The 60,948-nt window shown below is 37.4% G+C and overlaps 1 protein-coding gene across 1 annotated transcript; it reads right to left on the bottom strand.

Moving 5' to 3' along the window:
- Positions 1–524: 524 nt before the first annotated feature.
- Positions 525–11,287, bottom strand: AGA (aspartylglucosaminidase). Its single transcript, XM_054383315.1, has 9 exons — positions 11,140–11,287; positions 9,615–9,768; positions 8,871–8,983; positions 7,480–7,592; positions 6,468–6,579; positions 4,972–5,047; positions 4,000–4,107; positions 1,410–1,543; positions 525–625 (listed from the first exon to the last, which is right to left on the bottom strand). The coding sequence occupies exons 1-9, from the start codon at positions 11,285–11,287 to the stop codon at positions 525–527; spliced, it is 1,059 nt and encodes a 352-aa protein (XP_054239290.1).
- Between the last annotated feature and the right edge of the window lie 49,661 nt (positions 11,288–60,948).

Genomic DNA, 60,948 nt, shown 5'->3' with positions numbered 1-60,948 from the left:
GGAATGGGATATATAACAGCTAACTCTTAGTGATATTTACAACCACGGTTTGATTGTTAGCTTTGCAAGTCTAAGAATTGAGTTGGGATGCAAGGAAATTCCTATTAAATTCATTACTTGTGACCTCAGTGAAGCAGCACATCAGTATCAGCCATTTCACTCAGATGCAGATTTTTAAAGAGATGAATTGTCTATCTTTTAACGTGTAACTATAATTGTGCAATTATGTTCACTAACCTGAAACTACACTGTTTTTTAAGACCTGGATTATAATACCAGTTTACAATCATTTAAAAATCAGTTACCAAGACAATTAGATTAGGAGCTTACAGATTAAGTGTACTTTCACTTCACAAAGCCATACTACAGTGGAAGATATTAAAAATGGTGCACCATTAACGTACCTTTGTACTTGTTCACATGATTACGCAACAGCAAAAACGAACAATCACTTAAACAAGCAACATACGGGAAACCTTAGCCCTTTTCTCCTCTAAGTTTAGATGTTAACAGGACAAAACAAATTAAATGCAATCTACTACTTGCTCAGTTGGCTGACTTAGCGAAGGGCTGGAAACCATGAAGTGAAACTGAGTGAATCCTGGAATTTTATTACATGCGGCCCCTAGGAAACAAAGAAAAAAAAATATAATTTGCCACATTTCGTGTTAGTGTCTTTGTCATTGTACTTTATCAACCAAAGACCCAGTAACTAGCACTACTACAATGATGCAATTCTTTTACGATGTATCCAAACCGAGACATCCTGAAAGTATTTCATTTTTAAGTAAAAATACAGTGCTACTGATTGTGCAATTAATGCCAATTCAAAACAGTAATGTAAGTTAGGAAAAATCTCTCTTGCAATCCTGATTACCTTAATGAGTTCCTCCAACACTAATCTCATAAACACAGAACTATGGGAAATAAGAGATCAAAGAACAGCAATAAGCAGACTAACTAAATAAGCCACGTTGATTAGCAAATTGTATTTCCTACTGATCTAAGAGTTCACTAATGAGATGCTTGGTGCAACGACTGATCTTGGACTGCTTTGAAGCTATGCTTAAGAGTTACATTCTCCCTGCCATCGTCCGTATCTAGGGGAAGCATAAGCATTCTTTTTTTTTAAAGCCTTCAAATTAATCATACACAGTCCAGGAAAGCACATGAAGGTTGTAAATATTTTTGATTTTTACTAAAACTTGCACAACTTTTGTGAAAGTCTAAGACATCAAAATATAGAGAAAAAATTAAAATATCTCAAGTCCACACTAGGACACAATTGCCCTGATAAACAGAATTTGATATTATGAATGGCCAGTATTGCTGCAGTGCTCAAAGGATAATTAAAGACTTCTGCCTCAAAATCCACCTTTGGTTTTGTACTCCTTTGACAAAATACTTACCGTAACTTCCAGTTGTATTGGCACATATAACAGCACCAAAGAACTTTGGAGCATACTTCTGGATTCTGGAAATAACTTTCTGACAGGCAACTGTTGGGTCTATTCCCATCCTCATATACTCCACAGCTTGGTAACTAAAAGAAACCAACCCCACACCCAGACAGTTAGCCATACTCAGGTTTTATATTGTAAAATACCATTGGACACCTCGATTTCTTTGAATAATAAACACATGAGAAATAACCTTTAGCCATACTTCATATTGTTAATTCTTAACTTCTACATGGAAAGTAGTTAGAAACTGGACCTATGCCACCTATGACTCTAAGGCAGGATCAAGCCTGAGACAAGTCTATGATCATTTGCAGCAGAAGAGACCAAGCAAGAGAGCATCTAAAAAATTGCAAAGTGTATTCATTTATTTCAAAACATTTTATTTCATGAACATGAAGGTTTGCTGGTCTTGGCTGGGAAAGAATTAATTTTCTTCATAGTAGTTGCTATGGGGCTATGTTTTGGATTTGTGCTGGAAACACTGTTGATAATTGAGGGATGTTTTAGCTACCTCTGAGAAGTGCTTATATGGTCATAGCCTTTTATGCACCTTATAGGACTTTACCCACAAGTAGGCTGGGGGCCCACAAGAAGTCAGGAGTGGTTACAACCAGGACAACTGGTTCCATACCGTGACATGTCCTCAGCATATAAAGGTGAAGGGTAAAAGAAGGAAATGGTGCGGGGGGAGGGGGGGTGGGTGTTCAAAGTTATGGTGTTTGTCTTCCCAAGGAATGTGATGCCCCCTGCTTTTCCTTAGGATGCCTGAACAGCTGCCTGCTGATGGGGAACAGTGAATGAATTCCTCGTTTTGTTTTGCTTGCATGCATGGCTTTTGCTTTACTTATTAAACTGCCTTTATCTCAACCCAGGAGTTTTCTCACTTTTAGTCTTCTGATTCTCTCCTCCACCTCACTAGGGGAGGGGGTGTGTGTGTGAGAAAGAGCAGCTGGGTGGGTCTTAGTTGCCAGCTAGGGTCAAACCATGACAGAAGGTAAAATGTTTTGATCAATACTTTGAGCCACTTTCAAATTTTCTGCCAGCCAATTAAAAAAAAAAAATTCTTACTCTAAATGAAAGAGTAATGAAAGTCAACTTCCTTTGTACCTACGGTATCATTAAATGAATGACTTCATGGCTATTGCTTGAGATGAATTAGTTGCATTTTCAAAATGTCCTCTGAGGCAAAAAATGCAGCACTTCTGTTCTTGTTTACTTTCAGAACTCAAAGATTAACAGATAATGTGCAATATAAATAAGCAAACAATACTAGATTTTGTTTTGAATAAAGATACATACAAGACCAACTTATTACATTGACTCTTCTACAGACAGCATTAACTACAGATGTTATCAAAGTACCACAGACATTTCCTTGCATTTTGAGACACGCTGTTATGTTTGATTCATTCTACCAACTAAATAGGTTCAAGTTATCTGAAGAAAACTATCTGAATATAAAGTTACATTTCACTGGAGTCTCTTTGCTTATCAAAAATTCAGTAAGATGTATCTCAAAGGTAGACAGAAAATATTAGCAATTTGATCCTTTATTTGGCACTTCCTTCACTTCTACTAGGTCAATTCTATTATTTGTTTTCATGTGGGAATATCTAAATAACATGGAATTAAGAAAGATCTGCATGTACAAGGAAATTGTGATTAATCATCTAGTACAAGTTGTTTACTAAAACCCATTTGTGCCAACACGAAATGTTTTAAGCATTACAGCCAAATCCTTCAGGCTGTTAAGCTGTAATGTAAGCTTTTATTGATTAACCTCATAGTGGAGCTCAACTCACTATTACTGTTGGTATCGCATACCTCAGGATAATTCATGAAGTTGTCAATTGCCTTTTATTTCAAGACTGGCCTGGAACAGCTTGAAACTCATTGAGGACATTTGTAAATATGCACCAGCTAGTAGGCCAGTGTTTCAGAAAAAGCACCTGAGCAGTATGGAGGCCACTTTTATGTATTCCTTCAAGCATCACTGCCCACTATGTGCAGCATGGACCCATAATTTGTTCCTGCTGAGACTAAACCACAAGAATGAATGTCAAGACTCAGTAATAAGAATAGCCATATTTTACTCAGGTTATGCAACCACAACAACAGCACTAAAACATCTCTCCCAGTTTCAAATCAGATGCAGTTACACATGACTATTACAGTGACAGCTCCCCCATCTCCTGAGCAACCCAAGGCTCACCTCTCATCCTTCTCGTAACACTTATTTCCCATACAAAACACTTCAGAGGACAAAGCTAATTAGCTCTGTTAAAAAGCATACAGGCTGAGAATATACTCATTATCTGCTACCTGTATGCTCACAGCTTGGCAATATTAAAGGAATCTAGCATCAAGATATTTAAGTCACTTCTTTTGAGACAGATCATAAGGGTGACTTGATTCTGCTGTTCTTTCCCCTTCCATTCCTTCCTTTACTCCCCCTTCAGCAGACATTCTTTTTAATCAGTTCCTTCATTTCACATTTTTCTAAAGAAAGCTAGCAAAGTCTGCTATAGGGACAAACCTGGGTAAGAAGCGCATCATGATGTCACCATCCCCAGTGGCTGCAGCTCCCCCTGCTGTACTATCTGCATATGATCCTGCTCCAGCTATTGGAGAATCTCCTACACGGCTGTAATGACCAAGGGGGACATGGGGTTGGGGAAAAGAAAAAAAAAAAGCAACAAAGCAAAACAAAACCAACCAAAAGCCCCAAACTACAGAAAACTGCAACTTACTAATTCCAGAGGGACTGCATTAATGTAATAGCTCTTGGCCTGATACTGCCAAGTTCTTAGGACTTGAGTACTTTTACATTTGTCAACCTAACTGCGTTTATCACTAACTTACTTGGGTTAGTGATAAACCCACAGGGGAACAGTACAGGTAAGAGGTCACTCCACCAAAGTTATAAGTCTTGTCTTAAAATTCATGATAGAAGTGATCTGTTACAACCTGACTGACCTAAGGCTTAGTCCAGTTCCAACACTGTTTGTATTACACTGTCTATAGTAAGGTTTAGTCTGCTTAACCATAAGCAGCTAGGGGACGTTAGTATGATCAGTAACTTTTTGCTAAATCCATAAGTTGTCTGATATGGTTGACAGAAGATTCCAAACCAGGTGAAAAAAAAAAATCTCAAAGACAAAATACAGGCCTGGGGCTCTGATTCAATGTACATTGCTTTGGAGACTCTGCACCTCTCCAGAATGTGCCTCCAGTGCTTTGCTTTACTAGTTGCCTCACAAGTGCACCAATTATTTATGTCTCTGTATGGTGAATTAAGCTACCTGTAAAACAAGCATTCCCTCAACCACACACAAATCATCTTGCAACCAAATCAGTCTCTCAGTATTAGGGTTTATGGCAGTATCAAGAAATAAGCAAGGCCATTTTGTGACCATCACAATATAAAACATATAACCATTAGATACACTTAATATAGGAAATGAGATGGGAAAAAAATGCTTTTTTTTGTAAAACCAGAGATACTGACCCTGGAATTTTGTGGACTGCACCATTAGTAGATGTTCCAGAAGCAACAGTTCCGCTCCCACCAATTACAACCATACCTAAAATTTTCAATAGGGATGAAACACATTGAGAAACACTAACAAATATGTTAAATGGGCACTATGGTTAAACAGAACCATGATACCCAGACTATCCAAATTACTGCTTCCCTGAAATACAGAGAAGTTGTGCTCTTAAAGAAGACAAGTTCCTTGTAAAAAACATTTGGAAGCTTTTTGGATGTATTACAAAAGGTCAGAAGGCAATCTAAAACAGTGAGTGCCAACACTGTTCAGACCTGTACACTACTGCTGCCCTAACAGCCACTGTCACCTGATACACACCTATGTTAACCTGTGGACAACAAGTACCATCAGAGCAACAATGTCTTGAACTTAAAAATGGTGCTTGAAAGAAGTTAAAAATAAGAAGGATGAGCTTAAATTTGGCAGAAGGTTAAATACTGCCTACCAAAGTAACAAGAATTACATGACAGGCAATTGAACATGTGGATGAGCCTACCCCTTGCTAGTTTTGTGCTGATAAGGAAGCCACTGCCTCATTAGAGAAGCTTGGAACAGGATTTGGGATCAGTTGTTTCTCCATAAAGCAAGAGTTCATCTCTTTAAGTGACAGCAGAATTGCCCTCAGAAATAGACTGGAAACAAAGAAGGAAGATTCACATTTGAAATAATTTGTTAATGCTTGGTATTGCAAACAGTGTCAGGCAAAAAATTCTGAATTACTAAACCAAGAAAAATCCAGAATAAATCTAAAAGTCTAAATTTCAAGACTCCAAAAATATAAAGCTTTGAAAGAAATGAATCTGCAACTGCTTCAGTCCTTTGTCTGATCTGCTCATTAATCAGCTTTATAGGTTTGGTAATTAATAATCCTCAATCAGCAAGCTCTTAGACATTGGTGGGGATTACTACTGCTAGCTTGTTTTAAGTATAGTAGTTCCTGTAGAAATTTATTTAGGCAAAAGCCAGAATAATGAAAGTAAGCTTTAATCTGGAAGTTGAAGGACTGTTTGACAAACATTGCTTTTGCTTGGCACCAGGACTGTTTACTCAGGTTTTCCACTCCTGCAAAGCCTTTTAAGTTGGTCTGACAGGTACAGGGAAGAGCTGACCTAAGTTAACCATAATCAAGATAAAAATTATTACTTTCAACCTTGATCACTTTTCTAAGCAGCCATAGTTGCCCAAGCAACTATGTCAAGATAGTATCTGAGGGAAAAGAAGCAAGGCAATGAACAAGTATCTGTGGGTAAAAGAATGAAGCAAGTGTCTGTGCAGCCAGTGCAGTGGAAAAAAAATCCAAACCCCAAATCCTGCTTTTAGGCACTATATCCTAACACATCAGTAACATGACCTTGAAACCACCATAAATGAAATACTTTTCTCTAAACTCAATATGATTTAGTCTGTAAGGGAATGAGAGGAGAACACATCAAATGTTACCAAAAGTTGTTACCAATGGTATCATGATTACGAATACTTCTTTTTAAGATGGTCTGTTCTTTGCAAGTTACTTCCTCAGGCCGTTTGTAAGGTCCACAGGATTTTGAAGAGTCTGGAACCACATTCTGTAATAATTTTGTCATGTGAGTGAATAATATATTATGCTTTATTACTGATAAACTTAGAAATACTAAAATCAATACTAAGTCAATTTACTGCACACATATCAGAGGCCAAACACTTAAATTACACAGGTGTACTGAAATCCCTTAATTGGTTTTGCTTAAAGAATAAAGACTGACTTCTGGTATTATATGGTAAAACAATTTTCCCTACTAGAAAATTCCATTGTTCAGTTGAGTAGTTGAAAAAAAAAATTAAATTCTCATTCTTGAGCAAAATGAAGAAAATTTTCAATCTTGTTTTACCAATGTCAAGATATTATGTTAACATCATAGTTAATATATTTTTCCAACTGAAAACCAGGATATGTATTTAATTAAAATAGTTCAGTAATGCAGCATTTCATATCCTATAACAATGAAGACAGTGTATAAACATGTAGAAATCTGCACACCCCCCCACCCCAAAACCAACCTGACCACACAGGCACAGCTGCACTAATGTGATCTGTTAACTGCTCTTCGTAAAGTCATTGTATTTAAGGACCTTAATTGTTACTCTGAGATTTTCTTTCAAAAATGTAGTGTATGTGTTTTTTAATGCATATATACATTGTTTAATTTGAGACGTTCTGCCCATATTTAGAATTAAAAAATATAATCATTCCCTCCACCAAAATGTTACTGCAGCAACATTAACCCCAGCAGGATCTAACAAATAGGAGACAGATACATACTCCTCCCAAGTCTACCAAATGCTTGGTAATTGCAAGTTTGTTCTTTTACAAAAACTTTTATTTTTCCTTCACACAAAATACAATTTCAACATAAGCTGAAAGGAAGCTGCAATGCTGCATTACTGATGTTCTAAACCCCCACTTCACCACCACCACTGTACTGTACCTTCCAGTAGTTTGGCTGACAGCTTTCATTAAGCCATTTTGAGTACATTGAAAGAGATTTTTGGGTAGTTAAATCTTCATATGGAAAGCCCATTCTTACAGCAAAGAGGGAGGCTTTAAAAGCAAAAACAAACCCACAACTATTAATTTATTCACATTTTAGTATTTTTTCTGGTAAGACATTCATGTCATGTTATTAGAAATCAAGGAATTCTCTACATTCTCTATAAAAAGGAGAAACATTTCTCCAGAGAGCTGGATTGGCTATCCTAGCGATATACAACTGCAATAACAAACTGTCACTGTCAATATCAAATTTCCTCAATTCACTGTAACTATGATAACACATGTAAATTTTACTAAGGAAACTAACTGAACTCTGTTAATCAACTGGACACAAATAACCTGGAACAAGAGTAGCCTGGGCTGTTTATGTCACAGAGCTATTTCCAAAAGTGATATAAATAATAGCGTATTTTCCTTGAAAAGCTAGTCTTTGAAATGTAAGCTAGCCTCAAGATCAGTGTTCATTCACCTTCTAGTTCTAGTTACCTAATCATGACCAACTACATAAATCTCTCTTTTCAGACCTTCTGTCACTGTCCCCATCTTCCTCTATTGCCTATTTTATTCCATAAAAAAACCTGCTGTTGCACTTATTTTTCTATCATTCTGCACACCTTAATTCCTTCAAGAATCTTTTATCATTTCTTTCTTTTTCAAAGTGCCCGACTCCCCCTCAATGCTCATATGTCAATTTCCACACTTCTCTCCACAATTCTTTCTGAGCAGCCTTAACTGTGAGACATAACCTTCTACTCACTACTCATGTATCTCTCTGGACTTTACACCTCTTCCAAGTGGTATTATCCATATTTTAAAAGCTCAGCTACTCCTTGAGTTTCCTATTGCTTCTCTGTTGTGTCTAGGAGTATAGCCCCTAGTGCAATTTTTTATATCCAAGTTCTCATTGAAATACAGTAATTGTGCTTAAAATGTACTAAAATAGTAAAACATAACTGTAGTGTCTATTAATGCTGTCATTCATTAGAAAACATTATTCAATGGTTTTAAACAACATGTTTACTTCTAATAGCTTCTATAGTGTCTTGTATCAAATATTCTTTGATATCAGTGATACTAGCAATGCCTTGGGATTAATATTTGCTGTTAAATTAGTGCAAACACTATAAAATTCTATTTTCTTTTCTTGTACCAATAAACTAATAAAACCTAATTTATGTATGTGTAATAAGAGAGTAAACAGTTCCAAACCATTTGATGAGATTCACTCATCAGGGAATCCCTCCATCTATATTACCAAGACAGCAAGTTTTTCAGGAAGAGTTTTAGAAGAGGACACAACTTGGAAACAGTTAAAAGAATAATTACCTGACTCTCCCACTAATAATGTATGCTTAGTGTATTCAATGACTTTTCGTGCTACACCAATTGCGTTTTTTATGTGCCTCAGATCCGCAACTGCCCCAACCTCCATAGTGTTGCTAGAAACAAGAAGTATGTAAAACTTATTAAAAACACAAGAATAATTGTACTTTTTAAAACTAGATAAATCTATTCTCATCTAAATTAGAAAGCTTGCTCCTTCACCATATTGCTTTAATTGTTCTATGCCATAGATGGACAGCATCACAGTAGTTAGGAAAAACCTCACACATAGCTTGCTTTCACAGGAGAGTGATGTTGGTCAAGTAACAGTAACTCCATCCACAGTAATATTTTCAGCAAAGTAACATTTTTGTTACCTAAACTCAAAATAAACCAAACATAACTACTTTTTAATCAGGGCAGCTTTAGACAGTAAATAGAGTATAGAAGGCAATTGCTCTAGAACTGAAATATTTATAGAATAAATTTAAAGTAAAAGCTTATGATGCTACAAACCATGTGTTTTGCAACTGTTGTATCTAGAGCTAGATTACTGCACTGCATGCAAAGGTTCAGTAACACTCTTAGCTATTCTCCAACCAAGCAGATAAATATTTTTCATAGTTTCACAAGGTAACATGAACTGTCCCATAGCAAACCCTGAATCAACAAGACCTTTGTAAGAACCCTTACACTGAAGTGTGCTAAAAACTACAGGTATTGTTCTTTTTTCATGTAGTTTCTTACCCATCCATAATCATTGCATCCAGTGTTGTTTCTCCACTCTCATCTGGGCTTCCTCCATATCCCACACTCCCATCACATTGGTCAATTTCACACAGACCACAGCCTCTCTCAACTGCATCCAGCTCTGAACCTCCCAACTGTAATACTCTCCAAGCTGTAACCAATAGAAATAATTAAATGTCACCAGTGAAAATAGTCTCCACTACTGTTCTATAGAGTATCTTAAAGAAGGATGTGATGAAGATGCACTACATAAATGGGTAAGAAAAATAAACTGTAAGTGAAATAAAGTCAAAATATAAATACACTCAGAAGAATGTAAAGCATTACTTTTCTAAATACTGTTTTTCTTGCACATCTGGTTAGTGTTTCTGAATGAGAAATGAAGCTTTTTTCCTGACTGGGAAGGTATTATTTACTAACAATCTTCACAATTTCTGTATAATAAATAACCTCCTGTGTTCAGATCTGACCATTACCTTATTGTTGTTTATTTAAAGTCTTTTGGGTTGCGGAAGAGAGGTAAGCAAAACTTCTATTTCATCAAAAAAAGGAAAAAATTTTAAAAAAAAGTTATAACAAGTATCTCTCCAAGTTTCATAGAAAATACTATGTGCTTATCTGAAAAAAATATTAAAGGTATAATGATCTGAAAGACTGAAACCTACATTCAGTAACTATGTAAGAACCAAGTGAAAACTTCATACAAGTAATTAGTCTCCACCTTTTCCTGTCCAACACTTAGTCTTCCATTCCTTAGGATCTAGCTCATGGTGCAGTTTTGTAAGATATTACAGACATGCCAAACGACAGGACTTAAATAAACGAGGCCTGAAGGCTTTAAACATAATACATTTTACAAGGTTGGACCTCAGGCAACCTGTTCCAACATGCCTGACCTTGCTGCCATTTCAATACTGCTTCCTCCTCCTTGTAGTGGCTCTGGCGCTCCATCACCTGCCAGAGCCTGCCGAAGCCATGCAGCACAAGCACACAGCTCAGCTCCTTATGGGAGATCTAGTACACTGTCTCAGCTATCTCAAACTTCACAAATTGCGTGCTCAAATGCATTAAACCGCCTGCAGCAAGGAAAAGTAAGGCCCGTTCCCCAGTGTTTAATGTTGTGTAATTTCTTTTGCAGGCTGCCAGGAAACATCAGGGCTCAGGTACAAAGTCTCATCAATGCAAATACAAGCCCAGGGCGTTGGGACTTCCCCATACGAAGGTAACCTGGCAGTCCGACGCGCTGCTCGCGGCCACGCTCCCCGGCGATTCGCCGGAGGCCTTCGCGCTCCCCCTGCAGGTCTTGGGGCTCGCTCTGACCCGCGAGGGTCCGTTTAAAGAAAGCAGAGTCAGAACCCGCTTCTTCTTGCCGCATATAAGCGCGGTCACAGAGAAAAGACTTATTCTGCTTTCAAGCCAACACCCTGAGCCCCCCGCCAGCCCCTCAAGCAAGCGGGCGCAGCACCAGGAGCACCAAGCGACACTGCCCTACACCACCCGGCCCGGCCGCCCGCCGGGGCACCTGTCTCTGCAGCCTTCCTAAACGCCCAGGTATTGATGACTACGGGCAGAGCGGCAGCCGAGGCGGCACCCGCCACCTGCAACACGACGAGCAAGAGAGGTACGACCATCATCCACCGCCAGCCCCCGCCGCCTCTCGCCGCCGCCATCACCACCCGGCCCCGCCCCAACAGCTGCGGCGCAGGCGCGCACGGCCCGGCCGTGCTGGGAGGCTACAGCGGCTGGAAACTTGGAAGCATGGCTGAGGGTGGTGAGTGCCCTAGGGCAGTGGTGCGACATATTTCGGTCTGCTCGGTGACTTCTCTGCAGAGGTCTTTGCGAAATGATTTTGTGGCAAGGAAGCCTTCTGCTCCACACTGACGAGACCTTCCCTGGAGTACTGTGTCCAGCTCTGGAGTTCACAGCACCTGTTCAGAGAAGGGCCACAAGAATGATCCGAGGGATGGAACCCTTGTATAAAGAAGAACTTGGGGTTGTTCACCCAGGACAAAGGAGGCTCTGGAGAGGCCTTATTGTGTATTTCAGTACTTAAAGAGGAGTTATAAGGAAAGTGGAGACTTGACACTTTATCAAGGCCTGTTGTGATAATATAAGGGGTAATAGTTCCAAACTAAAAGAGTTTAGATTTCAACTAGGTATAAGGAAGAAATGTTTTACACTGAGAGTGGTGAGGCACAAGAACAGGTTGCCCAGAGATGTGGTAGATGCCCCATCCCTGGAAGTGTTCAGGGTTGAGTTGGACAGGCCTTCTGGGCAACCTGATGTAGTGAAAAGATGCCTCTGGTCACTGCAGGGGAGTTGAACTAGATGATCTTTAAAGGTCCCTTCCAACCCTAAAACATTCTATGATAAATTGCCCCCAGCAAAGGCCAAGGCCCAGAGCAGATTAAAATACAATTTATATGTATTGTGCGTCTGGTAAAGCCAGCCTTCTTGTCTGAAGGTCGCAATCTGCCAATTACATCACTGTGCTGGAATGTCAGAGATGAGTTGCAGCAGCAGGGACAGGGCTGTTCAGTATGTCCCAGTCAGAGACCCATAGCCAGACCACCCTTATGGCAGCAGGGCTATGGGGTGAGGGAACAACAGATAAAATGTTTTCAAATGCAATCGCCATGTATGCTCATGAGATTGACATGCACCATCTTTACGTGCCACTTTGTTAACATGTATGTCTTTTGTCAAAAGTGGTGTAACGGCGTAGAGGCATTTCTGCCAAGAGTGCATTTTGGGATCTGTAACTGTGAATAGCTTACAGAAGAATTTCTAAAAAGTCTTGCTTTAAAGAAAACATAAACCTAGTAATTTCTTAATTCTGCCCCTTCCGTTCAAGCTTTACATTATAAACCATTACCAATAGTTTAAAGCCATTTGACACATTGCCATAGTAGTATGACTGCTTTCAGATCCATAGGCTCACCTGCTGTCAGCATAATGCAGCAATTTGTGTTCAGGCCTGATTGCATTCAAGCAGTTGCTGATCACCAACCAGCTATTATTTCTGAACAACATGAAAAAAGGTGGCTTCTGCATCTACCAGAGCATATGGCTATAGACAGATATAGACATATATATAATATATAAAAACTTTTCAGCTCATTGTCATTACTCTTTTTCAATATGTGATGGCAAAACTCAATTACACTTTACCATCAATGTCACTGGTCTTGTGTTTTTAAGAGGAGATACTTGTTCCTCATGTGTGACAAGCTCAAACTTGTAGGCATGCATGAATTTTAAATGTACCCAAGCTGGTTTAAGAAGCCTCAAGCAATATATTTTTATTATAACAAATCAGTCCACAGACTATGGAATTAAATGGTTGTCACAAAAGAAATGTATTATCCTTTATTACTGAAGTCATGAAACAATAAAATACAATATTGGGTGTGACTTTAGTAATAGCATGACCTTGGTTTCATCCAGTTCCCAAATGCAAAACTACAAACCTTTACTCAGGTAAGCGCTGTTAGCTGATTTTTTTCTGATATAACTATTCTTATTTCTGTCACATATTTCTGTATAAAGCTGTTAGGGAAAAGAAAAGGGCTAAAATACTGATCCAAATGAACGTAAACTGGAAAAAAAACCACCAGGAAAATATTTTCAGGAAAGTAATTAATAATAAGTGAAAAGGAAAATATAGTCAAATGTGTTCCTAAAATTGATACATTAATGATATTTTTAAATACTGTTTTCACTATTTTTTAAATAGTTCATTGAACTATTATGAAAGGAAAACATTTTGATATGGGCATCATTCATATAAAAGTATCGACTGTGGTGGTTGTATCTGCAGGCTGAGCCTGAACAGCTGTGGAGAGACTATTTTGTACAAGTTGAAACAGCATAATGTTATGCTTTGAGGCCCATGTGAAAACTCAGTTGATTTCTGTAATATGCTTTCTAACTTGCATTTAAATGTGAAGGACTTTTGCTAGAAATATATGCAATAATAAATCCATGTTTTAGTGTATACAGAAATATTTAATGAAATGTATTTTTATGCAAAGTGTGAAAAAGGTCACAAAACAAAACCTGCTCTCAGATTCACTGTGTAAAATCAACTGCAAGGTCGATAAAACTCTGATTTTACATGCTGAAAGCTGGGAAGAATTCGAGCAGTATCTGTCCAAGTCAAGTCTTTGAATTTAAAACTTGTTCATATTCTCATAAAAATTGATGTTTACCTTATATCAATTCCTCTTACATCAGCAGCAAAAATACACCTAAATATTATACCATGATACTGTTATCATAGAGACCCATAGCAAAGATACATGATGATACAGATAGACTTTTGTCTCTCCAGCTAAAAGGCAAGTAAATGTTTCCACGAACAGATTTATATTTTTCTTCAATTGCGTAATATTAAAAGAATATTCTAGAGAATGTCTTCTATGGACAAGGGATTATTAAGAGCATCTACAACAGCCAACACTATGACTGAATGGCACTGATTAATTAATGAAAAACACAGGAGGAAATTCACCTCTTTCACTGAGTGTCTGTTCTGACAGTGACCAAATTGTGACCTCCATTATAACTGAGTGACCTTATCTAGCACCATCTGTTAAAAAAATGCATGCCTAGCTCCTTTTAACTGTCTCAATTTTCTGTAAGTGTGCTTTGAATTCTAATTAATTACTGTAGTTATATCAGTAATTTGTTTACATTTTTACCTTGATTTTACTTTGTCTAATATTAACATACACAAATGCATGAAAACCAAATCTGAGAAAAATGTTCCTAATAAAAATAATAAACTCTTTGATTAGCATTTGCTATGGAAACTTATTTGTGTTTTTTTCAGTACTTAGAATTTGAATCTATCCTGTTTTCATGCTTTCTGTTTTGAGTAGATTTATGGAAGCCCTGTACTCTCTGTTTGAAATACTTTTTTTTTCCTCTTTTGATCCTTTTCATGACTATTTACAATACATACATTCTCTCATTCACTGAATGACACTGGAAAGGATGAAAGATTTATTCATAGTGAATAACTCCACCATATACCCCTTAAATCTTCTAGGAAAGACCCTTATGCCCTCTCTCATGCTTGAGAAGTGCTATCTATATACATTTTCAAAGCTGCTTAGCTATCTTCCACTGAATCCTCCATAATGATCAGCATCAATGTGATGTTTGCCAAAATGTATAATGTTTAAATCACAATTACCCAAACCTCTGCTTCCCGTACTGTTTACATGTGTTCCCCAACAAGCTTTTCCCATTTGTCATGTGTTCTCTCTTACTCATACTGTAATGTCTTCCAGATATGAGTTATTTCAAGTTTGTACAGCCTAGAGCACCAGTTTGTCTTACTACTTTGATCCTTGACAATATGTTAATGAACATTAATATCTATAATGGGAAAAATGCTAATTACAGTAACTGTGCAGCCAATAAATAACTAATCAATAATAAATGGTTGTGTTTCAATTGCTAAATTTGCTTTTGTTACTACATTTTTTTTAAATTAGATTGCTAAGTAGCTTGCTTCCTTACTTTGTAATCCTAAAATAAATACTATGTCATAAAATAATATGCTCTTATAGTATTTTGGCCTATTGTATCATTCTGTCTCAAAACAAGTTTTGTGTAGTGTATTTCCCTTTTGTAATTGCTATACTGGTCCACTGCAGTAATAAAGTTGTCATATGGAACATGTAATAGACCACTTTACATTGCTGGAACTGCTTTTTTTTATAACAACTCCTTGTAACTTTATGATATCTTCATAAATGTGATCCATGGCAGTCATAAAGTTGTTGGATAAATACAGCGAGTTACTGATTGCTTCCCCCACATCTGAAAGTCATCCTGACATTGTTAAATGAGCATACTTAAAGTTTTCAGTGTTGAAAGACAGGTAACCAGGAACTTGTATTATACAAATATTATTTTAGAAATACGGCAAGGTACAACACATCTTAGGCTTTTGAGAGATGTGCAGAAGAACCTGCAGCCCATAACTCTTTCAGGGCAATAAGATCCTCATATAAGTACTTTTTGGGCACTCTGTCTCCTGGCATCCACCAGTGCTTGCACAGCTGCAGAGCATCTCTAGAGAAGAAAAATGAAGACTTGAGATTCAGTGTGGCTGTGAGAGACAGCAAGGAAGAGCAGCAGATATTAGAGAAGACAGAATGAACAGAGCTATACAGAATGGAGCATAGATGACTGAAGTACCTCCACCATGCTTCCTAGAAGCCTCGTATTCTTCATTTCTACTTACCAAAGTAATATTAAATGAACTTCTTTGATCTATGTTTTCTTTTCTTTTATATGTATTTTTATTTTCTATTTTAAACAATATGGTCTCAATGAAAAAAAAAAGTCAACCAATCTTTCGTACACCATTAAATTGCAGGCATTGATATTGAAATAGTGATAATGATGAAAGGGCATAATTAGCTGATAAAGAGTAGTTTCTTACTCTTTAAAAACCCACATGACAACTAAAATGTTTTTGAAAATATACTCATTTAGTGTATTTTCATCTAATCACAAGTTACTGGACATATGGAAGAAGGGAGGAGGAGTAGGGAAACCTGAGGAGCTGCCCTTGACCAGCGTTATAACAAATTGAACAAAATGTGGATAATTTCCCTATGTCATTAATTTTGTTAATTTCTTTCTCAAATTGTAAGAATTTCCCGTAAAAAGTGAATTTGAAGTTTTTTCTTAATCTGTGATTGAGTCACACATAATTTAATGAAATTTTGTCCAAAAGGCCTATCCCAGCGAGTATTATGTAAGACAAAGCTACTTACAGACTTCTAGAGAAAATATATTTTATTATTTATTTATGGATATTTTCTAACATTTGTTAATTTCAATAATCCTTGAATTGGAAAAATTATCGTGGCTAAATAATATACCATCTGTGAGCTACTTTAATCAGTAAAGTCATTGTGGGAACAAAGATGGTTGGTGTTATCTGAGCTATGACTGAAACTCTGCCATCACTTTTCTCTAGCTCTCTTTCTAGAATTGTGTGTTGTGTTTTATTCATTGTTCTTATCAGACTTTCATCAAATATGCATTCTAATAGTGTGTAATTTCCTATCAGATGTATGACTTGTGTTTACACACACACAAAAAGAAGTACAGAATCGGGGACTGCATTATTTCCTAATACCAGAAATGCCACACTTTGTTAAAAAAAAAACTTTGTTAAAAATGGCTCCATCAACATACTATGGTGCTTTCATTGACAAAGGATTCACTTCCTTTAAACAATGGCTGGTATCAATTCAGTTTACGATGTAATTACCTCAGCAGCTTCAGTTTTCTTTCTTGTTACGTAGTCATTCAAAGTTATCACTCCATTTTTTATATAATTTCCCCATAGTGATGTGTGTTCCACTATGTTGTGTTATGGTCTGTGACACACCTCTTTCTCTATCAATATGTAAAAAGAATAGGTTCTTTCTGCAATTTGATATATGATCTGGAATACTAATCAGGTATTAAATATATCAGATAATGCGTAATGAGCAAATCTGTAGTTTTAAAAGTTTGTTGTGTGCTTTTCTGCAATTTATTTTTTGTTCATTAAAAGATATTTCAACAGAAGTGTCATCTTTGACTCCTATCTACTCCTAGAACTATACAAGAGTTAGTTATAAGCAAAGCCTCCACCTGCGTTTTAAGAACTTACATTCATTAACTTTGCACATATTTGACTTTGAAGTAGCAAATACAGACTCCTGCTAGTCTACAGACAGTATGAAATTATTATTTGATCTACAGTCTATAAGAACTAGCAGATGAAAGCACATGTTATTTCAGTGTCTCACTGATAAAAATAGATTTCAGTCAAGGAGAAAAACAGATTATAAATCAGACCATGTAATAAACATAATACCCACAGGCTGAAAAATATATCTAAAAGATAATAAAATTAACTTGAAAACCAGATGGGACTTGGAACTTCCTCTCCAGTCAACATTGTAAAATACATGTTGGTCTTTCAAGCAGCATTTTAATTTTTTTAACTTGTGAAACATAAAAAACCCATCTAGTTCCATGCCCTGTATACGTCTGACTGCATTATGATTATTTTATGCTAACAAGAATGAACTCGGCTGAGGAAGTATGCTGTTGAAAATGAGCCCTGATCAACAAAGGTATACAGCTGGATCAGCTGCATTGGTCTCTATCGTCCACTACTGTTTTAGAGAGTAGTAAAGATTGTAAATATGTACAGGCATGCAAGCAATCAAACTCTGAAAGCAAAAAATGATTCATTATAAGTTTTCATTTAATTGCGTGCCTGTATCCATTTAAATCATTGCAAGGAACTAATTCCATTTCCAACTGCTAGTGAAGCATACTTTACTTTTTGCTACACCAGTAATGTGAAATCCTAGTTACAAACTCAGTAATACTAGGGAAAAAAAATCTGGGGTTCCATATATACCATTAATATGTTCATAATTTACACTTGTTTCATGTTTATTAGGAGTTGTATTTTTTATGGATATATTCTACATAGACACACTCACAAAATATGCCAACAGCTAAAGAATTAAATTAATCTATCTCTGTAATGACTCACACATTTCTGAACAGACAATCCCTGTCATGCAATTTATTTTTTCATCTTTTGCTTAGGAACTGGATGGTTCCTGCTGGAGAAAGAAAAAAAAAAGAGGAATGGAAAAGGGGGAAAGGGGAATGGAAGGGGAAGGGGACGGGGAAGGGGACGGGGAAGGGGAAGGGAGGGAAGGGGAAGGGAAGGGGAAGGGGAAGGGGAAGGGGAAGGGGAGGGAAGGGGAAGGGGAAGGGGAAGGGAAGGGGAGGGGAAGGAAGGGAAGGGGAGGGGGAGGGGAGGGAAGGGAGAGGGGGAGGGGGAGGGAAGGGAGGAAGGGAAGGGAAGGGAAGGGAAGGGAAGGGAAGGGAAGGGAAGGGAGGAGGAAGGGAAGGGAAGGGAAGGGAAGGGAAGGGGGAAGGGAAGGGAAGGGAAGGGAAGGGAAGGGAAGGGAAGGGAAGGGAAGGGAAGGGAAGGGAAGGGAAGGGAAGGGAAGGGAAGGGAAGGGAAGGGAAGGGAAGGGAAGGGAGGAGGGAAGGGAAGGGAAGGGAAGGGGAAGGGAAGGGGAAGGGAAGGGAAGGGAAGGGAAGGGAAGGGAAGGGAAGGGAAGGGAAGGGAAGGGAAGGGAAGGGAAGGAAAGAAAAAAGGAAAGGAAAGGAAAAGGAAAGGAAAGGAAAAGGAAAGGAAAGGAAAGGAAAGGAAAGGAAAGGAAAGGAAAGGAAAGGAAAGGAAAGGAAAGGAAAGGAAAGGAAAGGAAAGGAAAGGAAAGGAAAGGAAAGGAAGGAAAGGAAAGGAAAGGAAAAAGGAAAGGAAAGGAAAAAGGAAAGGAAAGGAAAAAGGAAAGGAAAGGAAAAAGGAAAGGAAAGGAAAAAGGAAAGGAAAGGAAAAAGGAAAGGAAAGGAAAAAGGAAAGGAAAGGAAAAAGGAAAGGAAAGGAAAAAGGAAAGGAAAGGAAAAAGGAAAGGAAAGGAAAAAGGAAAGGAAAGGAAAAAGGAAAGGAAAGGAAAAAGGAAAGGAAAGGAAAAAGGAAAGGAAAGGAAAAAGGAAAGGAAAGGAAAAGGAAGGAAGGAAAAGGAAAGGAAAGGAAAAGGAAGGAAGGAAAAGGAAAGGAAAGGAAAGGAAAGGAAAGGAAAAGGAAAGGAAAGGAAAGGAAAAAGGAAAGGAAAGGAAAAAGGAAAGGAAAAAGAAAAGAAAAATTGATCCTTAATCTTTTCATGTCGTGACCTGGGCTGCTTGGTGGAGAGTGGTGGTTATTAGGAAGATGTCATCTGAAACAACTCTATTGACAGTAAGGGTGATTGAGTATATTCAAAAGTTTTCACTACTGCCTTATACTTTCATAATCTCTGATCAGCACATTTTCATCTTGTATACTCATTTGACATTCTGTCCCATGTAAATCCTTAAGTGCCTTGAGCATGGCTTAAAAGCTTATATGGTGGTTGTCAAGATACCACTTGGAATTTGTCAATCCAGGAGCTCCACCACAGATCTTTTATCTACCCATTCTTTCTTGGAAATCATAGCAAATCTTCTGGTAGGCCAGCTTGTTGGTAGCAGAGTCCAAGTAAATCAGCATAGTCTGATCAGTGCTACATCTTTGTCTAAGGAGAATTTGGACTGCCTCATTGCTCTGAACAACTCAAATTTAATGTCACCTAGGCACAGGTGCTTGGATGACAAGCATGACAGACCATACTACCTAAGGTTTCTCTACTTCACTGGTGGCAGCATACATTTTACATGGTAAATCATACACCCATCAAAGTGGATGTATTGCAAATACACTTATAATTATGCGTATTCGTAGATTCCCAGAATAGTTTGCATTGGAAGGGACCTTAAAGATCATCTAGTTCCAGCCCCACCCACCATGGACAGGGACACCTTCTACTAGACCAGGTGGCTCAAGGCCTCATCTAATCTGGCCTTGAACACCTCCAGGAAGGAGGCATCCACGACCTCCCTGGGCAACCTGTTCCAGTGTCACACCACCTTCACTGTAAAGAATTTCTTCCTAATATCCAGCTTAAATCTACCCTCCTCAAGCTGAAATCCATTCTCTTTTGTTTAGGCAGAGCAATATACGCATGCACAAGTGTATACACATCCACGACCTCCCTGGGCAACTTGTTCCAGTGTCACACCACCCTCACTGTAAAGAATTCTTTCCTAATATCCATCTTAAATCTACGCTCCTCAAGCTGAAATCCATTCCCTTTTGTTTAGGCAGAGCAATATACGCATGCACAAGCATAGACACAGACACAAGGATTAGGATAGTCAATGACTATCTGTTTACACACCACATAACCATCACAATGGATACAGAGATGTGAATTTTAAGGACAGCTGTATCATAAAAATGCTGCTGTATAGTCCATTTTATTGTAGTTGACTTTCCATTTTTTTTCACTAGGTGGCAATGTAGCCTGTAATTTGTTCTACTCAGAAATAAGGGCAGTAGATAAATGCTTTACACTGGATTGAGATAAAGAAATGTTGATTAAGTCAGTCCTACTTTTGATTTTACACTGATAATAATTCTTACTGTATCTATATCTTAAGTAGAAAATACACGATGTTGCGGTACATTGCAAGGCCAGCAAGAGGCATGGGGAGATATCTAGAGGTAGCTCAGGAGAGCCAGTGGATCCCATCACCTCCAGTACTTCTGCTTGAAGGGTCAAGAATGGAGTGTGCTGTAAAAAAGCAGCGTATGCAGCTCAGTCACCTTAGTGGGAAGAATTAATTTCAGTCATTGAAAGAAGCCTAATTACAACCAGACATGGGCTAGAGTTAGTAGGAGTGCCATCCCATTGGAGATGGTGAGAGCTGGCAGTTCTCCCCTGGAGACCTGAAGCAGAGTAAAGTCTGCACTGCAGGACTAGAAGAAGATACTGCAAAAGTGGAGACCATTGGCAGAATCAGCTGCAATTTCCCTTTTAAGATTCACTATGCATGAAATGGTTAAGCTTCCTTTGCATTCCTTCTGTACATGGATGAATTGGAGGTGCTAAACTGTAGTGATTGTGACCCTGGATCTACAACAAGATGTATATATTTTTACTTAATTTAAAGCCTATGCCATGACACCATCTATTATTATTGCATTGTGATTCTCGCAATATTTATTATTGCTCTTAAAAGCTCACTTTGTGAACCATGTCATGAAGAAAGAATCTCAGCTATCAGCTAAACAAAAATATAAATTTTAGTCATCCTAATAGGAGATGGAAGTGACAATATGACTTGAATACATCAAAAGACTTTTAAAGACAGTAGGTAGAACAGAAAGATAAACTTACTAAAAATTATTATGATGTTTAAGAAAAAACTACTATTTTGGATTGCTGAATAATGGACATTCAGAAGACAGACAAAAGAGCTTTTAAGCAGAGGAAAACCAGTATAAATACCAGCAGGGAAATTTATGCTGTGCATTGTTCATTTCAATGAAGCTGACTTTCCAAGCTACTGATAAGAAAACAGCTGCTTCCTAGTAATGCTAGAATTAGCGCCCTGTGCAATCTGTGTGAACATAAGATACACCCCTAAGAACAGCTAGCACTCCTAGGATATAGCAGAAATGATATTTACATTATGCATCCTGGGGAACGAGACTGCTGTGAAGATTCTCAGGGCTTTTGAGCATTGATAACAGGAGTTCTTGATGAAGTGTGTAACTGGTAATAACAAACAACAACTACCGCTTGGGTTTTTTATATGTTTGAATCCATATTTATTGAGCTGAGCAGAGCTGTTGTTTTGCCAGCATTATGACTTTGCAGAAGAGATGAAGTAAAATGGGAACAAAAAAGGCTGACTTAAGTCAAAGGTACAAATTATAAAGGAGAGCAGTTCTTAGTTTATCTTAACTGGTTCTGTCAGAGAGAAATATATTTGATAGCCTGAAAGAAGTGAGGCTACTGCTGAGCCTCTGGGTGCAGCAAATAGTGAGTCTGAAAATGTCTTCCCAGTATGCACAATCACGCCTGGATACACCACATACCTGCATATATACATGACTCAGACCGCTCAGACAGAAACACAGAGCACTCACAGGAACACAGACAGCACCAATGGCTTCATCATGCTCCCTTCTAGCTGAGCAGAATAGAGGTCCATTTATGAGCATACAAATATACTTTATATATTTATATATATATGGGCAGTGTGGATCCAGTAGTGAGGCTCAGAAGTCTGGCCAGTAGCTGCTCCTGTATGCCAGACATTCCAGTTGCAAGGACCTGGTCAGAGAAACTCGAGTGCTTCTTGCTAGCTGACAGAATCAGAATGGTTGAGGTTGAGAGAGACCTCTGTAGGCCATTTTATCCAACATCCTTGCTGAAGAAGGGCCATTTAGAAGACCAGGCATTTAGGGCCCAGGACCATGTCTAGAAAGCTACTATCTCCAGAGATGGAGACACTACAACCTGTGCACAACCTGTGCCTGTGCTTGATCATCCTGAGTGAAAAACTATTTTCCTGCCATTCATAGGGGACTTCTTGTGTTTGTTTGTGCCCAGTGCCCCTTGTCCTGTCACTGAGCACCACTGAAAAGGGCCTGGCTCTTTCCTATTTGCACCTTCCCATCAGATGTGAGATCCCCCTGAACCTTCTCTTCTCTAGGCTGAACAGTTCCAGCTCTCTCAATCTTTCCTCATGGGAGAGATGCTCCAGTTCCTTAATCGTCATTTGTTTGACTCTCTCCAGTATGTCCATCTATGTCTTGTACCAGGGAGCCCAGAAGTGGACATGTTGCTCCAGATGTGGTCCATCCCCTGCAGAGGTAAAGGATCATCTCCTTTGACCTGTTGGCAGCACTCCTCCTAGTGCTGGATCTCAGCATGTACTGTTAGCTGCTTTTACATTGTTGGCTGATGTTCAGCTTGTTGCCCAGAGGAACCAAGTCTTTTCCTTCATAGCTGCTTTCTAAAGTGTTCTCTGCATCCCACAGTGTGCCCACTTTAATCTAAAAGATGATCCAGAAAGCTGCTTCCAATGGCCTGATTTGATGCATTTCACACCTGGTCACTGGGGATGAGGATCACCTAAGTGTGAGTACCCTCAACTCTTTCCTGGGGTATTCTGATGAAGAGAAATAAAAAGCATGCACTCTACTTTACTGTGTCAGGGAAACCTGTTGATTGGTAACTGTAGCTCTCAATATAAGACAGTCTTTGATATTGTAAGCATCCATAAGTTATTTGGAAAATATAGCTCTTATAAAATGACAAGATGCATTAGAAATATTTTAGTATTAACTCTGTGTCTCCTAACAAAAGTAATTTGTGAAGCTAAAGCTTTTTATTATTTTATTGGCAAATTCAACATGCTATTATGTAGCATATTGGTTTGATTCAGAAAATTGTTGGAAAATGCCCCAATAATGTAGGTACAGAACTGTAGCATTTTATAAAATGATGTAGACAGTACTTTCACTCCTCTGAATGCTTTTGAAAATGTGGCCCAATATGCTTGCAAAAAAATCTAGTAGAAGGTCAAAAAGGGCCAAATCTTGAGGTCCCTACTCTGCTTTTATTTGGGTTTGACTCTGGTAAAGTTCGTACTCCTGTGCAGATTTTGTCTGAACAAGCACTGTGCAAGACTTACAGTGTCAGGACACAAAAATTATTAGTTCAGGTCACAGTCTAGGCTGTCTTATATAATTTATCCATCAGTTACTTATGTTATAAAAGTGCAGAGGTGATAAAGAAGTCATCTCTCAGGTCATAGCACAGTTTAAACTGCTGTGTCTCTGATTAAGAATTGTAGACAAAAGGGGATAATAAGATCCAGGGGAAGATGAGAAAGGTAGAAGTAAAAAGCTTGCACAGCTATTAGAAAGAAGACTTGTATTATTTTGCTACACTCAACAGAAGCATCTGATCCCCATTTCTTGTGTAGTTCTGACTGCCCCAAAATTGCTTTAAACATGAAAAAGATGAGACCACTGTGCTTAATAATGCTGTTAACAGTGTGTCTGAAGATTTCTTCCTTCACTGTACTGCACATAAATACTACTCAGTCTTCATCTGGGCAAAATGTAGAAGTAAACTTTAATTGAGGGCTTTTCTTTGGGGATCATGTGCATTCAGGGGGAACAAAATTCCTATTATCAACCTAGAAATATAACAAGTTTGAGAGCGTTGTCACATAGAGATACTGAAATGTTAATTCATGCTTGTGTGACATCTTGTCTGGATTACTGTAATTCCCTGCTTGCAGGTCTCACTCATCCCTCTTTTCACAAAACAAGAACTTGTACAATAATACAACCACTGAGATTTTAGGCATGCACAATAGCCAGTCATCATGTGTCTCTGTACTGAGATCTCAGTGCTGCCTACCATTAGGTACTGGATCGATTTGAAGATCCTGGTGATGTGTTTTAAAACACCACATGTATCCAAATGAGATTTTGGTTCCCTGTTGTTCAGGCCCAATTTTAGTCAAGTGTAAAAATGTTAAGCTTTCATTTGTTCAGAGCAAGAATTATAAATCCTTGTGTCCCATAGCTTCTTCATGCAGCTATGGAATGCACTTTCACTGAACAGATTTGGAATGTCAGCCTTGTCATTGACTTGAGGTCAAGACTACAGTGGGTTGCTTAACTTTTCTGACAACAACGTCTCTGTTTGTGTCAGGATGTATTATTTAGAACATTCTAAGGCTTCCTTTATTTGTCTCAGAGTTGCAGCATCCCTGCACTTTACAAGAAAGCCTTTCAAATGCCAGCAATAGTGTTGACATTTCTGATTGTTTAAGTCACAAGAAAATTTTTATGCAAAGAAATGTAACAAGATAACAGGAAGTGTTTCTGATACAGTTGTTGCTCTCTGTCAAAAGGATTCAACTACCTTACCTATAGTTTTTCTGTATCACAGGTAGACATCTTTAGTCATGCATTTGTGCTCCTTATTCTTTCTTTATTTTGGAATAGGACATAAAGCAATTTGTTTATACTTATTGTGTACTTCACAGAAATGCTTACATATTTTGCTGTGCAAACAAGAACTTTTTATATAAAACAGCTTATAAAATTAATTTGCTTTAAAAAATATTACATGGGTTTATCGACTACAATAGTTCTGTCTTTTTTGTGTCCCTATCCTTCCCCCTTTTGACCATTATAGGCTGCTCATGCTATGTGTCTATCTATGTCTTTAGGACTGAGCGTATATTTTGAAACATAATGTTTCTATCACTAAGCATCATTAGTGGAAAGTATAAAAATATCATCTGCACATTTAGGCTCCATTTAAAAGGGCACTATCAAACAAACAAACAAAAAAGAAAAAAAAGAAAAAACCCTCTATTCACACTAGCTCACTGGCTTCTAGTTACTTTAGTTACTTCTCTTTAGTATCTTCTTTTCCAATGAAATGAATAAATATAGGCAGGTTGGTACTGAAATAACCTTATAGATTGGTCCCTGAATTCTTTCTCATTCTGTCGTCCTTGTTCACAGCCAGGATACTGTGTATTATTCATCGGTTGTTTTCTAACATTTAACTTTCAATACAATTATTCCATGTGATATTCTCTTCAAAGCCAGGAAGACACATACCCTTTTTATTTAGCCCATCCTCTAGTTTCTTCTTGTCAGTTGCAGTTTTGATGATTGTGACAATGTAAAAAAATGTTATCCTCCTGCATAGCATACATCATCTGCAGTAGGTGAAGAAAGGCCAGAGCAATAAACTTTCACACAAGTTCAATATACTGCTATTAGCAGACCTGCTGAAGTTTGCAGCTTCCAAGTCTAAAACTCTTGGTTTCTCAGTTAAGAAGCAAGAATGTCTTAAAAGGCTGGGCCATATGTTCTATCCTCAAAGAATAACAAATGTCTATTTCTGTGGAAGTCCTTTTGATAAAAAAATTCTTATTACCATTATAAATGTAAAGGTTTCCTGTGCCATGTCACCTTCATGCATTCTTGTGTTTGATACCTCTACTGGTACTAAGCTGGGCTGGATTTCACAAGGTGTTAAGTCTTGCTGTCCTTTAGAGATTTTTTACTACTTGTTGGGTCTTAAGCAATTTGGTGAAACTTTTGTGCGTAAAGTATGATGTCTTTCTTTACTAATATTCATGTTTGACCCTGAATGTAAGGAGATGTATCATCTTCCTTGCTGTGCCTGTTCATTTCTGCATTGCCTGCAAATATATTCAAAGTTTCTCCATCAATGGTTAAATTTTCCTTTCTGTGTTTGGCTCCGTGGTTGCATTCAAGGCTGAATTCTGAAGTGGTACATGTTACTTAGAACAATTCAAAAGGTCCCCTTAGACTCTGACAGATCTATTTATACCATCTCTATCAGTGTATAACATAATCTGTAATTTACATACCAAGGAACTGCAAGAGGATTTCAATTTAAATAACAGAGACTCTTCTTTCATTTACACCTACTCATGAGTTCTTATTATGAAAGCTGTAGCGAGTTAGATTGACATTTGATGAACAAAGGGCAATTGTCTTCAATAGAAAAGAACAATAGTGTTCCAGTATTTTTCTGAAGAATATTTTCACTATTATCATTGTCATTTTCATCTTTCTGAGTTTGGTGAATCCAGTGTTTCATCCAGTGAATTGATATTGATCCCTGCCAGTCAGTATTTTGCAGCTGTGTAAAGGAAAAGAAAAAAAACCAGTCCTCTTCTTATTATTTCTTTTACTCCTGTGGCATTTCCTGAATACATTTCTATGTGGTTGGTGTGTGGGTTTCAAATGGGTTTTAGATTATATCTAGTTTAGCCCATTCTAACTTTTTCTTTTGTTAATCCACTTTGCTTAGTATAATGCTGTGATAAATACAGAAATATCCCTGGTCAGGGAGACTCTGGGAATCAAGGAGTTAATGCATGCTGGCATGCAGCAATCATGGAGCCAGCTTGTTAGAATCATGAGCTGCATTTTTACTTTTTGTTTTAAAGGTATGATAAAACCTAGATAAATAACTAGGTCTTTCCCTTTTGGTGAAGACATAATTACAATGTGAGAGTAGTTCTGTTTTGGGCTTCATTTCGTGTTTTCTGTCAGCCAGTCCAAGCATGTATCCCTTCTGAGATATTAGGCAATGAGTTTATGGGCTGAAGGGGAGGTAAGTGATAGGGAAAGTAAAGGAAAACTCATCAATAAACTCATGCACAACTCTGGAAATCAGTAGGAATGTTACATTCTGTCCATTGCTCACCTTCCAGACTGCACGTGTATTTGAAGAGTTGTTTAAAGGGCAAGGTCATCTGGCATTCAGTTTTGTCAGAGAGGAGAGGATTTCCAATCATTAACATTGCTTTGTGGAGTTCTGTCCTTCTCGGTGTATGGTATACTGCATTGCCTCTGTAGATTAGGGGAGTTAGGAAAGTATTAGAGATCATAAATTTTGTTCCACTCAGATTAGGTGTTAACTGGAGCTGTTCTTCTGATATTTGACTTAGCAGCCTGCAGCTCTGCTTTGCTGACTCTGGTAGTGACCTAAGAACAGATTTGTATTATAGATTCTGGGAGTATTAAGGCTTCTCAGTAATACAGGTAGGCACTGACTAATCGAACATTTCCTTTGCATTTGCAGACTTTAGAATATCTGTAAAGAAAACAATTCTCAATGATATATTTTTTTTTTCTAGAATTCTTTGTGCAGCTTCAAACTGTCATTTGTTCTCAGAAATGTTAAAGTCCATTTTTGGTACTTTTAAAAACCAAATATCTCTCGGAAAATTGTTGGTATTTTTTGTTTTGTTTGAGTTTAGTTTGTTAGATGTTTTGGTGGGTTTTGTTTGTGGTTTTGTTTACATTTTTTGTGTTTGTTCATTTTTTGTGGCAAAAAGTTGAATCCTGGATTTGAATTGTATACTTTGGCTTGTCTGCTGGCTGTGTGTATTTGCAGATAGCTATTTGCAATCCCTCTATTATGCAAACCTGACAATTAAAGATTCTTATGAAATGCTGTATAAAGAGCTCTAGTCATAATAACAAACATCTGCATTCTTTCCAAACTTAGTATTGGATGCTGAAGCAAAGGAGAAATCTCAAGCATCCGTATTTCAGATGTTAAAACCAATTGTGTTTCTTCAAGTTCAGGTTTTATCCTTTACATCTCCTTGCTCTAATTAACACGATTAGCATCATTTCTTACCAGGCAGATTGAAAGGGGTAGCACTGCAGTGGCCATCTTGCTGCAGTAAACAATGTGTCTACTGAGTTTCTTAAATCTATAGTTCCATATGCCACAGGAAAGAGGGTGAATGCCTGATTTGCCTTTCAATCATGTTGAAATAAGTTTCTTGTGGAAAAATATGGTCTGAATGGAGCTTGAAATACATACTCTCTTTTAAAAAGACTCTGAGCCCAAATTTGCATCCTGCCGAGTATCTTCTGCAGTACACTGAACAAATTTCCTTCCTGTTAGCTTCAAAGGGAGCTAAAAGCACTCATTATGATTCAGGATCAGGCTGCTTATGTTTAGAAATTAAAATATCTATGTATAAATCTTACCATTAAGGAATGCCTTAAAAAACAAAAGGGATGAATTCACCATGAATCTACTTTTATGTTCCTAATGACTGTAAAAAAATCAACAGGGATAAAAAGAAAATTAAGTAAATGCAGCAGTACCTCACCACCTTTCAGATCAAATATCAAATCAATCATAAAATTCTGTGAAAATGAATGACCAACTAATCCACAACTGAAAGAGCTCAGATAGCTGTTTAAAAATATAATGAATGAACTTGTTCATATTTGGATATAAGCATTAAAGATTACCTCTAATAATTCAGGGTTTGGGGTGTTGCTGGACACTTTGAAGTAAACCTTTTAAATAACTTCCCAGTTTCCAGACCAATAAATCTTTGAAAAGTTAATTTTTGTTATCTCCAAATACAGGAAGCTTAGCACAACAATGGCAGTTCAAAGCCTCCCAGGTAAGGAGCCTTCAAAGAGTAATTCGCAATACAAATTCATAAAAGTCAACAGTTTAGACTACTCAATTGCTTTTAAGATTTTCATCAAATGCATCTCAGCAGTTGAAACTTAACCACTGATGCCTCCCAACTGAGTTGAAGTCAGAAAACGCTGACAATATTACCTTTATTTTTCTGTGGTTTTTAAGCAGGGAGAGATAGCAACTGAACTTTCCCTCTTTTTAGTTCTTATCTTATCTTTACAAATCTGACTGAAAGTAAGTGCACAACTTAAAAAGTCTGTTTGGTACAAATCCCCTTACATTTCACGCTATTATTGAGGTTTTAAAATACTAATTAATAGCAAGTGAATTGCTTAAATCAGAATACATAACTGCTAGCTTCTCTGTGTAATTAAAATTCTTTCAAATACAGATAGATGCTCCTAAGGTTCTTTCCAATGTAATAAAGATCTATTTTCAGATCAAGACATTCAGCATTTTTAGGACATTACAGGCTTTCATAAAAAGATGAACAAGCTCCTCATCAATGTGACAATAATGTGATTTTTCCATTAACTGTAGTAGAAATTCTCCTTTAAATATTACAGAACTGCAACCCAGTTTTACTGCTTCATTGTGCATTACCCTGGCAGAATCGGAAATTAACTGTATTGCCAGAGAAGTGAAATAAACTATTCTGTGCCTGGGCTCCCTTTTCTATCTGTTGAGTAAGATTTTCAAAATAGAGGTTGGTGAATCAAGACATACTTTAAATCAATCTTTTATCTTATTTTGAAAAGTTAAAAATACTATAGTCCAACTCCGATGCAGTTACTCGTCCTCACAATAGTGGTGTGCTCTGTTTAGCAGCTGCTGTATCCAAATACTTTTATATATGTGACTGTATCTGTTTATATGCATGTGTACATATGACTGAAGAAACTTGTAGCTCTGTTTGTTTGGAATAAAAAGGTTCTGTATTAATTTAAGGCCTTCGTTATTATTGCTTCAATGTTTTCTGGTGCTGTTGTTTCAAGAAGATCCAAATAATAACTCATGCAACAGTATAATCTGTTTCTGTGAGACACTTAGATTTGCTTAACAACTAGTAGGTCTGTGTCTTAGAATATCAGTATAATAATATGTGTTAGTTATAATATCAGCAGGATGGTCATGAAATGAAAACAAGGTAGCTTTTTACAATTTTCTGATTACAAAAGCATAAAAATGTCAGTCTTTATCCAAACTTTTGATCCCCTTAGTTAGAGAAAATCACAGTATGAGAAGAGGCTTTGTCATGAGCTCTGATTTTTCTCTCTCTCAGATCCCCCCTGTTTTTTTGTTTGTTTGGCTTTTTTTTTGTGTATTATTTTGTAACTCTTTCTACACAAATCAGAAGTATGATACAAGTAAACAACTTCTTTTCCCCTTTTTGCTTAACAGTCATGAGGTTCAACTTGGTTCAGATCCTCTTCTGTTTAGTCTTGAGGTGACAGGATTTCCTGTGTGACTCCATAGTTCATAACAAAAATTTTCCATCCAATGATTTATATGGGTTTGTTTACATATGGAGCTTTATTCTACTTGTAGAAATGGCAATCCAGGTTTCTTTTCAGGTGTGGTTCTTCCTAACACATTTCTAAATGGTTAGTGCTCCATGGATGCCTTGGTGGATTGACTGGAAAAAGCTCATTTGGTGAAAACAGGAAGTGTAACTACTGTTCTGTTTTATTTTGCTTTTTGTTCGCTTGACCTTTTTTTTTAAATTTGTATTTTTTTTTTCTGGTTTTTTTTTTTTTGGTTGGTTGGTTGGGTTTCGGTTTTTTTGTTTTTGTTTTGTTTTGTGTGAGGGTCAATAGAAAGAGCTTTCATTACTATTCTTCACTGGCTACTGTGGCATGTATCTTCCTGCTATACAACCAAACCTTTCTCTTACTTGCTTACTGCAATTCCTTTGTCTGGTGAACTTTGTTGATTCAACTCTAACAATATCCCAGCCATGTCCTAATGACTTTCCCTGCTCAGCCATTTCATCATGGGATTTATATGAGAAATAAATGTAGCTCTTGCAGTTACAGCAGTCAACCAATCTACCAGTTTAAACCCAGTATCTTTAATATTTCAATAATTTATCAATCAGAAGTAAAATCCTGTAAAAACATCAAAATGAATCTTTGCTGCTTGTATAGTTGGCTCCGTAAAACTCCCTAGGAGTATTTGCATTAGCATGAGACAGGGTGAGACCCAGAACTGGTCAAGTAGTCATTAAGAAACAGAAATCCTAATGAAATCACTTGAAGTTTGAGGGAAGAGAAAGAAAGGTTGAGAAAATAAATAAATAAGTTTAAGATTTCAATTGGGATTTTAGCCGTCAGGAATGAAAAGAACAATGTGCTAGGATATACTAGGGATTTGCTCTCAGGGAGTCTTGCTGAACCTATATAACACTATAGTAATGAAAAGTTGTATATCAGCACATAAACTGACTTCCTGTCAGTCAAAGATTTCCTCTAGCTATCAGTGCAAATAAGAGAGGAATTTAGGCTTCATATATGTTGTATTAAGATTCTTATCTGAAACTGTCTATGCAAAGTCAAACCCAATATTGTTTCAGGTTTCTTCTTCTGTGACTTTTAAAAATTATTTTACTTTCTCCCTGACTCCTTTTACTCAGTATCCAGACAGCACATACTCAGTTTGACTTGGCCTCTAGCTTTATCCTGAATAAGAATTGGAGTTTTTAAAAATGTAAAACAAAAAAGAGTAAGCATCAGACAGGATTTTCTTGGAAAACAGTTGAAATTCCATTGCTCCCTACTCTGAAACTTTTGGCACACAGTTACCTTCACAGGTGTGCCCCTTTCTAAAGCTGATGTTCAAAACTGACTCAGGAACAAACGTACCTCTGAAAGGCAGTGGAAAAACACCCAAGTCATACTGAATGTTGGGAAGACAATGAGGCATAGTCAGCTACGTTGACTTAGGATAGAAAGTGAGAAAAAATGGGGACTAAGCACATGAGAAAAAAACCCCAAACTCAAACCCAGACCCAAACCCATTCTTTATGTAATTTCTCTGCAGCTTGCCTTTTGATACCAATGGTAAAAAAACTTTCTCTCCCCTAAGGTTATTACTTAGGAGAAACAGATCTCTATTATTCCACACAATTACCTCTGAATGTACCTGGGTTTTTTTACTCCATTTCTGAGATTCACATCTCTGAGACAACTGCTCCATTTATCCTGAGTACTTCTTCCCTCATTACTTCAAAGCTTGGTCCCATGCTACGTCTGCCTCTGCTCCAGCTACCTGCCTCTCTACCACTCTTTGAAGTGCTGGCTAGCCAGGAAAAGGGGAAAAGGAGGCAATTATTACAATTAGTTTGTAGATGCAACTATGAAATAAGCTCCACCTACATAAAATAATACTCTCAATATGGCTATTTGAAATATGATAGTGCATAAATTCTCTGTGCTCCTTTATTTGTCTTTTACTGGCTTAGTCCAGTGAAGCTGGACTCAAATTCTGCTCTAAAATTGTTGTAAACTGCTTAATAGTAAGTTTGAAACTTGCATTACATCTCAGAATAAATAATAATTAAAAAAATAATTACTGAATTGGGAAGTGATTATGCAATCAGTTCAGAAGCTTCAGTTCAACCACTAAAATACTACTTATTTTACGTATTTAACAATGTTCTATGTTTCCCATACTTCTTGTCTATCACTTATTGTTATCATCATGTTTCTATCAACAGACCCTTCATAAATACAACTGTTAACATTTCACAATACAAGTGTACTTATGCTGACATAATTTCTATCATTTGTTCTCCAATTCGTGTGTTCAAACTTTCTTTTACAGCAATAAGGCCTAGAAATACTAAAGACAATTTTACTGAGAATTATTTCAATACTTTAATCTGCAGAATCAGCTGTTCAGGAGACTATATGCGTGTGCAAGCCCACTAGTGTTAAAAGAAAACTGTGGACCAGGATGTATTCTGTGAAGATGAAATAGATTAGGAAAAGAGGACTGTACTTTCTTGGCAGCAGCTAAATAGCAGGAGGACTTGAAAGTAAATGTCTTCATGTGAAATTACAAGAAAGTAAAGAAATATATAATGAAAAAAGATTGTCAGTAGTCTTAGATGAATGAAATATGATTTTAAAAAAATTCTAAATGAAAAAAAGAAAATAAAAGGTGGAGGAGATGCAGATCAGAATGCTGTTTTTCTATCCCATGTACCTGCAAAATTGCTTGGAGCGAGGCCCATGACATCAATTATGAATTGACATTAGAATTGATAATGTGTCTTCAATACAAGGCTTAGATTGCCAAACTTCCATTAGAAAACCCCAGGAACAGCTTTTGTGTTTAATGCACACTACATTTTAAAATATATGTATCTGTGTGTATATATATACACACATACACAAACACACACACACACACGCACACACTTATATATATATGTGTATGTGTGTGTATTTTTATATATGGTATTTTTCTTGGAAAATACATTTTCCAAATAGCACAGCTGTTGCTATTATAGATGATCTCACTAAACAATGAGTTTGGAGAAATTCAGTGTTCTTGTCCTTGAAAGTCAAACATGTTGGGTGTTCTAGTCAAGTGCATCCTTCTAGGCTTGGCAAGGTCATGGACTTTGTCAGAAGCAGAGACCCAAAGCAAGGAATACAAGATTAACAATAAGACAGCTTAAAACGACAGGAGATTACTTTCTTTAGCCTGAATAATGTTGTCACTTGCAATTAATTTTAACTCTGCTCAGAATAGTATGCCACAGATACTTTGAAAATGAAAAACTGATGCACTGAGTAGGGGCTCTTTATACTTTTATATTCTATTACTACATTATATTATTATATTAGATTCTGAGTTTTCTAAGTACTGTACATGAAATCTAAGTAAATTAGAATGCTAGATTGGTGTCTCATAGATGTACACTAATGGCACCATTCCTTACGACTTTGCTTTCACAGTCATAAATATTTTGCTTTGGTAGCTATTATGCTGATAACTGTAGAAAAATTACTATGTGTGATTCTTCAACATTTATCTTTTTCTTAGCTTCTTTCTCTGAGCCCTTTGATTGGGAGGGATTTTCCTTACTATGTACTGCTAGTATAAGAATCATGCTATATTTTTCCTGAATTCCTCCTTTTAGACATCCCTACCTTCCTCAGTGGTTGTTCTCATTGAAGAATCTTCTCAACTGCCAATTTCTTGAAGGCCAAAGACTATAAAAATAGCCATTTTTATGTTTTCAGATGAACTGAAATCCTTAAGTGTGTCTAACTCTTCTATATTCACATATATCCTTCAGAATAGTCTCTGTTGCATTAAGGGCAGATGGACACTTTTTTTTTTTTTTTTCCTATTACCACCTGGTAAGCAAAGGTTGGAGTTCAGCTTGTCCCAAATCAGCTTATCCTTCTACAGTGTAGTCAAAGCCCATTTACAAACACTCATCTGCAGTTTTACATTTTTGCCTCCCACTAACATTCAAACCCAGGTAAATGTCTTTCTCTGTCAAAGCAGCAGTGGGAGGTGAAAATGAAAGACCTTTTTTTTCTTTCCCTGAGAAATTGGACTGTAAAAAGCTGTCAGTTTAAAAATGACACAGTGGCACAGCATTTTTATAAGGTGGCTCCTTTCATTTTTGACTCCTGCTGTCTCTCTGACAGTTGAAGTTGCAGCAGGAGGTAAAAACTAAAATGAGCACTGCTGGCATTTGCCCTCAAGCACAAAATTAATAATGGAAGAAACAGGATGACATCCAAAACCACCTCGTTTCAGATGTCAGCCAATGAGGTTTCAACAATTCCATAATAAGGTGACCAGAATGATGGCCATTATTCCAAATATGATCTTGTACTCTATTACTTGCCTAGTGCTGGATCTATTTTCTCCATTTTATATTTGATTCCCAGAATCACGGATTATAGAGTATTTTAAATTCTATTAAGTTGTATGCCATGACTTTATAAGTTTTTCCTCTCTGCACTGTATATTCGGTCAAAATTTTGCAGATGTTGTCTTTTTTGAGAGGTTTTATACCTTTCAACTTTTCTGTATGAAGGTTTCACTTCCAAAGCACTGTTTGAATTATTCTGCTATGTCCTATCTGGATATATGAATAAAACTCAGAGCATATTAAATTGATAGTTTTCAGAGTAAACAGTCACAGGATCAAAAACTGTGGTTTTTATTATTGAAAACTCCAGAGGTGAACATTCCCCACCATCATTAAGGAAAAAAGGAGTCATTATTAGGTGGCTGAGAAAAAGAGTAGAAGTCAAAATCCTTCAAGCAGGATATGAGTCTTTCTTCTTTCTTAAAAGACAGTGGTGTGCACAAATCTTATCAAAATTAAAATAAGTAGGCACAAGCCCTCTGTTAGAAATGGGTTACAACTGTAGTTCCTTCTGAGATAATTCAGTCATCTGATTTTAGCAGCATTTTGTTGTTGCTTGCTGTCTCACTTTTGACCGTTCAGGACCGCTAATATTTTAGAGTTGTGACCGTTGACTTACTGGGATATGACATTCCCATACCACTCAAAGTCATGCCTCATCATCTCATTCTTTTGCAGAGCTTAGCTTTGAGGGTAACCTGTGCTTGCAGCATGCCTGTCTTTTCTTAACATAAATTATTGACACTTTGTATTATATACTTTTCCTGCTACATTTTAACTTCCAGCTTTGCTACTGCCTTTATTGATATACACTTTTTTTTTGTTTTTTGCAGAGATGGAGGGGGCAACTCATCAGCAAACCAGTGATGTGGATAATTCTCAAATGCTGACGAATAGACAAAATAAACACATTGTAAAGAAAGGATTTTATTTTACCATGTGAGGCTGCTTTCTGGCATTACACCAGACACATGGCCCATAGCTTAAACAGCTTTCATCTATTACTAGAGAATAAGAATGACTCAGATGCTTCAGGAGAACCTATTGATCTCATTGATTTCAACATCTGTTAATGATGGAGAAACTGAACTGGATAAACATTTCTAGTTTGTTACAACTACCTTTAAAGGTTTGTTCTTGAATTTCAAAAAATCTTTTTTTTAACGTTTTAACCTATTGTGCAATTCTGATTTTTTCCTGGATGCTTGTTTACAAACTTAATTCAATAATCTTTCTGTCTTTTTTTTTTTTTTTTTAATTCTTGGTTACTTTTTGTGCTCACTTGCTCATCAGTCCAGCCACTCTGAGAAGAGCCAGACAGCAGTCAGACATGTATTAGTTATTTTGTGTCCTCAGATTTCCTCTTTGTACCATTCTACACTGTGGCTCTATGCCATCTAGTTCCTCATGTGTTTTCCATGTCCCTACAAGATTTATTCTGATTAGTTGTAGTCTCATTATGCCCACCTGTGTATGCCCATCATCCCACTTGCAAACAAAAATTGTTTATGATGACTATTGTCTAGCTACTCCTCCATCTTTGTGATACGTCCCTAAGCATATCTGTGCTTTTCAGAATATAACCATGCATTGCTCCCTTCCCAATGTCCTCTTTCATGTTCTGTATGTATTGCACTACTTTTTCAGTATTTTATACTAGTTTGTTTTCCCTGATTATTCCTTTTGATTAATATATTCCACCTCACGATGTGAGTAGCTACTTGAAATCTGCACTGTTTTCCCTTATAGCCACCCTTTTGCATGTATTTCATATTGTCCTATCTAGTTACTTGTCTATTAATATTTGGCTTCCTTTTGTAAAACTGAATTTCAAACCATGATTTTGCACACAGATATGCTCTTTTTATCTCCTGTTCATTCGAATTACTCATATCAGACCTCAGCTTGCTTGGATCACATTGATCTGGTTTCCTTTAAACAGTTTTAACTTATGTTGAGTCGATAAGAAGTATTTGTTTCTCTGCCATTATGTACAATTTCCTTTTATCTAAAATGCTCATGAACCTCACAATAATTTTGTCTTTTGCTATATTTTCATAGGATTGTAGAATTATAATTGAGATAATTGAGTCTAACTGTTAACCTAACACTGCCAAGTCCACCACTAAACCACATCCTTGAGCAGTGCATCTACACATTGTTCTAACGCTTCCAGGGATGGTGGTTCTGCTACTTCTGTGGGCAGACTCTTCCAATGCTTAACTGTTCTTTTGGTTATTTTTTTTCCCCCTAATAACCAATCTAAACCTCCCCTGGCACAACGGGAGCCCATTTTCTGCCATGCTGTCTTCTGGGAGAAGAGACCAACACACACCTCACTACACCCTCCTTTCAGGGAGTTGCAGAAAGAGAAAAGGTCTTCCCTGAGTCTTCTCCAGGGTAAATCCCAGTTCCCTCAGCCACTCCTCACAACACTTGTGCACTAGACCCTTCACCAGCTTCACTGCCCTTCTTTGGACTCCAGCAACTCACTTTGAGCTAAATCATTCCCTAAATATTCCCTTTTCACACACACATCGATAGTTCTAACTTTTGAGACTTTCTTTTACACAGATCTTAAAATATCTGTTCTCTGGACTTATTCCATCTGAGGGGTTTGGATCTGTAGAAGTAGGAGATATTCCCAAAGTTTCTGCTATCAGCTTTCATAGTTTGTAGAAATATTTCATCAGTATATAAAGGAATTAATTTCCCTGTAAAAGAAATAGGCTAGTTAAAGAAAATTTGACCCCTTTCTCTTTTCTCTTTGGACTCTCCCCTGCCTCCCTTTCATTTTTCATAATTATTACAATATTCATGTCTACAGGGTGGTTTTTTTTATTCATTTTAGCATTGCCTTATGTGGCATGATAGGCACGTGGAATGCAGTGAGGGGAGATTATCCCAGGTAAACTAAAATGGATGATAATACATCTGAGCCTTCTTAGACCATGTATTGTCAAGGGTCTGCTGCTAACAAATCTACTTTTTTTCCTTCGTCTACAGGGTTGGATTCCAGCACAATTTTTAATTTTTTCCCCCCAGTATATTGCATAGGACAGAAAAAGAATTTGGTGCTCAGAAATCTGAGAGTTGGGTTCCTCTGTGTAATTTAAAACCCATGATATCTTGAACACCATCTGTCCCGCATCCCAATTGATATGTCACTGGTAGACCGAGCAGTTCCTCATGGACAAGAGACTTGTGAGGATACTGTTCCTCACTGTGGTGCTCTGAAGAGCATAGAGCGTTGCTCTCCACTGGGAACCTGATGGTCACCTCAAACACAGGTCCCTGACCTTTGTAATCCTAACCATTGGGCTATTGCTGGATGGGGTACTGGTCTTATTCTCAAGAACAAATAACAGCTCAGTGAATGATGAGACAAAAAAACCCCAACAATACCCAGAGAGACTACATTCATAGGTCTGTTAATTGAAGAACATCTGTGGAAGGAGCTTTCTTCCGCTTGGAAATATGTGTTTCCCTGACAACTCTGGAGAGGCACACACGTATTGAAATCAGCTGGTTGCTTGTTTCTCTAGAAAAGCAGCTCAGATATAATGAGTTATTCTTCAGTCTGACATCTCAATACTCAATTTACAGGAGAGGAAACAAAACCAATGCCCATCAACGGTGAAATATACTGACTTAATATAATGGGATTTTAATGCTTGCCCTGCATTACCTTTCCCTATTGTGCCTTGTTTGCTTGCCTGTAACTCATGTACATACTTTAAAAATCCCTAATGTACAGTTACTCCTGCTCCCCTCAACAGGCATGAAACATGCGAACAGCAGGGTACCAGCTCCATTTACAGCATATGACCAGTTAGCTGAGGCTTTCCTTAAGTGATTAATAACAGGAGTCTGAAGTGCCTCTCCCACAAGACTTTAAGAAATGCCTTTTTGAAAAAGAAACACATAACCCCCCCATTCTCTATCTCCATTGAATGCCCACAAAACTGAAGTATCTTAAATCATGATGTATTTCTAAAAAATTGAGCCAAATTGCCCAAAATGCAACTCTTTTTAAAATGAGAAACAGTAACATGGTTAGAATGAAGACCTGTTATTTGAGTAGATATTTTTTGACAGCAGTTCTCTTAAATAATCTCATTAATAATAAAGGTTAAATAGCTTACTCATAATTTTTTATGTATATATGTGTGTGTGTGTATATGTGTGTATTTTTAGATATTATCATAGTCTACAAGAAAAAAACGGAGAATGTAAGAAGTCTTGTGAGGGGAGAATAACGTTATAATTTCTTCTTAGTGTTAAGAGTCTGATTTTGGTATGTTGGATACCTTCATCTGTTATGTTTTATATACAGGTATATGCCTGTCAAACACTGAATACAACAGGCAGATGAGTAAAGTAAAGCAAAAATAATTTTCTTTCTTTTGCTATTCCTGTTAACACCAACAGATATTTTGGAGACTGAAAAAACTAAAATAGACCTCCTTTAAAGATTATGCTACCCACCCTCTTTGCTTGATTTTCCAAAATCTCAGTTCAGTAGGCTTTCTTCACAGCTCTTTGGGTCAGCCCTATATTGCATTTTATGACTGCCAGCTAAATAATATTGGGATACACTGGGGTCCAAGAGAACAGTGAAGCATTAAGATAGATCTTACAAATGGGGTCAAAACAAATGAAGAAAGGTAAAAGCTTGCTTCAGAGAGGAAAGGCAGTAAGACTGCCTCCTTTTTGGGGATTAGTACCTACCAGTCTATAAATTGGATCGCATCAGCCAAGTACAGCACATGATGTACTGCACAGAAGAGCAGCTATTATGTACTGTAGCCACTTCACTGATTGCAATCAATGTCACAAATTAGAGTGATTTCCTGGTTTGAGATGTGTCAGAGCTAAAATCTGTGTCATGAGTCATGCTGTCCGGACAGCCAGTTTCTGGGCACTCTGTCTTACCCTCAGCAATTCTCACTTTTGGTATTTCATTTCTTTTGCAAATGGATTTGTACTCGTTTTTTACTATGTAAGTGTGGACTGCTCACAATTGCATCCAAGTGGTATTCAATATTAAAAAGAAATTCCCATCATTGCTTCTGTAGAATATATTGAAATATATCTTCTATTATTTTCTTCTATTTTTCTTTTTTTTTTTTTTCCTCAGAGACAGAATTTCTATGCAGAAGTAGCTGAACTTTGTCAATGGTATCCAGAAGTTTGAGCTGAAGTTTTAGTACTCTCTTGTGCTTGCCTTTTGTTGCCTTATTCCTTTTCCAAATGGCTGATAATGGCTTTTCCACTCCAGATGTCTAATATTCACATTGTACTCTGAACATCCTTTCAGCTGCATTCATGATTAAATCCAAATGTAAAAGCAATGTTTCTCAGACTCTTTTTTCCTTATACTTTTTATATTTTGCCAAGTGAAACTCCAGCATTCACACAAGGGCAAACAGCTTCTCTCTGCCCTGGAATACTGTGGTGTAATTAGAATACTCGGTCTATACAGGGAGATTAGCAAGGAGCTGCTTTCTTGTACCTTGCAGCAATGCTCTGTTCGAGTGGATTAAGAGCATACACATCCGTGACTGTAATGAAAAGTAACTGGTAACACAGTCATTTCAAGCTTCATCCTACCTGTTACTTAATAGTTTGTGTAAGAGATCTTAACAGGGAAAATTAAATGAATGGTAACTAATCCTTCACACCAACAGGCAACAACAGGAAGTTAAGCTCAATTATTTCTATGAATCAAAGCATCAGCACTTCGGTTTTGGATTAACAGCTATCAAAATGGAGATTGACAAGACAGGTAAACAGCATAATTAATTTCCTAATAATTTAGGAATCATTAAATGTGGGTTTGTCAGCACTGCAGAGTTAAGATGAATGCTTGCTTGCCTTAGCTTTTCTCCCCTTTCTTCCACTTTTATGGATGCTTACAGTAAGTTGAGCTAATTTGCACTACAGCCCAAAGTGCCTGCTTGGAATGAGGATGCATACATCATTCTCCTGATGATTGATTTTTCCACTACTGTTCATAATAATTAATATATTTTGAAAATGGTGCAATTTGCTCTGCAATGCACTGCAGGAGTTTCTAGAGTAGTCACCTCATTACAAAGAGCCACAGGGGACAGCCTAAAACAGTGAGACACATGGAGAGCAGTTGTACCAATAGGAAAAGTTTATGTCCTTGGTGTTATAGCAACTGTTGCTCTGATGAGATGCATTTCTGTAATATGCAAAGGAAAGCTTCCCAAATTAGCTGCAGAGCTGCTGTGCTGGTATATCTATGCAATGGATGGCAGCACCTTCTCAAGATCATAGCTGTTACAGCCACTGTTCTGAGGGCAGCTGCTGGACATGAGCAGAGTGTATGAATCCTTAGCTGACCAATTCCTTAGCACACTGCATAAATCAAAAGAGTAACGTTCCATGGATGCCAAGAACAACATCCTTACATTGGCATCCATGATTTGAACATGCTGCAGAAGCCACCTCCTGCACATGCTGGCACCTCTTATTGGGAAAAGATTTTAGCTTATGTATGTGGTTGGATTTTACTGGCCAAGGGATTTGTAAAAAACAGCCACTCTGAGCAATAGACACTTCAGTCAGGGACTTACGTTAGGGATCTTCAATTAGGGCTGCTAGGAACTTCTGCTTCTGTTAGTTTGCTATTTTGTCTGGCAAGGGTTCGGTGTAGGGATGCTGTGAGGGATATGCTTGGGACTCCTATATCTGTTAGTTGCTTTGTCTGTTAATTGCTTCCAGGACTTCTGCTGTAAGTGGGACTCTAAGACTGTAATGCTGGGGATTCTACAACGCAGCAGTAAAGGACTTCTGGGAGGACTTCTGAGATTCTCTGCATTTCTGGAATCTCGTTGCTATACAGCAATGGGGTTCGTGTCTTCATTCATCACCCAATGGAGCCCGTATTGGGATAGAAAAAACAATAGTAGTCTGAGCAGGCTCCAACAGGCTTTCACTTTTTATTCTGAAACTGTTTGGGCTGAACAGAGATGTGGTTGGGCACCCTCCCTGCTGCAGCAGTGTGTGCTAAGCTAAGCTGAGATGAGTATTCAGTTGTGGCTGCTGCTACCTGCTTACCTGCGCTAATTATGCCATGAAAACCAAACTATATAATGCCATTGTCATGGATGGGAAGATCTAGTCTCTTTACCTATACAATGGACTTCATTGTGTTGTCAGTTTAATGACACTTTCTCCTAGCCTTGTTACAACCTTTGCAGAAGTTCATTGCCATTATGAGTCTCCATCTCCCTTAGCTGGTTGTTTGTTTGTTTTTTTTTTTTTTTCCCGGTGTCATCAGCTCCAGTGTCACAGATATTACAGGTACATTTGATTAAACTATAAGATCTAAAAAATGGATCCATTTACTAAGAATATTGTATTTCATACTAAGAGGAAATTGCAGCCTCATAGAACCCCATCATCTGGTCCAGACATAGCTTCTCATGTTCTGTAACCTCTGAATCAAAATTTTAGGAACATTTTGGATATAAGCCATTTTCCCCAATACAAATTGAATCAAAGTTTAATAACACAGCCAGTCATCAGCTGACTTCAGTGACCCATACACTTTGTCATGTAAGTGAGAAGACAGATTGAAAAGCAACATATAAGAGAGCCAGATCATTGCCCGCACAAGGATTTGGAAAGGAACTCTTTATGCATACAACTGTCACTGGTCACAGGAGAGCAGGATGATGATGCTCTTTGCACATCTGCACTCCTATCTCTCTTGAGTTCTTGATTTCTTAAGGACTCTGCGGATCTGGGAAACTACTGATGAGGATGAAAGAGGAGTGGACTTGGAGAAATACTTTATATTGGCTTCTGACAGAATGTGCAGATTAAAAGAAAAGATTAGCAGAACATGGCTCAGAGAATTTAAAGGTGTTGATGTGGATGAGGTCCAGAAGAGTGTTACCTCCACTTAAAAATAGAGTGAAATAAGGTGAGGAATAGACCCCTCAGAAAAAAAAATGTAACAAGAAGTATGTGAGGACCATCTTCTCTATTTCTTCCTTACAATGTTTCCAACTGTCTTCCTCACTAATAAGGGCTTCTTTACCTTATTTCTGACAGATAATAGGTAGCAATAGTGCAATTCTTTAGGCTTACATGAATTTCAGCATAAATTTTATAAATAACTGTCCCTGGAGAAACATCCTCATTCTAGAAGCAATATCTAAATTCAGACCTGTGGCTTTATTAGATTGTTCTTGACTAATTTTTTCCTAGATTGTGGGCTAGTGGAGCTGAGGAGAAGGCTAATCTTCTAAATTGCTTCTAACCTCCTGCCTAGGGCATGGTAGATCTTGGGGTGACCACACATGAAGGTGATGAAACAATATTTTCCAGAGTTTGTCTGTCAGAGCCCCCAGCCTGAGCAAATTCATGTTGACCTGGTAATGTTTAACATTTTTTTTTTCATTCTAGGGGAGTTCAAATCCATTTTATTCCTGTTGCTGTGTTGTCACCATCCCTGGAGGCATTCAAAAAATGTGTGGACATGACACTTTGGGACATGGTTTAATGGCTATGGTGGTGTTAGGTCAATGGTTGGACTTAATCTTGGAGGTCTTTTCCAGCTGAAAGAATTCTATGATTTTGTGATTGAAAGGTGACATATAGATGTATTCAGAAGAGAAGAACTAAAAGAGAAGAAGTAAAAGAGTCTCACTGCTTTTAAACAGGTGCTTCCAAAGTTGCAGCTAAATCTGCAATTGCATAACTAAATTTTCTTATCTTCTGTCATCCTTTTTGTTGCACTACCTTACTGAGAACTGTAAACAAATTTAATGAGAAGATACAATTACTGTGGCTCCTAAGAGGTGGAATTACCAAGTCACTTTCCATTTTGAATGCCATTAGGAAACAGGAAAGAATATTTTGGTATAGGAGCAGCAGCCAAGCAAGGAGAACGTATTTAAACTGGGAGGATGTGTGCCCTGATTCCAAGGGATATCACATGCTTTATGCAAAAAGATGGGAAAGTTTGGTGAAATGGGAAAATATTTCTAAGTTACTTTCTGATGACAGATGAAAGCAATATTATATGACATAAGACCATAAGATAGCAAGATTTTGCACACCCTGTGGAGTTCACAGACAGTTCTGTGCTTGAAATTGTGTAGCTTGGGTCTGCCTATCTTATTTCTGACTGCAGTATGATAACTTTGATCTCTTTTGTATTACCATTTTAGTTTGCTTTCCCTTTTTGTTTCAATAATCCTGCAGCATATTGTTCCACCTGACATTTTTTTCCCATGTTGTGACATATGCTATCTGGTACTTAAATTATTGCTGAAACATATTCTGTCATAAAAGCTCAATTTGTTTAGTTTGGACAGGCATATTTGTTTCTATAAAAAGTGTCAACCCCACTTTAATTTTGGTCTTTACCTCATTTCCTCTGCTTTATATATAGGTATAAATATATATATATATATATATCTATATATAAAAATGCACTGTCTGAAAAATCAGTGAATGTAATTATAAGTTAACAACTAAGATTACTATAATTGAAAAAAGTTAATGAAAACATTCTCAACTTCTTTGATGATTGGTTTGCTCTGTGTATTTGACAGCTCTCTGTAATAATTGTAATACCAGCCTCTTCTACAGCAGTTCTCATCAGAAGACCACAGCAAAAACGTGATTCATTTCCCTCTGTGTCTAGTTTGTTTCTTCCCCAGTCAGTCAGTTTCTTGCTACCTAAAAGACTTTTATAAACACATTTTGTGAAATGACAGATATGCTATATAAAGACCACTATCAGCTGGGTTTAATTAGCCACATTATAAAGAAAATGTTGAAAATATCTTTGAGGTTGTAAAATCGGAACGAGAAGTCGGTCGTCTAGTATCTTCATAGTTTAGAATCTGTATCAGCTTTCTGACATTCTTAACTTATTTTCTGAATTCCATTAAACTCATTTAGCATTTTATTAGATATTCAAGAAGAGAACATCATAAAGTGCTACCAAAATTATCATATGTATATTAGAAATTAATTGACAGCATCTTTTATGTTTGTAAAGACAAAGACACCTTGAGACAAAGGCTTTTCTTTTCTAGTCTCATGAGAACCAATGCTTTCTTTCTCCTTTATCTCCATATTTCACAGTTTAGAATCCTGACTTCTTAATTGTTTGCTGCTATTGTGTTCAGAACCTCGCATTTCTAACTTGCAGTGACAAAATGACTTGACTCTTGAATGCAAAGTTTGTGAAGATTGTTGCCTTTGTGGAAGAATGAACATTAAATGCCCCTGGACTGGCCAAATGGTGAAATAAATATGTGGAAAAATGTTTGGTATCTTTTCTTCTCTGAAAACTTTAAATCTTAAAAGCTTTTACCATACACTCAACAGCAGGTTCTACTTCTTTTTGTTTGTTTGTTTGTTTTGTTTTGTTTGTTTGCTATAGTCATTATTTTGGCCTACTTTTCAAACTATATTTTAGCTGAAATTCAAACTCTTTTCCCTTTCTTTCTGTTTGCTGAAGCTAGCAATACCATGCTGAGTAAATAATCTGTAGTCCATGATCTACTGTCCTATCAGCCTTGTTATCCTGGCTCCAACCCCCAAAATGTTGGATATCTAACTGATAGGTATTCCGAGGAAAGCTTCCTAATGACCTTCCCCACTGGTTACTATCATCAGTGCTTATACACAGATAGAACTACCTTGTAATACACTCACTATATTTGGAAAAATTAATTGGGAGTTCTTACGGTGTTTTTGTTAGGAAAAGTGGCATTTTTGAAGTTAAGAAAAATATCCCAATCCACAGTCTTTCATTAGATATAACAAAACATTGCTAGAAAATATGTAATATTTTCTATGTATGTATTCTATGTACATAATATTTTCTATGTAATGTAAGGTGTAATATTACTTCATTGTCTTGCAATAAAAGCAGCTTGTGATCCAAATGAATCAGCAGTTTAATATGCCCTGCCATATTAAAAATGTTTTTGACTACATTTATAAGGCATGTAATATATGTGTAAGTGTAGAGCAAATTACTTATTAAATTATAAAATGTAATGAAATAAAGATTTACACATATATTAAATGTCAGAAAAAGACTGTCTACAATTGAAAAAAATGTTACTCTGGGTGAGCTGGAAAGCCTACATATAAAACTTACATCTTAGTAATTTAAATTAAAAGAAAATGGGGAAGTCCTGAAGAAAACAAAACAAACAAACCAAATTAACAAAAAAATAACCCCAAAAGCCCCAAACCACCTTTATCTGGGCTAGGGAGAAGAGTTTATAATTTGGCCACTAAGGATTTAACAAAATGCCTTTCTTCAAGTGTATTAATGCATGGTGCAGTTCTTTCAGTATTTTATGTTGTCTCTGGATAAATGCAGAACCAAGACGTCCTTTAAGATGCAGGAGGACATGAAGAAACCCACGCTGATGACTGTCCAGGCATGCAGGTGCAATGTTCTTCCATCTGTATGTCTGTGAAACTGAGCTTTCCAAAACAAGTGCACACTATAAACTAGAGATTAAGCGTGTCTTTGATGATGCATAAGATTAAGGTGTGGATTCTGGCTCCTATTGCTTGAGCCTTCTAAAAATAAAAAAATCAGCTTCCTCTATTCTTGTTTATCAGGCTCCCTGTTCCTATTAGTCATCAGACTAGAAAACACTAGAAAAGGTCTTTTATGCATAAATTGCCGAGCTAATTATGCTGACAACCATGCAGCTATGGCAACTGATAGGTTGATTTTACCTGAGAGTTATGAATTCCACGTTTAAATCTGGAAACTATGATAGTTGAATGAGCTAAGGCAAAGTAAACATCACAGTATAATTTGCTGAAATGAGTTCCCAAGAGGGCTACAGGAAAGGATTTCCCCAGTGCCAGAACCAAGGCTGAAGTGACATACTGAGATGCCACCTGACACACTCCATTTGCAATGTGGATGTGGGATCCTACAGCAGAGAGCTCTTTACATGTGCGTAACAGATGGCTCAGACCATGATCAGCTGCAAATCTAGTAGTGACAAAAATACAGTGTGTATATGTGATTGTAGAATAATAGTGTCACTGTAAATTAAATGGCTGCCTTTCCATCTGTGAACTGCCTTGTTCCCTAACTCCTCATTCTCACAGGGAAGAATGGCAAAAAATCCTGACCACAACAACATCCATCCGTTTCTGACTCTTCCAGATATGCATCATCTATGGATGCAGAAAGGAATAAGAATCAAGTGTCTGGTAAAAGTGTAGAGACTGTCTTTGTGCAAAACAATTATGCTATAAAAACTCATTAGTCCCTTGTATACAGGAAAGCTGGTCAGAATCTGACCGTAAGCTTGACCTCATCAGCAAGAAGTACAGCACAGAGGACAATATATGAGAGTGAGCAACCAGCTAGGTCAGAGTAGATCTGTAAGCATAAAATGCTGTATTCAACAGGGAAATATGTGCTTGAGAAATTCTATTTGTGTAATGCTGGGCTGAAATGATCTGCAACTATTTTGGCAGAATGTTCAGAGAAATCATTTCAAAGGAATGATTTGCTGAATGAGCTGATTTAAAGAAAAAAATTTGCAGACCTTTTCAGATTTCTTTGTTTAGGATGTCAGGTAGTGATAGGACTAGGGGAAATGGAGCAAAACTAGAAGTGGGTAGATTCAGATTGGATATTAGGAAAAAAGGTCTTCACCATGAGAGTGGTGAGACACTGGAACAGGTTGCCCAGTGAGGTGGTGGAAGCCCCATCCCTGGAAGTTTTTAAGGCTGGATGAGGCTCTGAGCAACCTGATCTAGTGTGAGGTGTCCGTGCTCATGGCAGGGGGTTGGAACTGGATGATCTTTGAGGTCCCTTCCAATCCTGACAATTCTACGATTTCGATGTTTTGGTTTTCTGTGTAACATGCTGTGTAAGCACTGAATTCATTCAAAATTCAGCTGCTGGAAATCATTTCCTATACCAGGGACCTTACAATTGATATTGTAATGACATAAACCTAATCTAGTTAACTTGGATTCTCTGTGCTAAGTGAAGAGAGATGGCACATTTCAAGTTATACAGCTGCTTGGCTGAGCTTTCATTTGTTCTGAATTAAGTACTCTTTAACTAGCAGTCGTGTACTGAGGTTGTAAATATGGTTTGGAGTACTGTGCATTTTCAGGGTTAGTCTCCAAGGTTATCATCTCTTAGACTCCTTGTATTTAAAAATTAAAGGAACTCAGAATGGTAATTTACAGAAAATTGCTAGCCTCTTCTGGAAAAAAATATATGAGCTAGGGAAAGGTAGTTACTTATTCTCAAAATGAAAATAATTGCAGAAATATAATTATGCTTAATGGAAGGGTTTCCAACAGTTCTTAAAAAAAAGTTATACTTGATCACACTTTTCTTAGAGCTATTGCAAAACTTATTATTTTAAAACTGAGAAAAATTATTTCCAAAGTAAGGTCAATGATAAAAGAGTCGGTGTCGCAGATGAGAACAAAACTCAGAACGTGAAGACTCTACTGCCTTGCAGTTGCCAAGTGAGTACAAAAGGCAGATAAAATGCTGTAGCTCAGGCTGGTATCAATTCACAATCTCTTTGCACAGGACTTGTTATTTTACTGCAATAAAGACATCAGAAAATCTGCTTTTCTCTTTCTCTCAGTGTTTTTATTCTTTGTATTTGTTTCATGAAGGTTTTTATTTTCAGCCTGGAATGCAAAGCCCAGACAGGGACTTTCATTTTTTTCTGGGATTGCTTTCATCTGACAGAATATTGGTTCAAATTTATGATTTCCTTGGCAAAGAACCATGCCACAACATTTTTATCTTTCCAACATTCCACCTTCCCAATAAACACTCCGAATCTTGATTCTCAAAAGGGAGGATATGTCTTTAATGTTATCTTTATATGTCCGAACCGGACAGCAACAGATGATGCTAAACTTGGACAAACACATATTTGGAAAATAAAAGTGTGAGCAATTTTTTTATTACCTCAAATGCACTGCCAAAGAGAAGACTTGATATTAGTATGCACATTTCAGTTCTGCTCTATACTTAGTCTTGCAAAGCCTTTAATAATGCTTAAACATTATTTCATGTGTAAGATATGTTACCAGTAATATAGACTTGAATTTTCAAAGAATCTGGAAATGATAGCTCTCTATGAGATTGTAATTGTATGTAGGTAAAAATAAATTTATAATTGAAGAAATGATATTAATTTGATGCTGTTCATTTGAAAACTATAAAAGCCTGATATAAAAGAAAAAAAAAGTATATAAAAATTAGATTAGCCTTTCCTGACATTCACTAAAAATTCCTAATGTGAATTGCACCTTCGTGTTATCTTTCAGTAAGATAGATGTCCTGATTTTAGCTGAAATAGAGTTAATTTTCTTCATAGTAGCTGGTATAGTGCTGTGTTTTGGATTTAGTGTGAAAATAATGTTGATAAGACACCCATGTTTCAGTTTCTACTAAGCAGTGCTTAAGTTAAGGATTTTTTTTCATTTTCCATTCTCTGCCAGCAAGCAGATGCACAAGAAGCAGGGAGGAAGCATGGCCAGGACAGATGACAAAAACTCACCAAAGGGATATTCTATACCATAGAACATCACGCTCAGCATAGAAACTGGGGGTGTTGGCTGGGAGTGCAAATGACTACTTGGGCATCAGTCCGTGGGTGGTGAGCAACTGCAGTTGTCTTTTCTTGGGTTTTATTTCCTCTCTCTCTCTTTTGTTATACTGATTTTCATTGCCATCATTGTTATTATTAATTTTAATTTAGTTCTTAAATAATTTCTATATCAACCCCCAGGTTTTACTTTTTATTCCTCAATTCTCCTCTCTATCCCACTGGGAGGGGGAAGGAGTAAGCAAGCAGCTGCGTGGCTGTAACAGGTTAACCTGTGGGTTTCACCTCAACACAGAAGTGAGGGAAAAGTAACATACAAAAAAATCCTCTGGGTTGAGATAAAAAGAATTGAGTTTCACTGAGCAAATGACATAATAATACTACAATGTAAGATTACCTTATCTTAGCCTATTTGCAGAAAAACAGCACAGCATAAAGCAGAAAACCAGGGAACTGGCCAATTCCCACCCGTCTTGCTGCCATCCCTGCGGAAAAGTGCCAACACCCAAAACTCGGAACCCCAAAGCAGCAACAGGAACAGGAAGCCTTTCAGGTTACAATCTGAACTTTAAGCTCTACAATACTTTGCTCCAGCTATCACTTTCAGTTTGAAGCTGGCATGACAGCAGCATGGTATTGAATAGCAGCAGATTTAAACTCAACCCATGACAATGGTGCTTAGTTTCTGGCTGGGGTTAAGCCATTACAATAGTTTTGATCCCCAGAAAAGGAAATAGGAATTTAGTCTTTAGACTCCAAAATACTATTCTCTCACATTCACCATTTAGTATTCAGATTTCTAACTTTAGGGTCACTATTTAAAAAAAAAAAGCTTTTCCTAGCCTGCTTCCTCATAGGCAAACTTTTACATTTGAAAGGGCTGACTTGGAGCAATGTTATAGCAGTCATCTACTGTACAACTTCCTACTTTATTTTCTTGTTTTCTAGAGTATAAATCCCTCCAAGAGTTTGCTATCATTTAGCTTTCAGAAGGTAATGTACTTATGAACAGTATGTGAGTTTATATGCAAGGAGAAAGTATGAAAACAGAGAGGTAAGCGGGAGCCGCAAAATTGTATTAATTTAAGGAATGGTAAGGGTTTTCCTATTTTTTAATTTTCACTATCTGTCAGAGGTGCAAGCAGACCTGCATGTAACGTATATAAAATGAAGTTCTATGGGAGTTCTGCCAACATCACCTTATACAAAGCTGTCCATGTTCTCAGAATTAAGAAAGATAAATCAGTATAATAAATCAAAAGAGGTGGTTGGTGAATGGTGACAGTGACTAATGTGTGAATATTTTGATTAATAGAATCTTAGCTTATGTACACATGCTCTTACACACACTTATGTGCTTTTCCGGCATGAGAAATGCTTTTCCATCTCTCCTTTCAGCTTAAATTATTGTGTGTATGTTATACAATCATCTGGTTTTATGTTCTCATCTGTGGAGTTCATGGACATTATGAATATGGGTAATAAAGTGAGGACTCCTTGTTTTAAGGTAAGAATTGATGAGGTGTTTTAGTTATTCCTTATGGCATTCGTCATGCAGATGGAGATGTCCATTACAAATGCAGATAATCACACCTTACAGTTAGAAATCCAAACATTATGTTGAAGGTAGACAAATGGTTTTACAAAGATTTTGTGTTTTCTTGTTGTTGTTGTTGCTTTTAAAGGCTGGGCTTTGTAATAAATACAACAGCTAGTATATGATCAGATAATTTAGTACTTACGGAGAATAGTGAAATACATTGAAATTAATCTAAGTTATACAGTTGAAGCAGATACAATATTTTCAGCAAGGAAGATGATTCACTTTTAGCAGCTGGGGTCTGTTATTGTTTTTAGTTTAGTTATATACATTTATAATACAGACATTTGTAATGTTCTTATTACAGAGTTCTGTTAGTGTGACAGAAGAATCAGGACCATTAAATTTTATTTCATTTAATTTCATTCATAGCTCATTTCATAAGTGATGAAAGGTGTTCCTTAGGTATTGGAACTGGCACATTTTTTGGCAACATGGACAGTGGGATTGAGTGCACCTTCAGGAAGTTTGCTGATAACACCAAGCTGTGTGGTGTGGTCAACACACTGGAGGGAAGTGATCACATCCAGGGCAATGTTGACAGCTTTGAGAAGTGGGCCTGTGCAAATGTCATGGTGTTCAATAAGGTCAAGTGCAATGTGCTACACCTGCACTGGGGCAAACCCAAGCACAAACACAGGCTAGGCAGTGACTGGATGGAGAGCAGCCCTGAGTCTCCTTAACATGACCCAGCAATGTGCATTTCTAGTATGAAAAGCCAACCATATCCTTGACTACATCAAAAGAAGTGTGTTAAGCAGTTTGAAGGACATGATTCTTCCACTTTGCTCTTGTGAGACCCCATCTGCAGTCCTGCATTCAGCTCAGGACCTCCCCAGCGTAAGGGCCGCTGTGGGTCCAGAGGAGGGCCATGAGGATGATCAAGGGACTGGAGCACCTGTCCTATGAGGACAGGCTGAGAGAACTGGGGTTGTTCAGCCTGGAGAAGGCATATGGTCAAATTCATGCCATGCCATATTTTTGTTGTTATGACATAGCTTGACTTACACCTGGTGGTTCCTTCTGAGCGTCTTGCTTTCTCAGTATTTATTAGGAAATTAACACTTTTTTTTCTGTGTAAGCAGCTGTGAGGCTGCAAGTTAAAGAAAATTGGAGCCTCTCATGAGAAACAGATTTTCTCTGACAAAAGGCGACACATGATTCATGTTGGCATGTGGGAGAGCCAGGCAAGTACAATATCAGTGCATTTAAATGTGGATGATTTGTGGTAATTTATTAACAATATCAATTTGTTAGTGTAAAAACAGCTGGGATTCTGTGCATTTCCTTTGTGTGGAGATGAGGCTCACCCCAATCCACAGCTACAGCTCATTAGATCCTGCTGTATTCATACCTCCCATTCATACAGAGGCTTTTAGCTTAGGTCTCAGCAGTTTGCATGAGAACAACATGAAGTTCTTTGTTGTCAGGGCTTGCAGGTCATGAGAATTGTGCTGAATTTTAAGGTACAGGCTGTTCACACTCCTTACTCCTTTGTGAGAAGAAAAAACTCCCTGCTGTAGTCAAGGTGCCTTTAGAAATATGCTTTTTGGAAATCACATTTGCTTCAGCCAAGACGTGGTGATGCTGGCATTAAAAAGTGAACACAAGTTAAAACCAGCAGACAGCTATCTTCAGCTCAATCCCAAACAATAATCTTCTGAGGAATCAGAAGGCCATGGTGAAATTGAACCCATTCACCAAAAGAGTATGGTGAGATGTCATTTTCCAAAAACCAAAAACCCAAAAGTTGCCACATAAATCCCATGAAGTATTTAATCTGCTCCAGATCAGAAAACAGTACTGTGGATTTCCAACAAGTAAATTCTACTGAAACAGAGAAATACAAAAGTGAAATCTAAAACAACAGTTCAAATAACAAGGTAGTGGCCTGAGGCCTTTTGGCTCAGGATGAAGAAAAATAAGCTCTTTTATGTTGCGGTTAACCTGTTTTTTGTTTTACTTTTCTAAACTTCCTTATTACTCTTGAGTCATGAAAAAAGAAAAACAATCTCCTTTAGTTCAAAAATATTGCAAAATCCAGGATAACTTGATTCCAAAAATATCCTGAAGATGGCACAATAGGCACATGTTGATATTTGGTTTGCTTAAAGTCATACTATAAGATGGGAGAAATTTCACTAAAGTATGGATCCTTTGGAGGAGCTCTTTAAAAACTAGAGACAAAAGAGAAATTTAAACCTTTTAAAGCACAGCCTATCAATAACATTCTATTACAAGTGGAACACCAGCTGTTAATTTCATGCTGCCTGAAAGATTAATATAAACAGGTAGTCAGACAGGGACTCATCATGGTCAGGCATTTGGCAAGAATCAGTTTAATTTGTGTTGTGTTTATCAATACATTTCCTTTGTAACTGTAAAACAACAGATAACCTCAGCTGTTATCTCCAGCACAACGGATAACAGACATCTAAATACCAATTTTTATGAGGCCCATTTTGAGTTTGGGAGAGACAAGATTGCTTGTATAATCTCTGTTTTATTAAAATGTAAAAAATATGCCAGGACATTTTTATTAAAAAAGAAAGTACTGATTGTCAAGTTGTATTAATGAATGAACAAATCTATGTTATAGAAGAATTAAACATAAATACACTCTCCACAACACTCCTAGGCAACCTGATAATACGGAGTTTATAAAACAGAGAAGTACAAAGTAAAAACCAATAGTACAGATTCTGAGGTAACTTAATCTTACTGTAAGCAAACCTGCGAAATATTTAAGGACAACTGCTTGAAAGAATTTCAATTACTGCCTGAGAAAAGAAAAAACAAAATATTGGGAAAATGTATACAGACATATAGCACTCTTCCTGAATCTACTTAAACTCTGCTACTCAATTTTTCTAATCAATCAAGTCTGTTAATAATGCTGTTAAGATTTGCAGTATAAATGGAGTGAAGTGCAAGTCTGGTAGAAGTGGGGCTCTTCTGAAAGTTTCCACGCAAATCCTGTGTGTTAATAATAAATCATTTGCATTAATGTATTTACTATGAATATTCAGTTTTATGCCTTTATAGGATAATCTTGTAACACCTTCAGTTTTGTATATACTTCCTCTGGAAAAGAAGTTCACATACAGAATATAATTATACTACAATGCATGTAACAATCTGACAGTAATTTTATATAGGATCTTATGAAGCTATATCCTTCTACTACGATATAAATAGTGAGCCCTAGTCAGCTATGGTAACTGATTTGGTAGAAGGCAGTGCTGTTCTGCACACCTGTGCAGTGCACAAAATGTGGGGCTCTGGAGAATGAGAACAGCAGCATGCAAATTTATAAAGCATTTGGCGGAAACACTTCTGCCATGGTGAGATTGCTTATGGCATGTAGGGCAACTAGCAATGCTAAGTGTGAAATAAGGCCCCTGATTTAGGGTCCTAAATATAGCTTTTATGATTTGCTTCAGGCTCTTAAATTTGACTATTTTGACTAAGCTGCTGGCAGATCCATAGTTTATAATTTGTGGTGCAATGTTCAGCCAACTTATAAGAGTTCATGTAAAAAGAGTTGTTTCAGAAATTCTGATAGACCCCAAACTGTCATGCACATAACCTGTATAATAGCTAGCAGTATTATTATCGATGTTCTCAAGAGAAATCATGATTGCCTTGTCTGCTTTCACTGTCTGAAATTTTTCATACAGTTAAGAGATAGACTTACTCATAACTGCAGAAAACTCTGGTTCTTTTGAACTGAGTTTTGGTTGTAATGATTTTACATGTTGTGTTACTATATGATAAAGTGAATTTGTTTGATAGATTCAGCACAGTAACATTACAAAAGGCTGAACAACTGCTGTTTTCAAAATACCATCTTTTGTTGGTTCTTTTACTGTTTCAAAATATTTTTGAAATGGAACAGTAATAATAATTCATGTGCATGATTCCTTTCGGTTCTGAATCTCAGAGTACCTGCATTAATAAATTAAGCCTCACAGCAGCTCTGTAATTTGAGAGTATTTTTATCCACATTTGACAGATGGAGAAACAGAGGTAGTGAGAATTACAGATGCATTTGCAAAGGTGTGATTAGTCTCTACAGAAGAGAATATGCATGCAGTATTTAGGGTACTCCAGAGCTGTGAAGACTTTTCAAGAATAGAAATGTTCTTTTGAAAATGTGATCCTCTTAACGGTATGCAGGCTGACAGCCTGAGCTGGCAAGTCAGCATGGTGTGGCACTACTCTTGCAAATACGTTGATTTGATTCTGTGCTAGTTAAAGGATCTCATCAGTGCTGCTCCTTCTTGTTTTATAGACTGGTATTCTAAAACCCCACTCAACAGACTGCTGGTATTTTGATGCTTCTCTGTAAACTATTCCTCATACTTGTATTCAAGTCTACCCATTGTCAAGAACACTGCAAACACGCATTCAGCAAATGACAATTGCTGATGTGCTTTCTTCATCTAGTCAGTGATTATAATACAAAGCAAGGTGTTCCTGAGAAAATTTTTGGGATACCAGCTGTGGAGACACAAGCAGCTCCTGGTTTGTGCCAGGCAATATATGCATGCCAGCTGAACCTTTGGGCAATGTTCATGTACAGTTGAAAGCATCTCGTGTGCTACTGAGGATGTGCACATTGCAGACTGCACCTGCTCTGCCTAAGGTCAGGACTGACCCTGCTTGTGCAAGTGAGCACTGATAGTTATGACACCTTGCAAGTCTCCTGGGTCTGTGCAGGTTTGTCATGTGTCCCAGTGGACAGCGACTCTGTTCATCTTTATGTTCCAGACCTGTGCCAGCTCACTGACTCGGAAATTATTTGAGAGAGGTGAACACATTAACATTAGGCCGCCATTAAATACTATGACAGCTTTCTGCTAAAATTCTTGTTATCATTCCTCAAGGCAGATCAGAAGGCAGAAAACCCTTTTTGGCAGCAGAGGTTCTCTGACTGTTTTTTCTCTTATTTTTCAATACAGAGTTAGAACACTGTTGAAAACCTTGAATAGGAGAACAAGCATCAACAACAAATTACTGCAATGGCTCTTTAGTCTTTGATAAAATATTACCACCCAGCTGAGGTAGATAGAAATGATTGAATACAACAGCACTTGTTACTTAGTGCTTGTCTTATTCTCAGGGTTAGCACTTTTTATTTTAATGCATCTGTAGAAACAAGTAGTATACTAGAAATCCAGAGTTATTTTCTGCAGTTGTTATGTGAATGATTTGATCAAAGACATCTTTCAAAAAATCACTCTCAAATGATTTACATTTACTTGAATGTTCATTTTGGTTTTGAGAATGTTCATTTTGTTGCAATAAACAGGGCAGAAAGTGCAGTTAATAAACTTCCATTCATGTTTTGCATGTAAATTTGACTCATAACTGGAAAAGTACTAAAATCATTTTATAATGTGATATGATAATCAAATATGAATGTTCTTTATTGGATGTTCATGTTCTTTATTGGATGTATTTTTGCTCATGTTTACTGTTTTGTTTCGTTTATTTTCCAACACCGGGAATTGGCAATTTATTGGAAAAAAGGTGACTAAATCTCATCGGCCCAACCGACCTTAAAACAACTGCCATGGCATTCCCTAAAGATACAAATGAAAACTCAGAAATTGAATGTTTGAAAAAGATGATATGATAATTATTTTTTGTATAAACCCGTGTGATTTCAATTTAAATCTCACAGTGTGGGTTTTTTCCCATAAAGGTAATGAGGGAAACTTATGAGGTTTTTTCCCATGAAGGTAATGAGGGGAACTTCTTATGTTTAGACTGTAGGATGAGTGAGACATTTGCCTTTCTGCTGAAGTTCCTGCTTTGCACTGAATGTATGTTTGCATCTAGTCACTTTGAGAAAGGTGTCAATCTGAATCATCATGGAATGATGGGAAAAGATGTAGATGGTAGAAAGGAGGACAATTATTTTTCTATTCACTACCTCATTACTCAGTTGTGAGGTAGTAGGACTGACTTACAGTGATTTCTGTTCACTTAGCTGGGGTTTATCAGGTAAGCTACTGCAGTAAGAATAGCACAACCACCTCACCCCTCCCTGAGTTCTGGAGTGGGTTTCTTCCCTCTTCATTTTCCATATCCAAGAGTTTAAAGTAGAAAATATAAACTGGTTGCCCTAGTTTTATGCTGTTCAAGGACTCCCTGCTCTGAGAAACTCTCAGCCACTTGCTTAAAGCTTTGTTAAGTGCCCATTGTGCTACTGGAGTTAAAATGCATTTAATTAAGTCTGAGGCTCTTGCCCATTGTTTTTATTTAAAAAATATTTAGGCTATTGATTAACTAGATTGACTCTTCTCCATTTCCTTATTTAGAAGACCTCTTTGAATTTCCCTGGTGTGCAGGATTTTTTTTCCCTATGTATGTGCTATACACAAAAATAAAGACATGTTAATTATGTCACAAGCAGGCTTATGAGGAATGCAAATAACATGAAAATAAACTCTGACCAAGAAAAACCAAGTATCTACATCATTAGTTAACCTGTGTGATGTTTTCAAGGAGTATTGGAGTAAATTTCTTTGCAGTTATGTGACAAATAAAGATTTAGGCCTGCTTACTATGTGCAAAGCATGGAGTTACAGAAGTGTAATTTCCTGTTCCTTTCTTTGCTTTGCTTTTCTGCACCACATGGAGCAGAAATGAGCTATTAGCCACCTTCTTCCAGTGATTTTCCCATTGCATTCCCTTGTGATTAACATCCCACACTTGAGAGCAAGCTCTTTTCATTGCTTGTTTTTTTTTTTTTCAGTGTTTGAGCGAAACAAAATCATAACACTTTCAGGTGAATGTATGGAAACTGTTTTGGTCTCATTGAACGGGTAAGTTTCTCTGTTGAGCTTTTGACAAAGTTGATCATATCCGTCTACCTTGAATTTTTTTGAATAATTGTCCACTGCTTAGGCTGCATCCTCCTTCAGTGCTCTTAATGTTTCCAGATTTTTCAGTACCCTTCACCTTACCACTTTAGTTGATCATTTACATTTTAATGTACCTTTTTTTCCCCCTTCTTCCTATCAGTCCTAGCAGCTCATAAACTACAAAATATACCAGTGGTAAACAAACTATTTTTAAAAAACTTGGTGTGTTTTCTTCAGACCTAGCAATTATTTAATCTTACCACTCCTTGATTTTCTTTAAAAATTTTCATTTCTCCCATTTTCTATCATATTTACAGTACTGTCATATTCCCTGACAACTGAGGCTATTCCTTGTGTCATTTTCAACTCACTTGGTTTTGCTATTCATCCTTCACATCTAGGCTATGTACAAACACTTCCTATCCAAAGTAGTGCTGAAGACTCAATCATTTTTGTTTTATTCACTAAGGCAGCTATAATTTCCCAAGCTGCTTCAATTTTCTTGCTGGCTGTAGTCTCTTTGGCAACTCTCATTCACTTGATCTCATCCTTCCCCTAGTCCTTCCTAGTGCTTCATTCAGATAACTACTGCTTAAACTTAGCACATTGTTGTAATTTTGCTCTTTGAACTCTGATTTTTTCAATTCTAATGCCCTTTTTTTTGGTGTGTGTCTGTGTGTGTTTTGTTTTCATGTGAAGAACTGAAGGTATTAGATCCCTGCTCACTTGCCCTCGCATTATGCACTTTTGCTGTTTTACCTCTTTTCTATTCTACCAGTGGTGCTTGCATTTTTTTCAGTTTCTTTTTGTACAGTTTTGTTTTGTTTTGTTTTGTTTTCCTAATAGTCTCTTGGTTTGGAACATTCTTCTTTATCTCAGCTGTAAAATATCTAGCCTTCTACTTCGAGTTTCTGCATAAGGTGTTAAATATCTAATTTCACAAAAGTTACAGTCCCATCAAAACTTTCAGATATTAGTCTTTGATGGGGAAACGGCAGCAGTCAAATGCCATCCTTACTGTAGCATTGATTCAGAGTTATGGTATTGCCAATAGGAATGTTTAGATTCTCTGGGGAAGAGTTCCTAAGGCCTTTGACACTGGCCCCCATAGCAAACTCCTGGCTAAGATGTCAGCCTGTGGCTTGGACAGGAGCACTCTGCGCTGGGTTAGGAACTGGCTGGAGGGCAGGGCCCAGAGAGTGGTGGTGAATGGTGCCACATCCAGCTGGCAGCCTGTCACTAGTGGTGTCCCCCAGGGATCAGTGCTGGACCCCATCCTGTTCAATATCTTTATTGATGATCTGGACAAGGAGATTGAGTCCATCATCAGTAAGTTTGCAGATGACACTAAGCTGGGGGCAGGTGTTGATCTGTTAGAGGGTAGGAGGGCTCTGCAGAGGGACCTTGACAGGCTGGTCAGGTGGACAGAGGCCAACAGCATGAGATTCAACACGTGCAAGCGCTGGGTTCTACACCCCAAGCAATGCTACAGGCTGGGGACAGAGTGGCTGGAGAGCAGCCAGGCAGAAAGGGATATGAGGATACTGGTTGACAGTAGGCTGAACATGAGCCAGCAGTGTGCCCAGGTGGCCAGGAAGGAATAGTGTGGCCAGCAGGACCAGGGAAGTCATTCTGCCCCTGTACTCAGCACTGGTTAGACCACATCTTGAGTACTGTGTCCAGTTCTGGGCCCCTCAGTTCAAGAAAGATGTTAAGCTGCTTAAACGTGTCCAGAGAAGAGTAACAAAGCTGGTGAGGGGTCTGGAGCACAAGCCCTAGGAGGAACAGCTGAGGGAGCTGCGGTTGTTTAGCCTGGAGAAGAGGAGGCTCAGGGGTGACCTCATTGCCATCTACAACTACCTGAAGGGAGGCTGTAGCCAGGTGGGGATTGGTCTCTTCTCCCAGACAATCAGTGACGGAACAAGAGGACACAGTCTCAAACTGTGCGGAGGGAGGTTTAGGCTGGATATTAGGAAGAAATTCTTCACAGAAAGAGTGATTTGCTATTGGAATAGGCTGCCTAGAGAGGTGGTGGAGTCACTGTCCCTGGAAGTGTTTAAAATAAGACTGGATGAGGCACTTAGTGCCGTGGTTTAGTTGATTAGATGGTGTTGGGTGATAGGTTGGATTAGATGATCTTGAAGGCCTTTTCCAACCTGGTTAATTCTGTGATTCTGATTCTGTGATTCTAATTTCTGCTTAAAAAAAGAATTTAAAAATATTTATATATGCAGATGTCTTGAGGACAATTAATGAACCAAAATTGGAGATAATTTATTTTGAGATTCTTTATAAATATTTCCTATTCTAAAGCACCATTTTTTTCAGTTACAAACTTTATATTTTCCTGAAAAACAATGCATGAAATCAAGTGCAAATGTCTTGGTTGCTCAGAGCATGCTAGTATTTGACATGGCATGCAGTACTTTTTCTGTAGTTCTTTCATGATCACAGTGATGGAGTGTCAGGTAGTGTGTATTTTAGTAAAGGCAGATATAAAGAGTTAATTTCATTCTAGAACAGAGTTTCTCTAGTTTGTAGAACTACAGACCCTTCTCTTATTCATCTCGTCCCCGTATTCCTCAACACAGCAGAAACATAGCAAAGTTCATGTGCATCCTTGAATACACTCTGACTGATTACAGGATATGTTTGTATTTGTGTTTTATCCTAGAAGAAAATTGAGAGAATAAACTCAGACCCTTAGCACTAGAGGTCACTAAACACAATTTCAAAGGGTCTGTGAACAATGCTTTAGCTTTTTTATTCTTCTTTTGTTAAGCAGAACACCTTTTTAACCTTAGTACAGTTTA

The sequence above is a fragment of the Indicator indicator genome, chromosome 8 (genome assembly GCF_027791375.1).
Source record: "Indicator indicator isolate 239-I01 chromosome 8, UM_Iind_1.1, whole genome shotgun sequence".
In the NCBI taxonomy this organism is placed as follows: domain Eukaryota; kingdom Metazoa; phylum Chordata; class Aves; order Piciformes; family Indicatoridae; genus Indicator; species Indicator indicator.
The sequence above is the reverse complement of the archived record's forward strand: the minus strand, read 5'-3'. Positions and strand labels throughout refer to the sequence as shown.

Coding starts and splice junctions, on each gene's coding strand:
- AGA (XM_054383315.1), bottom strand. CDS start 11,287: ATGGCGGCGGCGAGAGGCGGCGGGGGCTGGCGGTGGATGATGGTCGTA. Junction 4,108..4,971: donor GCAGTCCACAAAATTCCAGG/GTCAGTATCTCT, acceptor TGGTCATTACAG/CCGTGTAGGAGATTCTCCAA. Junction 1,544..3,999: donor ATGATGCGCTTCTTACCCAG/GTTTGTCCCTAT, acceptor GGTTTCTTTTAG/TTACCAAGCTGTGGAGTATA.